This window comes from Dioscorea cayenensis, chromosome 5, assembly GCF_009730915.1.
Source record: "Dioscorea cayenensis subsp. rotundata cultivar TDr96_F1 chromosome 5, TDr96_F1_v2_PseudoChromosome.rev07_lg8_w22 25.fasta, whole genome shotgun sequence".
NCBI classification, from domain to species: Eukaryota; Viridiplantae; Streptophyta; class Magnoliopsida; order Dioscoreales; family Dioscoreaceae; genus Dioscorea; species Dioscorea cayenensis.
Genome location: NC_052475.1, coordinates 16,621,249 through 16,693,337, shown reverse-complemented (window position 1 = coordinate 16,693,337; position 72,089 = coordinate 16,621,249). Strand labels below are relative to the sequence as shown.

At 33.3% G+C, this 72,089-nt stretch overlaps 4 protein-coding genes and 1 long non-coding RNA gene across 8 annotated transcripts in view; 3 read left to right on the top strand and 2 right to left on the bottom strand.

The window, feature by feature from the left end:
- The first annotated feature begins 15,564 nt into the window (after positions 1–15,564).
- On the top strand, positions 15,565–22,470 carry LOC120261334 (protein SUPPRESSOR OF GENE SILENCING 3 homolog). Its single transcript, XM_039269189.1, has 7 exons — positions 15,565–15,695; positions 15,851–15,907; positions 18,507–19,584; positions 20,095–20,389; positions 21,324–21,568; positions 21,795–21,952; positions 22,031–22,470. The coding sequence occupies exons 3-7, from the start codon at positions 18,532–18,534 to the stop codon at positions 22,251–22,253; spliced, it is 1,974 nt and encodes a 657-aa protein (XP_039125123.1). The 5' UTR covers positions 15,565–15,695; positions 15,851–15,907; positions 18,507–18,531; the 3' UTR covers positions 22,254–22,470.
- An 11,561-nt stretch (positions 22,471–34,031) lies between these two features.
- LOC120260423 (protein NRT1/ PTR FAMILY 4.4-like) lies at positions 34,032–37,467 on the top strand. Its single transcript, XM_039267899.1, has 5 exons — positions 34,032–34,289; positions 34,395–34,612; positions 34,727–35,164; positions 35,487–35,620; positions 36,413–37,467. Exons 1-5 carry the CDS (start codon positions 34,154–34,156, stop codon positions 37,260–37,262), a joined length of 1,776 nt encoding a protein of 591 aa, XP_039123833.1. The 5' UTR covers positions 34,032–34,153; the 3' UTR covers positions 37,263–37,467.
- A 4,349-nt stretch (positions 37,468–41,816) lies between these two features.
- On the top strand, positions 41,817–45,397 carry LOC120260692 (PHD finger protein At1g33420-like). The gene is made up of 5 exons (XM_039268236.1): positions 41,817–42,306; positions 42,506–42,629; positions 43,190–43,405; positions 43,491–44,105; positions 44,521–45,397. The coding sequence occupies exons 1-5, from the start codon at positions 41,964–41,966 to the stop codon at positions 45,332–45,334; spliced, it is 2,112 nt and encodes a 703-aa protein (XP_039124170.1). The 5' UTR covers positions 41,817–41,963; the 3' UTR covers positions 45,335–45,397.
- Positions 44,943–49,969, bottom strand: LOC120260694. Of its 3 annotated transcripts, XR_005536476.1 has the most exons (5): positions 49,897–49,969; positions 49,289–49,357; positions 46,876–47,083; positions 46,256–46,377; positions 45,165–45,248 (listed from the first exon to the last, which is right to left on the bottom strand). It is a non-coding gene; the product is annotated as an uncharacterized LOC120260694 (long non-coding RNA). The 3 variants fall into 3 exon arrangements; XR_005536474.1 differs by lacking the exons at positions 45,165–45,248; positions 46,256–46,377 and adding an exon at positions 44,943–45,075; XR_005536475.1 differs by lacking the exons at positions 45,165–45,248; positions 46,256–46,377 and adding an exon at positions 44,943–45,075 and having other exon boundaries at positions 49,855–49,921.
- Positions 49,970–70,238: 20,269 nt separating this feature from the next.
- Positions 70,239–72,089, bottom strand: part of LOC120260567 (probable carboxylesterase 18) — a 3,936-nt gene continuing 2,085 nt past the window's right edge. The window contains exon 2 of one of the 2 annotated variants that reach the window (XM_039268067.1): positions 70,239–70,450. The gene's annotated coding sequence lies outside the window, so the exon portion shown is untranslated. The remainder of the gene's footprint in view (positions 70,451–72,089) is intronic. The other variant, XM_039268068.1, reaches the window with a different exon arrangement.

The following is a 72,089-nucleotide window of genomic DNA, read 5'->3' as shown; positions in this document are numbered from 1 at the left end:
GGTTATTATGAACCTTCCAGACATTCGTGTTACATGATGGAGTCTAAGGAAGAAGAAGATGTTAAGATGAAAAGTGTACCACCTGAATTAGAGGATGGTGGTCAAGCAACAATTGATGAGTTAATTGAAATCAACTTGGGAAGTGATGAAGACCCAAGACCAGCTTTCTTAAGTACACAACTGACAGAAGATTAAAAAGAATCTTTCAAGGCTCTTTTGAAGGAATATATTGACTGTTTTGCCTGGAATTACAATGAGATGCCAGGGTTGGAGAATGAAGTAGTTGTTCACAGATTGGCTATTGATCCCAATGTTACTCAAGTTAAGCAGGCCCCAAGAAAGATGAAATTTGATTTAGAAGAGAAAGTGATAGAAGAAACAAAAAAGTTGATAGAAGCAAATTTTATCAGGGAAGAAAAATACCCAGATTGGGTTGCCAGTATAGTACCTGTGAAGAAAAAGAATGGCCAGATAAGGATATGTGTTGATTTCAAAGATTTGAACAAAGCATGTCCCAAAGATGATTTTTCTTTACCAGTCATGGATATCATGATCGACAACACCTCTGGGTATGAGATGTTCTCCTTTATGGATGGATACTCAGGGTATAATCAAATCAAGATGCACCCAGATGATGAGAAACATACTGCCTTTCGAACACCTATGGGCATATATTGTTACAGGGTAATGCCATTTGGCTTGAAAAATGCGGGGGCAACATATCAAAGAGCTATGACCAGAATATTCGACGATTTGATTCATAAGGTCGTTGAATGCTATGTAGATGATCTGGTTGTGAAAACAAATTCAAAAGACAAACATCTTGATGATCTGAGGACCGTTTTCATACGCCTCAGAGAATATAAATTGAAAATGAACCCAATAAAATGCGCCTTTGGAGTCCTATCAGGAAAGTTTCTGGGTTTTATTGTGAGACCGAGGGATAGAGATAGATCCTTCTATGATCAAGGCAATCATGGAAATGCCGCCTCCACAAACATTGAAGCAATTGCGTTCTTTTCAAGGGCGTTTGGCATATATAAGAAGATTCATTTCCAACTTATCAGGAAGATGCAAGCCTTTTTCTAAGTTGGTCAAGAAAAATACACCTTTTAAGTGGGATTCTGAATGTCAGAAAGCTTTTGAAGATATAAAGCACTATTTGCTGAATCCACCAGTATTAGCGGCCCCAATTTCGGGAAAACCACTAATCCTATATACTGCTGCCTTAGAAGGATCATTGGGAGCCATGCTAGCTCAAAACAATGAAGATGGCAAGGTAAATGCATTATATTACCTTAGCAGAATGTTGATACAAGCTGAGAGTTAATATACACCCATTGAGAAGCATTGTTTAGCCTTGGTGTTTGCAGTGAAGAAATTGAGGCACTACTTTCTGGCACACAAAATTATCCTCATATCCAAAATTGATCCTCTCAAATATCTTATGACAAGGCCATTACTCACAGAAAGACTTACAAAATGGGCACTGATCTTAATGGAGTTTGATATAACATACACTCCGCAAAAAGCTATTAAGAGGCAAGCACTAGCAGATTTTTTGGCGGCGCATCCTCTCCCTGATGATTCACCCCTTAATTATGATCTCCTTGATCTTACAGTAGAAGAACCAAAATGGCGACTGCACTTTGATGGAGCATCGTCCATAAAGCCGGCACTGAGGTATGAGCTTCCACAAATTATAGCCGGGATAGGACTTGTGTTTGTTACACCAGAAGGAGGAATTCTCAGATATGCACTTTCCCTTACAGAGTCATGCACAAACAATGAAGCGGAATATGAAGCTCTCATAGCTGGTTTGGAATTGGCAATCAAAATGGAAATTCAATGTATCCATATATTTGGAGACTCACAACTCATCATCAAACAAGTCGAAGGAGAATACAAAGTATACAGAGATGAACTTCTTAAATACTATAAGAAGGTCAAAATGTTAATGAAGAAAATTCCCCAAGTGCAGTTGAGCAGGGTTTCAAGATCAGAAAATGGAGAAACTGATTCTTTGGCAAGAATAGCAAAAGAGCTTGCAAATCCAGATCATGATGAAGTTCAAATCACTATAAGAAATAGAAGACCCATAAGTACAATTCTCAGTGATGTTGAAGAAGAAAATATTGAAGAAAAGATGGAAGCCTTCACCCTCGAGATACCAGAGGAAGATTGGAGACAACCATTCATGGAATATTTGAAATATGATAAATTGCCAGGGGACAAATCAGAAAGCCTTCAAATAAAGCGAAGAGCTCTAAGATTTACCCTCATTAATGAAACGTTATACCGCAGATCATATGATTAGCTACTCCTGCGATGTCTTTTATATGAAGAAGCAAAAGAAGTCATGCATGATGTACACTCTGGGATATGTGGTGCACACCAATCCGGACCCAAGATGCGTCTTAAGATTAATCGCATGGGATATTATTGACAAACCATGGTCAGAGATTGCATTGAATATGCCAAAAAATGCCATTTATGTCAAATTCATGGGGATTTTATTCATCAACATCCGAATCCCTTACATCCCACAGTTTCTTCATGGTCTTTCGAGATATGGGGAACATATGTGATTGGTCCTATTGAGCCTCCATCATCTTCCGGGCATCGATTCATATTGGCTGCAATAGACTATTTCTACAGATGGGCAGAGGCTATTCCTTTAAGAGAAGTAAAGACTGAGAATATCATAAAATTCTTTAGAGAAAATATCTTATACAGATTTGGAACTCCAAGAAGAATTATCTCAGATAATGGCCCCGCTTTTAGAAGTTTTAAAATTGGGAGATTTGCACAACATCACAAAATAGACTGGAGGTATACCTTCATCTATAATGCGAGAGCAAATGGGTTGGCGGAAGCATTTAACAAAACTCTCTCAAAATTACTAAAGAAGGCTGTGTCCAAAAATAAAAAAGATTGGCATGATAGACTCCCCGAAATGCTATGGGCATATTGTACCACGTATAGGACTCCAACACAGTGCACACCATACTCTTTAGTATTTGGAACTGAAGCAGTCCTACCACTTGAAATTCAAATTCCTTCATTAAGGATGGCGTTGCAGAATGAAATATCTAACGAAGATAATGTTCGACTTCGCCTAGACAAGTTAGACTCTCTTGATGAAAAAAGGATAGAAGTACAGCAAAATCTTGAAGTTTACAAAGCAAAAATGTCTCAAGCTTATAATAAGCTGGCCAGGTTTTGTACATTTACAAAAGGAGAAATGGTTCTTGTCCTCAGAAGGCCTATCATCACCAACAAGCGGGCCGGGGGCAAATTCAAAGCAAATTGGGAAGGTCCATATGTCGTGGAGATCGTTTACGAAGGAGGCGCATACCAACTCATTGATGACAAAGGAGAAAGACCCATGCCACCTATTAATGGTCGTTTTCTAAAGAAGTACTATGTATAATGTAGAATGTTTGTCTATAACAGAACGTCTGGTCCTTAAAAAAAAAAATTAAAAAAAAGGTAGACCGGTCATGTACGATTGTGCGTACTTCCTGAGGTAAACATTAATTTTTAAGTACTTTTGTTTATAATGAAATACATGCCATGTTATCTTAAAGTTTCATTTTTCATGAATCAAAAACATGTTCGACCATGACATATAAAAAGTTTTGAAGTTCCTACTTCTCTCACTCAATCTCACTAAAATTTCTTCGTGAGAGAAGTATGAAGGGGGCATTTGTTTATATATAAAAAAAATAATAATAATAATAATAAATAAATAAATAAATAAAATTTATCTCCTAATTTAAACAAAATATTCAAAATATCCAAATCTCAAGACCAGCAGAGAGCACAGATCTTGAGGCGGTCTAAAATACTCAAATCTCAAGATCAGCCGAGAGCATCGAGAGTGTTGATCTCGAGGCGATCCAAAATATTCAAAATACACAAATCTCAGGACTAGTCAAGAGCACTGATCTCAAGATGGTCTAAAATACTCAAATCTCAAGATCAGCCGAGAGCACCGATCTCGAGGCGATCCAAAATATCCAAAATACACAAATCTCAAGACCATCCGAGAGCACAGATCTCGAGGCGGTCTAAAATACTAAAATCTCAGGATTAGTCGAGAGCACATATCTCGAGGTGATCCAAAATATCCAAATCTCAAGACTAACCAAGAGCACAGATCTCAAGGCAGTCTAAAATACTCAAGTCTCAGGATCAGCCGAGAGCACCGATCTCAAGGCGATCCAAAATATCCAAAATACACAAATCTCAAGACCAGCCGAGAGCACAGATCTCGAGGCAGTCTAAAATACTAAAATCTCAGGATTAGTCGAGAGCACATATCTCGAGGCGATCCAAAATATCCAAATCTCAAGACTAACCGAGAGCACATATCTCAAGACAGTCTAAAATACTGAAGTCTCAGGATCAGCAGAGAGCACACATCTCTAGGCGATTCTAAATACTCAAATCTAAAGATCAGCCCAGACCACACGTCTCGAGGCAATCTCAATCTCAAGATCAGCTATGAATACAAATCACGGGGCAAATTAAATATATATATATATATATAAACTAATGATAATGATAATAAAAATAAATAATACAAATAATATATATATATATACATATATATGTATAAATATATTAATAAAAAGAAAAAAATCTTAATAAAAAATCAGATAAAGATAAAATAAAATAAAATAAATATAAATATAATAATAACAAAATCCAAATCAGATAAAGTTAATTTTTAAAAAAATCAAAATCAAATAAAAAAATAAAATATATAAAAAAAATCAAATGAAGATAAAATAAATAAATATAATAAATTAAAATAATAATATATATATATAATAAATTAAAATAAAGTAAAATACAATTAAAAATAGAAACTTGGGGAGTGGTCACCCCACGATCAATAAAAAAAAAATAAATTTAAAAGAAAAAAAAATATTTGTATAATCATAATGACAATGATAATAAATTAGTACTAATAAAATAAAAATAAAAAAATATTATAATAATGAATACAAAAAAAAAGTATTATTAAATATATATGTATACATATATAATAATATATATAATATATATATCATAATAAAATAAAATAAAATAAATTAAAATAATAATAAAAATAAAAAAATCAAACTAAATAAATAAATAATAAGATATAAATTAAAATAATAATAATAATAATAACAATAATGATAATAATAAAAACTGTAAATTGCCAAAAACACCCTTTAAGTTTGCAATATTGCCAAAAACACCCCGTTAGTTTTGCACTCCCCAAAAACCCCTTCTTTTTTAATTCCATGTTTTTAACCCCCCAAAGCATGTAACGGATGTCAACGGAGTGATTTTCAAATTTTATGGACGAAAATGCCCTTGCATGGGGAGTCGTGACTGCAGCCATTTCGGCGGTATGATAGGAAGTGGGGGGGGTTTTCCGTAGGGTAACCCCAAGAGACGAATTTACTGGAGCATTTTAGTTATTTTTTCTCAACTAGCGTCTTCAGTTTTTCCATTTCCGAAGTTGTCAATACCGGCGCAGCCTCTGTAATTGCAGCGTTTCCCTTTCCACCGATATCTCGAAGGAGAAGTCCCGCGCAAGTAGTTGGCATTTCATCAGTTTGCAATCTCAGGTATTGAGTATGGTTTTATGGTTTCGGTTTCGTTTTGTGCTCCTGTTTTTGTTGGAAGATATTGAAGTCTGCAGGGGGATTTGTCGGCTGGGGTTTTGTTAGTCTGCAGGGTAATTTCTCGGCTAGGGTTTTGTGTTGTTTTGCGTTTTCATCTGTATACACTATCGAAATAGTTTTTTCGATTGTTATGATTTGTGTAATATTTATAATGTACATTTCCCCTTCCATTTGATATGGTTGCAGTTTTACAAATGAGGTTTACGTTTAAGAAATGGGATGTTACAGTTTAAATTTTGTTGTCTCTGTTTAAGTATTGTTGTCTCTGTTTAATGAACGAGTTCTCTGTTTAACCATTGATATCTCTATTTAAGAACTGAAGGTTACCGTTTAAAATCTTATATTTCCGCTTAAACATTTGTCAATATTGCATTGTTCTATGTTGTTACAGTTTAAGAAATGAGATGTTACAGTTTAAAAAGGTTAAGCAAACACATTCATGAAAACGTCTATTAATCAATGTGTCATGGTCTGACTTAAGCGAAGATCCTGATAGTTAAACACAGAAAGTAATATTTGTACACTGATGTAAGGTTCTTAAACGGTAAATAAGTGATAAATATCAACTCCGTCTTAAAGGATGTTTCCTGGTCTCCCTCCTCTAGAGAATCCTCCACAATCACGCAATAAGTGAAAATTTTCTTTTCTTACCCAAGTCGAAATGCCCGCTTAATTGCTTGCCCGTCATTCACCGCTGGAGAATCCTCTGCATTCAGGCAATTATGCGGGAATTTCGACTTGGGCAAGAAAAGATAGTTTAACTTGTTGCGTGATTACGGCTGATTGATTCTCAAGATGAGGAGGATCACGAGATATCCTTTCAGATAGAGTTGATCTTTGAATTTTCGTCTGACTCCAGCGAATATCATACACAGGAAGCAGATGAGGAGGAGGAGGAGGAGGAGGAGGAGGAGGATGAGGACGACGAGGAGTGGTTGTCAATGGGAAGGGTTCTTCCTTGTCATTTATGGTGTGAAGTCCACAAGCAGATTGACGCTTCATATCCGAGAAAAAAGTGAAACGCACAGTGAACCGAGATTAACTGATGACAACGAACGGGTGTTCGGATATTTATGTTACCGTGCACAAGAATTAATGTCGTCATTAATTCTTATGCACGGGATACCATAACCTTGCCACCTGCCACCTGCCAACACTTCAGTTTAAACGAAAAAGATCAATATTTTACGCAGAGACTTTGAGAATTTACACGTTAATATGAATAGTTAAACAGGTAAAGATAAAGTTAAACGGAGATGACAATTATTAAACATATTGGTAATATATTTAAACAGATAATAGCAAATAGTTAAATAGTTTTTAAAATATACAAATAGATAACCATAAACGAGAAGAACTTTACAACGAAATGAACTCGTTTTCAGTAGGATTCGATAATGGCACATGCTCTGTCTCGACAACAAAATCGACTACAGCTCATTTGAAGATGGAGTGCACTTGACCAATCTGATGGAAATCAACTTCATTTTCTGTTGGAGAAACCGATTTATATATTTCGGGTATGATAAACTTCACCCAGACTACCACAAATGAGCTGCCATAATAAACACCCGCAGAATGGTCAAACTGATAACAACGAAGAGATTCTCGCCGTATTATGAAACCGGCAGAACTGAAGTCGAACAAACCAAATAAGGAGAAGAACAAGATGTAATGCAACTTCTAGGCATTGTCTATCAGAAACCAAGCAGAAAGCCCTTGAAAAGGTTGGACATGATGTGATTTGGCTTTTTTTTTCCCACCATTTTCAAGGGCAAAAATGGGATTTCACAACATGGACCCATTTGAAGTGAACGGTAGGGGGTAAAAGAGAAGTTAAACACTAACGGAAGGGCTGTCTGGGGTGTGTAAAAGTAGAAGGGGGTTTTTGGGAAGTTTTAAAAATTACGAGGGGTGAACAGTAATTTTCCCTAATAAAAATAAAATAAATAATAATAATAAATAAGAAAAATAAATTAATTGATTAAAAATATTATATATATATATATATAATTAACCTGAGGTGTGGTGCGCGTTGTGGTTCCCCACGTGGAACACAACCGCGCCCACGATGATACAACCGCTACCACATTTGGAGACCAGAGATTGTCTATAAAAGTAAGGGAGACGACGAACGCCAAGAAGGACAGAAAGGAGAAGGAAGAAATCGGCAAGAGAAAATTGAAGAAGAGTGAAGGAAAAAGACAAAAAAGAAGAAGGTTCTTATTTTTCTCTCCAAACCTATATATATATATATATATATACATATGTAAAGAGAAAAGAAAGTCGCTGCCTGATGCCGTCGCTTGATGTCACTGCTGTTGCTTGATGCTATCGTTGCCGTTGCTGCCTGCCGTTGGAAGGTTGTTACTGTCACCATCGCTGCAACCGCTGCCACTATCATTGTTGTTGTCGCTGCCGCCGTCGCTGCTTCTCTGTCAAATGGAAGAAGGAGGCTGAGAGCTGTCGAATTCCTGTTGTCAGACTTTGAGAGTATTATCCGAATGTTCTAAGCCAGCATTTGCTTCACTTTTGCAATGATCCTCAAGGACGAGCCTATGAAGAACTAGGCCATGGTGGCTTGAGCAGTCGAGGAGCTCGTCAACAACTACTCTAATTCACAAGACATCTTCACGCAAAACAAGGTCATGCAGTTTCTCATTGGTCATCTCGTCATTGAAATCATGCAAGATGCACAACAAACATATGATCCAGTCAATGGTAACTCCATTTCTCTGTGTTTGCCAAAGAGAATTGAAGCCCCGTCGATACCTCGCCTTAGTGCAACCTCCGATAACTGTAGCCATAGGTCACATGCATAATCGTGGGAAGGGCATCTCTTCACCGGTGTTACTCTACAAAAGGACCTCGCCAATTTGGTTAAAAATTTCTACACAAGATGTCAATGAGAATGAGAACGTTCATCTGCAAGTTCACTAAGAAGGGGTTAACACTGTCCCAGATAGGTGTTATCTTTCGTGATTCTCATGATATTATAATACTCAAATCTAGGTCTCAAATTCCAGTTCCTGAGATATAATTCAGCTAATATGATGGTATTGCCACCATCTTGTCTGGTGGCGGCTTCATGTCCTCTCAAGCTACCCAGATTCCTGAGCCTGGCGTTTCCAAGAGCTACGAGGTCTAAGGCGTGATTCCTCTCATAATGAAGCGGATCAACAAGGCACACCACTTTGCAAGTGATGACGGAAGCAACAACGACAAGGATGATGATGGCTTAATCCCCATTGTCGAAGCTTAAGTCCGAGGCCAAAGAAACGAAGAAGAGGAGGAGGTGCTGCATGAGGTTGCCAAAGACCTGAGATCCCTCCACTTGTCGTTGTGTGAATGCTTCGTGTGCGATGATCTCGGTACGTGCACATGCTACTTGGTTATCCAGGGATTGGACTCGTTAACATCATTGTCGGCACGTGTTCGAGATGATTGAGATAGCGCGCTATGTATCATATGAGGGCTTTATGTATATTGTTGTTGCTCGTATGGGAACCGGCTTTAATATCATCGATGTTGCGGGTGTGCTCAGTAAGCTGAAATTAGAACCTGATTTGTATAACTTCAATAGTTTGATAAAAAAACTTATAGGACGAACTTCATTAAGGGTTGATAATGATTGTACAACTTCATAATATATTTATGCACATAAAGCATTGGCATGCAAACATGTACGTACCCAAAAAAAATAAAATAATAATAATAATTATTATTATTATTATTATTATTATAAAATAATAATAATAATAATAGTAAAGTTGAGTGGGTTCCATGTTAGTGACTAATGAATTGATAGCACCTTTGTTTCATTTGATGAAATTTTAATGAAAAGCCCATGTGCATGTTAAAAGTCCCACCATACAAAATATATATATATATATATATATTCAAAAGTGCTTAAGGCTGTGAAAAGATTAATGAGAATATTTTGATATTGAAGCAACGTGTCATATTATAAGTTGAAGGAAAGTGACACATGGAAGAAAAATGAGGCCATTGAGTGGGTTTATTAGCAAAGGGTAAGCATAGAAAGCGGTGCTCATATTCAGAATCATACAGCAGATGACACCATCATAGGGTACAACATCAGCAGAAAGTGGGTTTATTAGCAAAGGGTAAGTATGGAAAATACTAATTTTTGGCATGCAAGGATTAGAATATCCAAATTAAGCCAAACTAAATAGGGAATAAAATAACAATTATTTTGCTAAAGTTAATTCTCTAGGAAAGCTAAAAATGACTAGTAATCTTTAATTTTAATTTGTGCATTTTATATTACAGCCTTGAAGATTTTCTTCACAAAGTTGAATTTGAATGATAGATTTCCCACCATGTGACACACCTTCATCATCTTCAATGGGCCTTCACAGATTAGCTTAGGCCCAAACTTTCTCTAATTAGACCATTTAAAGTCTCCTTGAATTACTTATTTCGCGAATGAGTTACCGTACTTAATAGAACTTGAATAGTAGTTTTGCTAGTCATGTCCTCATCAATTCTTTTGCTTAATTTCTTGCTAGGTTTTAGGCGTGTGTGTGTGGTTGTTTGGTTAGGTGGTGAGAGCTTAGCTCAAGGCAAGGAGCCGGCAGAGAAGTAGCATGCTCGCGATCAATAATCACCTAAGTTGTGAGTGGGTTAAGTTGTTTGCACATTTCTAATAGAATATTATCTAAATATTTTAATTGTTTGATTGAAAACAACTCACGGCTTTATCATATTTGAATTGATGCTTTGATTGGTTCGGAAGAAGTTTCTATGCTATGGATTTATGTATGAAACTCTTGATGTTTGAATGAAAATGTTTATGACTATACACATATGTTGGAATCGGATTGATTTATGAAACTTTGCACATCTTATTATGCTTTTGGCATCGGTACATATGAAAAATGGTTTTCATTCCTGATATATGAATGTTTGTCCTGGAAATGGACCCTATGATGAGATATGCATGAATTGTATTATTTGAGAACCTATAGGTCTTATATATATACATAGAAGTGGGGCTACGGCCTTGATGTTCTTGACATGGTGGTTTGGATGGTGATTGGGGCTTAGCCCTTCCTACTGCAGTAGAGAGTCTTTGCGGCCAGTCTGTAGAAGTGGTGTGGAAGACCCAAATTTACTTGTACACTTCAAGTAGCATGTAGAGCCTTAATTGGATGTGCATTGAGTACCTTGACAGCTCTGAACTTAGCCCGACCACAATTAGAGTTTAGAGAGACTTTTTAGACCACTGATTGTTTAATTGAGTTGCAAATTTCGTATTTGAGAAATTAAATGTTTTCATGCAAATGAAATCTTTGAGATGTGATCTCTTGTATACTCTTTGGAAAAGTGGTTTGATGTCGATTTTTATGTATTAATGCTTTCAAAACTCGTATTATGCCAATCATGATTCCATATGTATATATATGTTTATTTATGCTGAAATGCTCTAAGACTATATGTATTATTACAAAAGCTTGTTTATTGAAAGTTCAAATGGTTTGATTTCATATTCTCTTAGATTTGCGGTAACCCATTCACTGAGTGACTCTGGTTACTCACTATCTCCCTCCCTTCCAAGCTTAAGTGTCTAGTGGCGTTGCGGAGATACGGAGTGTTGGGGATCCTCTTATGTATCTTTCCTCATTTTCAGCCTAGTGTATGTTTATCTTAGAGCATGTATGTCACGCCCCGAACCCGGTTCACCAGACCTGGTGCGCAGACAAACGGCCGCAAACCCACAAGGCGTGAGCCCCATAGGCCTGCAAGGCCTCAAAATCTGATCCAGGACAAGTAAAACTATAATAACCCAACTGAGTTACAGGATTACAAACTCTACAAAGTACACAAAATCGGGATACAGAAGTCCAAAATACAAAATACAGGGACATAGTGATAGACAATGACAAGGACTACAATTTTACACAGGACAAGCAACATCTAGAGCGCCTTTTCAAGATCCACCACGGTCTACCATTCTTGATCTGAAAAGGATTTAAAACAATTCCATGAGCTCACTAGCCCAGTAAGTAATCCAGAAATTGTTTTAAAACAATAGGCTTTACGAATCTCGATTTCAGATATTAAGAATAATTCAAAGTTTAAACATAGTTTAAAACAAATACAAAAATAAATGGTTCAACAGAGGTATAGTTCTCAAGTAGTAACGCTATTCAAGATAACTAAAATCAAAAAGAATACTGAAAGTTTCGAATCATCGAATAATTATTCGCCGTAAATGAGCATAGGTCTTCAAAACATAATTTAAACAAAAACAAAAATACAAAGTGAAATATTCTAATAAAGAATATTTACAAATATGATTTACCGGAATTTAAAAACCCGTAAATATGATATCAAAAAAATACGTGAAAAATTTCAAAGGCGGGACAAATATTTGTGTTTTTGCAGAAATTCAAAATCAAAAGGGCAAAGCCAAAAAGTAACAAATTCAAGTGTATGTCTCCAAATTCACTGTAAGTGCCAAAGGTCATTTGTTTATCCTCGGTGACAGACCCGAGCCAAAATAACAGAAATCATTTATTTACCCTCGGTGACCCGAGACTGAATACCAGGTGGCCGTTGATTATTTCACCGAACGGACACGGTGCAAAACTGCAGTCTCAATTCTCAAAATTTCTTGTCGACAAGGTCAGGGTTTAACCCCCCACTGACAGGGTTGCATAACGTTCATTTGGAGACCGAAAATATTCAAACGGATTGCAAAGTCAAGAATACATAAATTTATAAATGAATAATAATTAATATACACACACATATGTATATATATATATATATATATATATAAATGCCAACTTCCAGCTTTGGCCGGATTCAACCATTAAGACATAAGAAATTCCAAGCTTTTACTAAAACAAACATTTCATAAGAAAAATAATAATGGTAAAATAATAATAAATAAATATAAATATTGCTAAGATAAAAACCATGCTTTCAACTAAGTCTAAGGGTTATTTATGCAAAACATAAGTAATAAAATGTGATGGCATTTCCAAAAAAATTTCAAAGAATAATCATAATGGATTTTCCGAACATTTATATAAAATAAACTCAAAATAATAAAATTTTAAATACAAGAGTTCAAGGGATTACTTACTTGCTACCAGATAAAATTCTGAATTCCAACCGAACACCAATTTCAACCTCCGGCAAAAGTCCTATAGACATGAAATGAGAATTAACACTCTACTAAGTCTAGACTTACGGGTATAAAATCACAAGATTTAAAAGGGTCGAATTGAAAAAGTGGTTACTTTCTAAATCTATGGTAAATTAGGCTAGTCTCTATATTAATCATAACTGCTCATAATTGCAGTATAACCTAAGCCATTATCCTCTCTTGTAACATCCATTTGTTCAAGGTAATTCTATCTTACAACCTCAAGCAAGCTCATCAACTTAGTTTTAATCCTCTACTCTTGCCATAGACTTGGAACTGACAATCAAAATGTATTGATATACTTACCAAAAATGGAGAATGGGTAATCATGGCAATATGTATAAAGCTGGCCAGAAGCTTCACTGGAAAGAAATTTTGGTCACCACTAAGGTTGCATGGAGGTTCAGTCCAGCCATAAGCTTTTACATGCAAGGAACCGTAAAGAATCTTGCTTAGACCCATCATTCCATGTGTTCATGAAAAGGAAAATCTTGGAAAGCTTTGATCCAAAGAAATCCTATGCTTTGTCATCCTCCAGATTAACTTGTTTGAGTCCAACATACCTAGGAGCCATTGAAATCAAGAAACCAACAAGCTATCAGATGGCAATGGGGACGGAGAAGCAGAAGAAAGTGTGAAGGTCTTCTTGTGGAGCTCATAGAGGGCCTGCGCTGAAGAACCCTTCGCCATCAATGGAGGTTCGCCGGAGGTTGGAGGTTTCAGCTCTCTCTCTCTCTCTCTCTCTCTCGCTCACACACCCACACACACAAAAGATAGTGGGAGAGGTTCTATTGATTCCCTGTAAGACAAGATGGAAATAAGGATTAAAACAAGGCTTAAGACAAGCTTCATGGAATTCTGCAAAAGTTTGCAGAATTTAGGCCAGGAATCCCGGGCTTGCATGGTTTTTTTTTTACAAATGAATGGGACAAGGATGCCGGGGCCCACAATGTATGCGTTGTATAAGGACATAGATCCACTAGTGTGCTTGATACTCTTTATGTATGACTTGTATGCTTGTCTATTTCCTTGAAAACTTTAGGGGTAATTGTGACGAGCATGTCTCAATGAACTCTAGTATCAGGTTTATGGTATTATTACTTCTTTTGTGTTATAAGTGTACTCCATGCCTTGTATATTATGAAGTTGTGATTCCATGTGTAGCTTTGTGTGATCCCAAGAATTGTTAGCATTACGGTGACTTGAGGGTTGAGTGGCATGTATTTCTTCTCGGGTTGTGGCGGCGGTTGTCCTGCACTGGTCTTACGGGACTGGGTGTGACTATTATAATTTCGCTATGTAATTTCATTTCTAGGTTGTAAGTGGTGGACAAAATAGAAAGACCACTTAAATTATTTTGTGATAATATGGTAACAGCCCTTTATTCAAATAACAAAAAAAGGTCATCAAAGTCTAAGCACATTGACATAAAATTCTTGGTTGTGAAAGGAGTTCAGAGTGGTTTATTGAGCATTAAACACATTGATACAAACTCTATGCTTGCGAACCCACTTACTAAAGCATTAGTATCGAAGGCTTTTTATGGAACATAATGTTTATATGGATATTGTTGTATGAAGCGATATCTAAGTTCAGTAGGAGTTTGTATTAATTGTTTTTTGCTTATTAATTTTTATTTATCGTAACATTTGTGTTTATCTTTTAGTTTCATTTTCACTTGGAGCACTCAATTTCTATGTATAGAACCTCATTAAGTAGACCAGTTGGAAGTAGACATGTGTTGATCACATTGACATGTAACTTCCATGCAATTATCCACGCTCAATTCAGATCATTTAGTCAAATTAACATGTGTAACCATTGATAAGTCTAGCTCAAGATTAGATTTGGCGAACATTGCTTCGATCCGTATGTTAATAAAACTAGTGCACATAATTAACTGAGATTACAAGATTTTATTAACTAATTACTAAGTTATATAGTGATTTTTATATAACTGATTAGTGTTTCATTACATAAATTTACAGTCAAAATGGGAGATTGTTAGATATGTGCACTTAATTCATGTATATTAATCATTTTTTGTTGTTTGATTATTGCTAATTAAGAGGCTTAATTAAGTGATCGACTTAATAAAATTAAACCATAATATTAAGTGCAAAGTAATTCTATAATATTTATAAAAAACCAAGGCTATTGTTAATTATTGAGGAACGGAGATCTTAATAAAGAAGCCAAGTTTTTTTTCTTAAAGAGAAGTTTTTGAAGTTATAAAGTATAGATTTTTCTAGCTAAAAATTTTCTTTAAAAAGGCAAAAGCTTTTTCTTGGTAAAGAAGCAAACTATTTTGGCTGCAAGTATTTTCCCAATGGTTTCCACAAGCTCCCACTTTACAAAAAAAGTTGCCTAAACAGGGCCCACCATCATCCTCTTATATCCTGCATCTCCCTAAAGAGAATCATGACCATCAGATCCAGAACTCAAATCCTGAGGCCAAAGCAACGGTCGAGATGATCTCTCATGTGACCCCCAAACCGAGAACGACACGAAATCAGTGTGAAGTCTTTCCGGACAGTACCTCACTGCCACTCTTAACAGCTTCAGCCTTTGATCCACCGTCCAATTTGCCTCGATATCAGAGCCTGAATTAAATCAACGGTCGATATCGGATGAGGTTTTGTGAAGCGAATTAGAATGCGATTTGGAATCCGACTATAAAACCATCTCCAGGTTCACTCTCAGTGTTCTTTTCTTGATTCTCTCTGCATCTCTTCGATTTGGAGCTCGGAATCGCCAGCTTCTCGTCCTCGCCGGCGAGGATTGGCGGCCTGTTTCTTGTTTGTAGGCGTGGATTCCGGCGATCATCGGTGACGTCTCTTTTCCTCCCTCGAATGCTGTCATTCTTTTCTTTTCGTGGCTTGATTTTGTTTGGTTTTGCTTTTGATCTGAGTTTTTGCGTATTGATCTTGTTCTGCTGATTATTCGGGTTTTTTTGTGACTTATGTTTGGTTTTCTTGCGCAGGTTGGTGATTTCGGGGTTTCTCTTCGATTTGGGTGATCTCTACTTCTGTTGAGCCTGGTGAGTGGTTTTTGTTCCGGTTTGGATGTAATGAGATGATTGTTTTAGAGAGATGACTCTTGGATTGGTGGTTTATTTTGGTTTTCTGTGTTGTTTTCTAAGAATTATGGGAAGGGACTCCTGTGTGTTTGTGTCTAGATTTTAAATTTCTTTGTTTTTGGCTAAAATCTGTGTGCTTTTTTTTTTTACTGTTATATATATATATATAGTTTAAATGTTTGTCGTAGTTCATCTTATTAGTGTACTAGAAGTGCTATTTTGTTTGTCCTAGTGTTATATATTTCTTTTATGTTAGATTTTTTTACTTCTGAAATCTGTGTACTATTGTTCATATCCTTTGAGGGTCAGGCGGTCCCCAACTTTGAGTTCTGTATTCTTTCTTCATTTTTATCTTCTTCAGTTGGAGGTTTGTTTTGTAAATTGCTGAAAAGCATACCGTGAGTGGTATAAGTTTAAACTATCAATTTTGCTATTTTTGTTTAGTTGGAAAAATCTGTTATCTAATTCTTCTTCATTCTATTATTGCTTCGTGGGTATTATAGTGCAATCCTGCATTTTATATGGGTTGTCGTCTGCTTTTTTGTTTGAGTTCAGGGTTGATACTGTATTTACTTATGTCCAAAATTTTATTTGATATCTTCCTTGATTTTCACAGCATTATGTCTGATGTGATGCATGCTTATAATACATAGTTTATTTGAGATACTTTTCTTTGCAGCTAGTGCTTTTAATGTAGAAATGGCATAATCAGGAAATGAGAAAAAGCAACCTTGTTTGTTTTGATGTGGTGTATACACTTTCCAACTTCATGCTTTTTAACTCAATATGATAATGTAAATATGTACATATATAGGACAATTTTGGAAAATGGAATAGTTACATGGTTGGAAGCAAGAAATATTGTTGAAAATGTGTACACACATATTATCTACTATTATTTTTGACATGCTTCTTTTTGTAGGAAAAATAATTATTGGAAGTATGATATGTATATTAAATGTCATAACAAAAATTCGTACGCAGTCTGAAAATGTCCATTAGTGGTAAATGTGTGGAAAGATTGGTGCTTTCCACAGAAATGGTTGCTTTTTTTCGGATGGTTTACTGTGTAGATAGAAAAGCCCTTTTTCGGTATTTTGAGCTTATGAGACCAAAAATTGTGTATGATGATTACCTAGGAGATCTTTGGAAGCTCTTTGGAAGCTCTTGGAGAGGTTAGTCAATTCACAGTAGCCATTTGGAAGATCTTATATCTGAAAAGCTATCAAAGTAGCTGGCTAGGCATTTAGTTATTCATATCTCTACTTTCTGGCTTTGAATCCTATGTCCAATGCCTACATTCTTTCATTTGCATATGTTCCCACTTCCCACTTAGATCTTAGAAACAAAACTCATTGTTAGTTTTGCCTTCTTTTGGTTGCCATCCTATGTATTCAACAGTAACTGTTTCTTATCACTCAAAAATTTGAGAAAATTATTCAATGCCTTCCAATTTTAGATGTAAATCATAATCCAATTCCTACATCTCATGTATATATATACATATATATTTATCTATTTAATTTTTCTCCCAACAGTTTCATGCATATATTTACAATGATGTGCTTTATTAAAGGGTCTCTTAGTTTCCACTTCCTGAGAATTGGGGGCATAAGCATAACTTGTCAGTCGCTCACTTCACAAAATACACCATGACCGCCTAATTTAATTTAATTTTATTGGCTGCCCCTTGACTCAATTTTCAGGCCTTAAACTTGGCCAGATGTATACCCATATGTATCATATATGCAAAATGACTCTTACCTTTTTTGATATACCACACTTATCATACTGGAACTAATTTCCTTGAGATAAAAATTCACAAGATTTTAAATATGGGACTTTTTTCACCAAACCTTCACTGTGTTCGAGTCTTATCAGTTCTTTGGTTAATTCATTCCTTTGTAAACTATTGATTTCTAAAACGCAAAAGCATGTGTTGCTTCATGGAATAGGGACAATTTTTCCATATTGAATGGAAAAAATATTCAATAATAATGTCCTTTTATATATTATGTGTTTATATTGATGATTATTTATTTATTTATCTGTGGCTGAAGGAAGTTTTTAGTGAAATTTAGAAACTGATTTTTTCTATAGATATATGGCATTTATGCAAGTGTTGAATGTTAGCCATTGAGAGATGATGAAATGGTTTTACTTTGCTATATCTAGAAGGTATTTGCGTTGGTTGTCAAGTTTTGATGGCCTTATTGTGGCTGGGTCCCAGCTTTTTGTGTATGCATTGGTTGGTTCTTGTACTACACATGATTATCTATATGAGTTGCACTGTTCTTGCAGCATTGGTTGTTAAGGAAAATGTTATCATTACTGACTAAGAAGCCAATTGGAGCCAAAAATTTAGGAAAATGAACTTGGAACCTCAAAATCCATTTATAGAAATGTCTTTTGTCCAACTACCGGTTATATATTCTTTGGAATTGGTTCATTCCTGTCTGATTTGTGGTTCTGTATTATGATTGACATTACCTGTGTTTTTATTTTACTTGATAAATTTGTGCCCCAAAATAATGCCATTTGAATGTGCTGACAAATGCAGGATAGTACCTGGTTATTCCTGAGAAATGAATTCAAGAAAGGGTGAAGGCAAGACTTCTGTTGGGGGCAGTGAATATTCATCACAGAAAGGCAAGATGCTTGATGGATCTGGTCCTGGGAAAGTTGATCAGCTGAGCCATGCAGTGGATGGTATTAGCATAGATGCTTCCCAGGAAGGTGAATGGGAGGTGAAGGTAAGGAAGTCTAAGAATCGAGGTTATGCCACTTCTTCAAAAACCTCAGTTCCTTCAAATGCTGCTCCTAGAGCTTGGGGCCATCCAGAAGGTGTGTCAAGACAAGGATGGCAATCTATTGGCAGTGGTGGCAGAGCTGGAAATAACTGTTCTCAAGGTTTTGACTCGCGAAAGCCAGGTGGCAGAGGTAATCCTAAACCACAGCCACAACAGAGGAGCTGGGAATCAGCCTACATGGCACCACCACCTCCTGCTCCTCAGATTCGCCCACCTTTACAGAATGGTTGGCAATGGGCAGCAAGAGGTGGTTCTAATTCTCATCCGAGGCCAGGACTGGAAACTATACCCAACCTTCGTCCCTTGGAAGCATCACCTGAACAGTATGACTCTGATCCCGAGGATACTGCCCACAAAGCTGATAATGGTTCAGATGAAGATGAATTGGTAGAAGACAGCGATGATGATTGTAGTGACGGGTATGATTCTGATGCAAGTCAAAAAAGTCATGAAACTCGCAAGAAGAACCCATGGTTCAAGGGATTCTTTGAAGAATTGGATAACCTGAGAGCTGAAGAAATTAGTGAGCAAACAAGGCAATGGCACTGCCCTGCATGCCATAATGGTCCAGGTGCCATTGATTGGTACAAAGGTCTGCAACCTCTGATGACACATGCAAAGACCAAGGGATCCAAAAGAGTGAAGCTTCATCGAGAACTTGCCACTCTCCTAGAAGAGGAACTCCGGAGAAAGGGTACCTCAGTAATACCAGCAAGTGAAGCATATGGTCAATGGAAGGGTCTGAGGGAAACAACTGATCACGAAATAGTTTGGCCTCCAATGGTGGTGGTCATGAATACCTTACTTGAACAAGATGAGAATAACAAGGCAAGCTTTCATTCTTTTTGCATTCCAGATTTTTCGATTATGAGCACAGTCTATTAATTTTTTTTTTCTCGGCAACAATATTTACCTGATTAACCCTAGATATTTATTCCCTGAGATGGCCTCAACCTCTTAAAAATAAATCTATCGAGTTCAATGAAAGAGCATGGCTTAGCATAGAATTTGAGAAGTTCACTTTAGCACAAGAGAAAATTAGTTTGCTTATCAACTTCAAAATATTGATAGCTTGCTGCAAACCTAATATTTACTGATCATTATTTTATGGTATCTATCTCTGTTATTTATTCTTTTACTACTTGACCTCTTCCTAGTCAGGCATTTGTGTTCTTTTGACTAGTGGAGGTGCTGAATTTAATAAAACTAGGCATGAATATGGTCGGGAATGGGTTTCTAGTTTATGGTTGTATTCTTGTACTTGATAAGCTGCTTTCATATGTGGACTTTTCTCATGTATTAACTATCAACTGATTATTTGCTTGTGACAAGTTCCAGTGGATTGGAATGGGTAATCAGGAGCTCGTGGACTATTTTCCCTCATATGCTGCAGTTAGAGCCCGTCACTCTTATGGTCCATATGGGCATCGTGGGATGAGCGTCTTGATATTTGAATCTTCTGCGGTTGGCTATATGGAGGCTGAACGGCTGCACAAGCATTTTGCTGAGCAAGGAACTGATAGGGATGCTTGGGAGCGACGTCGGGTACTCTTCTATCCTGGTGGCAAGCGCCAGTTATATGGATACTTGGCTCTCAAAGAAGATATGGAGGTCTTCAACCAGCATTGCCATGGTATGTTGTATCAATTACTTAATGCTTTTGTTGTATGTGCATATTGGTGTCGTTTGTTGATTTTTACAGCTACGTCTGATGCTTGTTAGCTATTCAAATTTAGTGGAGTGTTTGATTGTTGATAGAGTACCTTGAGTGCTACCAGGAACGATGTATGATAGTTTGCTCTCAGAGAAGATATCATGATTTACTGGGTGATGGAAAGTTTAATTCTATGTTCATCATTTGAGATGGCTGGAACCTAATTTTTTATGTTGCTTATTCTTTAAATCACTTCTAAAATATGGCCACATTATCTTCATGACTCTTGTTCTGTCTATGTATGGCCATTTATCTAATTTGGTCAATTATAGAATTTAAACCTAGGGGGAAAGGGGTTGACAAGGCTAATCAAGTAGAGACCCTTATAGCTCTATCACTTACCTGCTACATTGTGCTGATCTCCACACAAGGCTTTTTAACGGCTTTCTGATCTGAGTGTCAGATCTTTGGTTTGTTTTCTTAAAGCTCGAGTCCTCCGCCCTGATCTTGTGTTATTGTGCCTTGCTGTTAACATCCTATTAGATGCGCTATGTCTTCTTCCAACCAATAATAAACTATTTTACTTTTAAACATTTATCAGACACAATCTTGTATGTGATCATTGTTGTTGGTTTTTTCCCCAATAAAGTTAGATCATCAGATCTGTTTTTCCTCTATTTGTTCTTTATCTGATGAATTATGTGTTCTTGATTTTTCTATGGTGTGAGTTGAAATATCATGGTATTTAAACTGCTTAGCAAGCTTAGTTACTGTTTTTTTTTCTGAAATCTTGATTGACACAACTGTGGCACACTCCTGTTACAATGCATAGGTTTAACCTCATTTATCATTGGCACATTACAGAAGAATTATGAAGATGTTATGGGTTGGTCTTTTTCTTTAATTGTTTCAGGGAAAACTCGCCTGAAATATGACATGAGATCTTATCAGGAGGTGGTTGTTAGCCAGATGAAGCAAATGAGTGAAGAGAATCAGCAATTGGTATATTTTAGGAACAAGAATGTTGAACACAAACAATATTCAAAGGCTCTCGAAGAATTAAATGGGATGTTGAGCCAGAAGCTGCGTGATGCTATGAATGAGAATGGGATTGTGAGGCTTAGAACCAAGATACAATTTGAAGAAAACAAAGAAGAGGTTAGTTGCAAACAGAGGGAAATGATTTCTTGGATGCAATTGTTTTCTTTTTTCAAGGGCACCTTTCTAGGTTCTTCTTTACCTGTGATAGGATTTAGAACCTAGGATTGTGGTTAATCACTTCTAGGTATAAGATGAGCATGTCTCAATTCTTTCCTGTCTAAATAATCAGATCACGTCAATTCTAATTTGCTTCTCTTTTGTTGTTCCTGTTCTTTCAATTTAGATGGATTATCAAGAAAGTTTCTTCAAAGATCAAATTGCGAAAATTCGCAACGTAATAGAAGAGAAAGAAAAGATGTTTGAGCAACGCTTGCAAGCAGAACAGGCAAAGGCTAAGCAGTCTGATACAGATTCTGGAACCAATGAAGAGCGCATACACAGGTATCTGGAACTTTTCCTGAGTGTGGATGTTTGGCTGGATTAAACCCTATGCCTTGCTTATGCATTTCCTATTTGCAGGAAAGAAGAGATTGCGAGGTTCATAAACAAGCAGGTGAGAGGGATTGAAGAGTTTGAGGAGGAGAGAGAGAAGCTTATTCGCGCACACAAAGACAAGAAGGTTGAACTTAAAAAAAAGCAAATGATGCAGGAAGTCGAACTGGAGAAAGATTTTGATGCTGCTCTTACCAAGCTCATGCAGAAGTTTACTCCAATTGAGTTTCAGGTTTCTGGCATCTCTTGAAACTGGTTATAATGTTGGTAGGGAAAAGAAGAAGGTAGGGTTTTGTCTTAACCTATTGGAGTTTTCCTAATTTGCCTTCTGTTTAGAAAGACTATATATGTTACTTACAAATATGAGGAACTGTAGATATGAAACTTAATATATGGATGTTGGTAAAGAGAATTGGTGGTAAAGGAAATGGATTTGCTGGTTAATTATGATGTTCCAATTCTTGTCACTGCCTATACTACTGGCTTGTGAGTTGTTTGTTTCAAGAATGTGTTCCAGTTAAGGCGCAGGCTAGAAAAAGACTTGGCTGAGCTGCATTCGGGTACCAAGTAAGTATACTCTATTTAATTAATCTTTTGATTTGTTTATCATTAAAAGAAAACAACAGGGGTGCACAATGACAATCATAATACATTGCAAAATACAAAAGCATATCTCATCGAGATTGGCCTTTTTGATAGAGCACAACTCTGGTAATGGGAGTAACAGTGATTGAATTCACTGCACACCCACCAGAAAGAAACCTTGCTAGTTATAAAGCACTGCACTAGCTTGAAAAAGCCTTTCTGCAGTTCATTTTTTGAAAGACAAAGCGTGCTTCTCCAGCACCATCGCCATCTCCATGGATTTGAATGGCTCTGCTGGTCCTGCAGTGGAGAATTATTCCCAGAACTTTTTAACTGTGTCCCCATCTCTTAATAGTGCTCAGCTGATTCATCTTGGTGTCACCTTTGCTAGTGCAATGTAATTTTTTGTTATCTTTTCTTTAGTGTTAAACATTTAACTTAGCTATCAGGGTGTGTTTGCTAGGCCTATAAATAGAACTACGGAACGATTTATGCTTAGACAAATACTAGTGTGGATTAGATTGAGTATCTTGTTGATACAGAAAATCAAGGGACTTATATTTAACTAAGAGTGCATGTTTGATTTGTGGTGAGTAGGTAGACATAGCAATTTTCGTGTTGGGAAATGCAAGTTTACATTAGCTTGAGCATCTTGTCAATACTAAGTTAATCAAAAGATGTATTCACCTTTATCTATTGGGGACTTATTTGATTAGTGGTGTGAGTAGAAATATGGAGTTTGCGCTCAGAGAAATGCATGTTTGGATAAGATTGACCCTCTTGTTGATTCTTCGAATCAAAAGACTTGCTCATCTTTAGTTGCCAGTGCGTGTTTCATTAGCAGTATGAAGAAATATGATGTTGTTTATACGAATACAAATGATACTTTGGATAAGATTGAGCATCTTGTTGATACTTAGAGCATAAAAAAGACTTTACTTATGTTTAGCTATTAAGGTGTATTTGATTCGCGGTAGAGAAAATTCAAGTTTAAATTAGATTGAGCATCTTGTTGATACTCGGAATCAAAAGACTTGCTCATCTTTAGTTATTACTGATTGGCATTAAGTAGAAATACAATGCAATTTTACTCCTAGAAATGCAAGCATAGATTAGACTGAGTATCTTTGTTGATACTTATTATAATCAGAACATTTTATCATCTTGGTTGAAATTAAAGTCAAGGTGAAAACAAGTAAGTAGACCGCCAATGGGACCTAAAAGCCCCTTTTTTTTTTTTGACAGAACTTGATTGAGTGGCCAAAAGATTGAGAGGTGATTCTGAACCCACCACTAGTATGCAATCCTAATATTTTTGAGGTATCTTATCAATCTGACACATTCTCTCAATCTTTAAGTCAATTCATGTTTTAGGGCATCAATCTGACACCATTTCTGTCTAGTCTTTTGTTATAATGCCTTTCTCTTTTAAGTTTCAACTATGAAGAAAAACAATGCCCATTTCTAATCAAAGTCAGGAATATGGACTAATGCACACACAAAATAAGGATCTTTTTCTTTGACAAATGTATTATAGAGTGATTGAATGAGGAATTATGACCAAGTTCACCAAGAAATGACAGAATCATTGAAAAAGGTTTAGTGCTAATGAATGGGCTTGAAATAAAGTTATATGTCTTCTCGTTTGTGTGGGCTTTCTTATCATGTGTTGATATATTATATATATATATATATATATTTGCATTTTGAGTATTGGAAGTCAACTTTGATCACATTGATTTTGTTTTTGTCTTCTTATTGTAGTAACACTGGTATTCATTCTAGTTGTGAGAAAAATGTGTAATGATTACCTACTTTATAGAATTATTAGAACCGTTTATTAATCAATTGGAGATTGAATTTATAGGTTGGATTTGAAGTGTTATTCAAATAATTAGGAAAATTGTGTTATTTTTAAATCTTTAAAGTATGATTCTTAAATTTTTTTTATTAAGAAGTAGATGAGGGTTCTGGAGTTTGAAGTGTTTATTAACTATAAAAGTATTATTTTTTAAGCCCTTTAATGTGGAAATTTTGATGTTTATACCAAGAATAGGCAAAAATATATATGGCATTATATTAAAAATAAAGAATAATGTACAAGAAAATAATAATAATAATAATAATAATAAAATATCACTTTAATTGAGATTAATCCAGTGTAATATAGACATTCACATCCTGTTATTTCCTACTATTTATATTCAAAGTTGATGACTAATATTATCTCACTTTTACTTTATTTGTCTTTAATTAAACTATTACTAAAACACTGTCCTTAAGGAGATGGAAAGCTTATATTGAAGTTATAAAAGACAATACCAAAAGAGGTAATTCTTTTTTTTTTAAAATAATAATAGTAATAAAAAGACAAATTCACACCCATGAAAACAAAAGGTATACTTCATTGTTAGGGTTATGGGGGACATATAGCTACTATTCCTTCTGTCCCAAAATCTTTTCTGTTGTACAAAATATTATAGCATGATAAAAGAGTGGTGGTAGGCAACCAAAATCCCAATTGTAAAGGAACCAAATCTTATTGGAAAAAAAGCCACACTTTAACCAAAATATTACTAATACTAAGTATTCAATGTTCCTAGCTTCCTAAACATGAACACTTCTTTCTAAGGTTTCTCTACCTGCCAAGAACCAAAGAACAATTATTGTGTGCCACTATTCATGCTTCTCCCTTTTTTTCTCTACCTCCATTTCAACATTTAGAAAGCAAACCAAGGACCATAAAACTTTATAAACTTTGTGCTTTCATATGAATAGTTAAATAGATTCACTCCTTTATAGTGTGAGACACATAATAAACCTTTTTCCTTTTTCATATATCTAAAGGACTAATATTCATTTATTTATTTATTTATTTTGTTTCATTAAGTTAACTTCCAAACTTATCGGTGGTTGTAATTTGTTTAGTTAGGTACTGATGTGTCAATTTGAGCTAATCAAGTTTGGTCAAACATAGCATGTTTAAAAGGTATTACATGATAATCAATAGTCAAAAAGATGGAATGGGAATACATTGGTGGCCATATCTATAAAGCTTAAAAGATAAGAAGGAGAACAATGCATGCATGAACCCTTAACCTTTTATTTATTTATTTATTTATTTATTTATTTATTTATTTTTCATGAATAAGAAGGAAAATAGATGTCGGCATGAAGCTTTGAAGATTATGTGGATAAAAAGAAGTCCTTATGAGATCCTTTGAAAGATTATGTGGATTTGCTTGTAAATTTAGAGAGTGAGTGTGATGATGCCAAGCAAATTAAATTTAAGAGATCGATCAACTATTGGATTGATTATCACTTGCAATGATCGATACGACTCCACTGCCTTTTCGATTAATGGTTATAAAGGTTTATCGATTTTATCTCGAGCTTGAACTATTAATTTTATTTTATTTTTTCTCTAAAAAGTAGTGCCGTTTTTAAGGGGTCAATTTGATGATCTTTATTCTATGATGTGAATTAACTAGAGAAGAAAATGGATGAGCATTGAAATGTTACTATGGATGAGCATTGAAATGTTACTATCATGTTTTGAAGATTTGTACGTATAAAGAATGAATCAAATATTTCTTTGTATTGATTTTAAAAGACAGAATATCTTTCTGTGAGACATTTTGTCAAACCGGTCTATTCTTCGCATGTTTGATATATAATATATAATTATGTATATATATTTATGTTTCACTAATAAATGGAAAGTAAGCTAACAAAGTTGACAGGATTTTATGAATTCCTTATCATGGCATTGGACCATCATTAGCATGTCATGGGACCATTTATTAAATAAAAAGATGGCATCTATAGATTGATACTTGAAAAATGGACTCTAAGTGGGTTTGGTAAATGGAAAGCTAAGACTTCATCAGAGAGTAATCCATTATACATTTTAACTCTTTAAACTTTGGGTTAAATATAAACCAATTAGTTTGAATAGCTTAAGTAGATTAAAAAAAAAGGTTGACTTATAAGTTTGGAAATCCATTGGCAAGTTAAAATTTTAACCAACTAATGAATGAGTAAATGAATGGGATTAGTTGGTGTTTTAGCACCCAAAAAGTTGTGCATTATCCATGTGTGTGTGTTTTATGTTGTTAACTAGGCCCCCTCTGCTCATTCCTTAGTGCCATCCACTTGTCTTTCTTGCCTTCTCTTTTGGCTCTTTATCTCAACCATGGATTGGATTTGGTCCTTCTCTTGCCTTATTATCCTTTATTTCTTTCTTTTCTTCTAATTAATGACAATAATATATATTGATTATGATTGTATTTTCCAACGAATTTTAGATCTATTTTTATCAAGTTACTTGTATAAGATATTAGTATTCATTGAGTAAACGGATTGGAATCTCAACTAATAAAAGGTGAAGACATAGATGTGTTAAAGTATTATAATTCTATGCCTATGTATATTTCTGACATATGATTTCTTTACATTTCATGTAAAAAAAAAATGAATGTCCTTGTTATTTTATAATTAATGACTTTATTACTCCTACAATAAGAGACGTGACATTTAATTTTTCTTTCATATCTAAAGTTAAAGATTCGAATCTCTCACAATTCAATGATCGGAGCTTCATGATTTATCGATATTCATTATATATATATATATATATATATAAGTTAAAGATTCGAATCTCTCACAATTCAATGATCGGAGCTTCATGATTTATCGATATTCATTATATATATATATATGTTAAAGATTCGAATCCTGACAGTTCAATAATTGAAGCTTAATGAATTATCTATTTATATATATATATATATAAGTCAAAGATTCCAATTCCTCACAGTTCAATGATTAGAGCTTAATCGTTTATCTACATTCATTAAATACAAATGTATGTGATCTATATTTAATGCCTCAAGAGGGATAAATAAACAAAGAAAAAGAAAAAAATTGAAGTTGTATAATTTTGATGATATGAGAATTCATCAATTGGATTAGATATAAAGTTAAGCCTAAACTAATGTGTTCTCTAGGTCTACTTTGCTTGTCGGTGGGTGGGGTATGAGGTCATTTTGTGTAATGCTTTATTTGCCCTAAATGCTTCTACTTCTCAACATTGTACAAAAGTTTCAAACTAGCCTTGACTTGGCACCCTACCTACCTATCTACCTAGGTAGAATTAGTAGTTGTTGGATTGATAATGCCTTCTTAATTGTCTTTGCATTTGTGTTTGTTAAAACATCACAAGTTTTACCATTGATAAGTGCTTGTCAAATAATGAAAGTGATTATTTTTCTCAAACCTCAATAAACATTTCAAATATATATATATAGAAAATTATGTAAACAAGATATATGCAAGTTGTGTGTTGAGATGTATTATTATCTAAAATTGAATATTATAAATTATTATTGAAATTGAAAAAGATAATGCTTTGTATTTTGTGGAAGGTCTAATGAAAGAAATAAGGTGAAGTAATGATGAGGGGCATGTTGGTCCATTTTGGAAGGTAGTAAGATGATGACTCATCCAAATAAGGATAAGTAGGGCTTTATTTCATCTTCTCACCCTCTCATCCCTAAACAATGTCCATCATTCTTGGTTGCCTTTTGACCCTCAAAAGTGCCTCTTCTTCTTCCCTGCTTTCCACTTACTAATTTCAAGCCCTCAAATCAATATTTTCACACATTTGAAGTTTTGAATGGTTCTTTTAAAATAGTTTTTAGGTAATATTTAGAATAAAATTTTATTATTTTTAAAATTCGGAATAATTAATTTACAGCACAACGCAAATAATGTTAGTAATATATCAACCTCAGAAAAAAAAAATAAGCAAAGTGAAACTCTTGTATCAATTTCTTCACACATAAGGATGCTAACCTCACCTCCGGAGTTATATTTATAATAAAACAACCGTTAGATGATCTAACAGTTGTTGTAAAACATCCCTAGATTACCAGTCCTCATATATTAATTTAGATATTTTATTTAATTTAAAAAAAAATAAAAGAATTATAAGCGATAAGTTAAGATATCTGTGCACTAACAATTTTCTAAACTCAATTAAAGTTAATTTTATTTTTTATCTATTATTTTGTGTGTCTATGTATATATATGCTAAAATGTTTATAGCATAATGGCATTGGTCCCGGCACAAAAAGTATTGGTTTGTAACATTCAAAAAATCATGAGTTCAAACCTTAGAATCATCGGTGAAAGCACTAGGACTATACGTTCAATTCTTCATGTATGTGTACGTCTCTGACAATGTTTGTCGCATTTATCAAATATATATATATATATATATATATATTAAACTTCTAATATAATTTATAATAAGATAAAAATAAAAACTACAAAGTGAAGTAAACAATTCGGCAAGTTATATTACAAGCTGAACTTGAAATTAATTTCGAACTTAAATCATAATACCTCATCATCATTTAAGTTGTATTTTTGGATACCTAAAGCCCGAACCCGATAAAGCCCGGGCACTGCCGACAAAGTGATGGTGTCCTTAGAATGTTGTTTGATGGGCCGGGTTTGTTATCCAAAGTTAGTGGGCCATGAGGTATATACCTAAAAATTGGTTGTCTAGGTCGTAGGTACATAGACACAATGAGTGGGACCTGAAATGTTGACCCAAAGATCCAAACCACTGAATCCAAATGCCATGTCCATTATGCCATTGGACTGTGCTGACTTTACCTTGTCAACTCTTACTATTTTTGATTGGCCACAATCATCCCACTCATACTTCATGTATTTACATATATACCATTTTTAATTTTAGGGTTAGGGTTTTGTGCATGTATACATATTTTTAATCACATTTATGTTCTTGTAAACTTCTTTGGTGAAAGTCTACAATTGATACTTGGATTTATATCTATATGCTCATTTTGATCTTGCATTTAATAAAATTTATGGATAATATTTTGAGTTTCATATTATCGATGATATGATAGTTTATTCATTTGAATGATTATTATTTTAGTTTTTTTTTTTAATTAGTTAGGATGTCGCAAAAAGATCAAAATGATGATATTCTTGTTGTCTATGGACACTAAAAAAAAACTATAAGTGTAAAATTCAATGACTAAAATAAATCTATTTGTGCAATTCAAGTACTAAAAATAAACTTTGCATCTTCAAAGACTAATTTTTTAGATTTACACAAAAAATTTTAGCTCAAAATATTTAAATTTGTAAAAAAAATTTGACTTCTTTATAATTGCACATCATTTCTTAAAATTTTAATTATTATAAAAAACCTCACTGATGTTTGTTAGAGTTCCTAATCCATATTTAATCACATTTTTGTTGGAGATTATGATAAAAACAAGTTTATAATTACATAAAGATTAATTTGAATAAAAGTAGGATTATAATTTGAGTATAAACAATCAGCTCTCAGTTTAGACAAATTAGTTAAAGCAGTGGTTATCCTCTTTAGATAAGTTAGAATCGAATCTTTAATCACTTTTTTATGAGGATATTTAGTGGCAAAACATTAGTGAGTTTGGCATGATGGCAACGTTGTGAAGACTTCTCTATGTTTTACATAAAATTATGAAGTTTTTTTTTTCTTCAACAACCTTAGCCTTAAACAAAGGTATGAAATGAACAAGAAGATTTCAAGGTGTTATTCGGAGAAAATTCTATTTATAATTAAAAATTATTTATAATATTCAATAAATATAAATTTTAAAATTTTAATTTATATCTTGATTATAAAAGTAAGACACTAATGAATGCATAAATATGATATTATTAAATATAAATTTATTTTTATATGACTAAAGTATTTCATCTATAAAAAATAATGTAAAATTTAAAAAATATAGATGCATATATGCAATGAATATAACTGATATTTCATTTATTTTCACTTATTATTTATTAGTAAATACAAGTTTTAACATTCATTTGCTAGAATACCATTATTATCTGATATGAACTATAGTTATTAAGCATTATTATATAAAGTAGATGGTGCAGTGATATATAGATGATTTTAAGTCCCAAGTGGTCTTCCAATTACATGCATGATCATGGGATAAAAAGTTTAAAGAAAATCAATTCTATTAGTTAATGTTAAGGTGTGCACCAAATGGGAAATTCTTTGGAGAAATGAAAATGACCATGGTGTAATTTTCAAAAAACTCTCTCCGACAAGAAAACATTATGATGTAAAAAGTTGTTGGTGGTCGAGAGATTTGAATGGTATCTTAGTAATTTTATTTTTGACAGACATGTCTTTTCACATTAAGATTAATTAAGGGATTTCATAAAAATATGTTATGCTCGGGTTATTTTTTTTCTCTCTCTAAAATTTACATGTTTTAAAAAAATTATTATAAAAAATTATAGAAAAACATATTGATTTATTAACTAAATATAAAACAGATCTAAAATATTACTATAAGTTAGTCCTGTCAATTTACTAACTCATGCAATTTAAAATGTATAAACCAAGATAAATCCTCATTTACTTTTTTCGTGGAACCAAAATATTTAAATATAAAGAACCACAAGAAAAAGAATCATAGCAAACATAATAGCTTTCAACCTCAAGGCAAAGGGCACCCAAAAAAAAAAACCAGTAAATAAGGCAATTAATGTTTATGAATGATCAAATAAATACTGAATGCTCATGTTTAATGTGGTAGTTGTTGTACTTGGAACCAGTGAATGCCAATTAATTTGTTGGATTTTTTTTACCATGTACACAACTGTAAAAATTTAAAAACTTTTTACTATTTTTTGTAAAGTTACATAATGCTGTGTGGTTTACCATCAAAATAAATAAATAAATAAAAAGTTACATACTAGAAGTTAAAAACGAACACCAACCTCCACCACCAAAGCTACTTTTGACAATTTACCCACCTTTCTTTCTTTATGCTTTTGTTTCTTTGTTATGTAAAGTGGTGTCCGCTAATGGCCGTTAATTACCACAAAGTAATACTTTATTTATAGGACAAGCTTGTGAATGTGCTTCCCATTCCACACAAAGTTAACACTAATTTGGTAAACACACACATCTCATTATCACAATCTATAATTACATTATGTATATACAACTTTTAGGAAAAAATCACTGTTGAACAAATCTTGGGTTATTTGGTTCTCGCGTTAATGACTCTTGGGGTACGGCGACCAATATAGTATTTGGCTATAAATCATGAAATAGTTAGAAAGAACTTATTTTGTACTATCAAACAAATTAAAGTCTCGAGTTCTTTGGCTTTAGTGTCACTACTCCTGAAGATATGATGACTAATACATGATCTAACTAAGTCTTCCAAACTCCAATCTTCGAGCATGTTATTTTGGATGGATGATTTTGAATACTGATTATTTCTAGGACATTACCAGTATGCGTTGCTTTCCCTCTAACTCGATATCCAATATCTATTATTAGTGAATTTTTACTACAAACAAATACAAGTTTATAAACAATATGTTTCCTTTCTAATCCATTGCAAATTCAGTTTAGTAATGGAATATTATTTATTTTAAAATCCTTATTGCTAATTTAAATAGATTTAAATAGAAACGGAAGAAGCTTGAATTTCTAAATGTGCTTTGCAGATTTTGCAAATTCTTGTAGTATTTGTACTTATCTTTTATAACTGTTTTTGTTATGCATTATTTTTTAATAAAATTGTAATTTATTTATTTGTATTAAAAAAAAGTTAGAGAATGTGTTTAAATGTGATTGTAAGTTGAGATGAGATATTTTCTTATGAGTGTAGTGACATGCAAATCAAAATCCAAGTGAAAAGTAAAATTGATCTTTCTCTTATTTTTTTCCCTTGTTATTTTATTCAAATGGTGAGGTTAATGCCACACTAATACAGAGCACAATGAGATGGGAATGTGATCAAAGAGGCTATGTGTCACTCTTAGAATTCATATGTTTTAATTAGTGGTAGTTAGCCATGGATAACCTTTCTCCTTTGATGTGCCAGCATCTCTTTCTTTATTCCCTCCCCTAATAATAAGATTAACACCATTACATGCTTATCTTTTTTCCCCCTCTTTATCTAAATTCCAAAGTATGTTCAAAGCATGCTTAGCATCTAATTAATTAAATAAATAAGGAGTGATAAAAAGATGAAAGGAGTTGTAAAAGTTGGTGTGAGGATTAATCAATATTCTAACAAATAATTGACCCCAAAGAACTTGAGAATCACAAGCAAAAGCATATTCTCTTGCCTTTTTTGTATAGAGAGTGAAGGATTTGGGGTGTGTGTGTGTGTTTTAAATTGTTTTGAATAAAAATTCATTTTTTTTCTATTAAGTTTTAATGCAATAAAAACCATTAATTTATGAGGGGATATTGTACTTTTTGCCACCAATGCCACTTACGATGCCATGTATAAATCTCTTTATTCTTTTTTTTTTATATATTTAAATATATAGTATCACACTTTACTAATAAAATAAAGCTAACTTTTATCTATGAACACATGATCCATCTTCTCAATGTTGGCCATTAATTATGAAAATTTTTCATTCAAACCTAGAACCTAACCTATGTTAAGAGGAAGAAGAAAACCCTAAAAAGCTAACTTCTCTCTCTGAATAAATTATTTTAAGAGGAAGAAGAGAAGAACCTAAACTTTTAATCTAGAAAGACTCAAAAATATCAATGGCATGTTTTAGAGATAATTCTATACTTTCGAACCTTAAAAATACATAAAAGATTTTCTTATTTATAGAAATCTTGAAATGGTATATTTATCTTGATAAAGTTTTTCTTATGAAATATACCATCGAAAGTTAAAATTCCAGTATATACTTTTAAGTGAAGTTAATTATTTATTTTTATTAATAATAATGAATAAAAAAATAAATTAAATGTCTTAAAAACACTTTTAAACATTTCATTTATATATACCTCTATATCTACTATATTTTCTTCTCTAAAAAATTTATTTCCCCACTTTTAAGTTTTAATCATTTATGAAAACATATTTGTCCCATATAATTATCTTTATAAAGCTATTATATAATAAAAGCTCTTTTTTGAATAAGATAGTTAAATAACTTAGTGTGCATATTCCAACATTTCAACTCTATAATTAATGAATATATAACCCCCACACTTTCTATACATACAGTGGTAAATCCCTAGAAATATAAAAATAATTTTTTTATAATAATAATAATAATAATAATAATATAAATTCAAGAGTAATATAGTAATTTGAAAAGAAAGAAATCACAAGAGAAAGGGGAGACCAAAGTCTGGTGGTTTACCCCCACTGCACTCTTAAAAGCACTACAAACTCTGACTCTTCAATAGTGACCTGCACTACTCATTCAACTGTTTACACTGCCCATCACCATATTTTTTTTTCTTTAATTTTTTTTTATTAGTGTTATTTCTCTGCACCACAACAAGTCACCAACCCATTCATCTACCAAAATTAAACTTGCACAAACACCTCTTTTTCTCTCTCTTTTTAATGCCCAACATTTCTCCTATAAATAACCCCTTCATCCTCCTCAAATTTTACCCACACTTGAAACCAAAAAAGAAAAAAAAAATTCTACTTACTAAAGAGAGAGAGAGCCATGGATAATAATGAGACAAGACCAATTTCCAAAGGTGATCAAGCCATGCTCAACACTGACTTCTCCATTGATTGGAGAGGTAGACCTTGCAAACCTAACAAACATGGAGGCATGAGAGCTGCTGTCTTTGTTTTAGGTCCTTTTTTTTTGTTTAACTCTCAATCTTTCTCTTTCATCTTCTTCTTGTTTCACTGTAAGTTTGTTTAATCTTTTATCTTTGTAACATCAAAAAACACAATAGGAATTCAAGCCTTTGAAATCATGGCCATTGGAGCAGTTGGGAACAACCTCATAACTTATGTCTTCAATGAGATGCACTTCCCTCTATCAAAGTCTGCCAATATAGTCACCAACTTCATTGGCACCATCTTTCTCTTATCTCTCCTCGGTGGCTTCCTTTCCGACTCTTATCTTGGTAGTTTCTGGACCATGCTCATCTTCGGCTTCATTGAACTTTCCGTACGTAATTAATACTCTCACATCATTTAATTTAGTAAATATGAATTCAAATACATAAATAAAAATTTATATATATATGTATTTCTTTTTTTTTCTTTTTTTTTGGTATTTCAGGGTTTTATTCTTTTAGCAGTGCAAGCACATCTACCACAATTGAGGCCATCACAATGCAACATGATAACTGATGATAACTGCATTGAAGCCAAAGGATTCAAAGCCACAATTTTCTTCATAGCTCTTTATCTTGTTGCCCTGGGTAGTGGTTGTTTAAAGCCGAATATGATCGCGCACGGAGCCGATCAGTTCAGCAAAGACGATGCAAAACAAGCAAACAAACTCTCGACATACTTCAATTCTGCATACTTCAGTTTCTGCGTCGGCGAGCTCATTGCTCTCACTGTCTTAGTTTGGTTCCAAACACACGTCGGAATGGATGTCGGTTTTGCTATCTCGGCAATTGTTATGGGAATGGGACTAATTAGCCTGACTTCGGGTTTATTCTTTTACAGAAATAAACCTCCACAAGGCAGTATTCTCACTCCAATTCTTCAAGTGAGTTTTCATATTTAAATATATAAGTCTGGATCTCTCATCTTATCAGTCAAAACACCGTCGCAAGTTTATTTGACTTTTATTTATATTTTTTTAATAATAATAATAATAATAATAATAATAATAATAATAATAATTTTAATCTTAGTGGAAGCTTTTGGTTGATGGTGTGCCAATTGATTTAGGCTGCAAAGTTTGATTTCTTTCAGTATTTTATGCCAATGGAGATTAGCTTTTCTTTATTGTTAACATCTGTTCATGCAATGGAATTGGTTGATTAACTTTTATTTAATTCTATTTTTTTTTTTGAAATTATTTGTAGGTTTTTGTGGCAGCCATCAGTAAAAGAAAGCAAGTGTGTCCATCAAATGCAGAAACAATGTGCAGAAACCAAAATCATGCAGTTTCAGTGGATGGATCTTTGAACATTGATTTTAGACACTCAGATAAGTTCAGGTCAGAGACAAGCATTTTCATTAATTATGTATTTATTATTAACATTAATTATATATATATATATATCTTTGTCAATAATGTTATCTTATGTTTTGTCTTAAATCTTTATGGAATTAGGAGATGTGATGTGAGACCAAACTAATATTTTCCTAAGTTTCTTTGTTTTTTGTTTTTTTTTAATATGTTAATAGAAAGCGGGATTTCAGGAAATTTTATATTAGTGCTGATAGTGATGTTAATAATTTTCAATATCTTTTCTTAATGCTTGGTCCGCGGACTTAAAAGATAATAAAAGGTAATTCTTGTAGATTTCACTGATCTCAGCAATATTTATGTAAGACTAAATTTTGTTTCATTGTCGTACCAAATATTTAAGAATTCTATTTTTTTTATTTGATTTTTATGTTCATGCCAGTATATATATATATATATATATATATATATATTAAGCATAATTTAATAATTTGAAAAATCAATAAAATAGCTAATGATTTTTTTGATCTATTAGTACCGAGTTTCCTGTATAAAGTATTCATGCCTTACTAAAGAGGTAAATTCGAATCTCAACTCAAGCAGAGTAAAAATACAAATGCGTTTGAAAAACTAACTCTATATCTATGCATGCCCTATAGTACATAACTTGTCCATATATTCATTCATATAAAAAAATTAATAAAAAAAATTATATTTTTATTAATACTTGAAAAATTAGAAAAACTAAGTTAATAAAAATTATCATTATATATATAGATATATATAATTTATCAAATTAACGACAAATTATTTTAACAGATTCTTGGACAAAGCGAGCTTAAGAGTTGAACAACAAAATGGCAACAACAATGAAAAGGAAAGCCCATGGAAACTTTGCAGTGTGAAGCAAGTGGAACAAGTGAAAGTGATTCTTTCAGTGATTCCCATCTTTGCATGCACCATAGTTTTCAACACAGTCCTGGCTCAACTCCAAACATTCTCAGTCCAACAAGGCAGCTCCATGAACACACACCTCACCAAATCCTTCACAATTCCCCCTGCTTCCCTCCAAGCCATTCCCTACCTTATCCTCATCATCCTTGTCCCCATTTACGAGCTTTTCGGCATCCCTTTAGCTCGAAGAATAACAAAGAACAAACACGGCATAACCCCTCTCCAACGTATCGGTGTCGGCCTTTTCACCGTCACCTTCTCCATGGTCGCCGCAGCCCTTATCGAAAACAAAAGGAAGAACATGTTTCTTTCTTCAAACAAAATCATCTCCATCTTTTGGATCACACCACAGTTCTTGATTTTTGGAATTTCGGAGATGTTTACTGCAGTGGGACTTATTGAGTTCTTTTACATGCAGTCATTGCAAGGAAGAATGCAGTCATTTCTTACTGGAATGACTTACTGTTCTTACTCATTTGGGTTCTTTCTGAGCTCTTTGCTGGTTTCACTGGTGAACAAGTTAACTTCCTCAAATTCAAGAAATGGTGGTTGGCTTAGTGATAATGATCTTAATAAGGATAGGCTTGATCTTTTCTATTGGCTTTTGGCAGTGCTTAGTTTGGTTAACTTCTTTAACTATCTTTTTTGGTCAAGGTGGTATTCTAAGAGTCCTTCTAATTCATCAACCAATGATGTTGTTGTACCAGTGGTTTGAGGATTGCTGTATTACTATTTTTTTTTTTTTTATTTAGTTATGTATTGGAAAAGAAGAAACTGTAACTAAGTGCTTGTGTGACCATGGTCCATGAGTAGTAAGTATATTGTAAAAATTATTTAAGTCTCTTTAGATGGAGAGAGAGATGCAGTGTATTCACTCTTTTGAAGTGTTTATCAAAATTAAAGCAGTTCAGAGAATCAAATATTTGTTTGTGGAGAATGATTTGATGGGTGTTTGCTTAGTTTTATGTGTTTGATTACATAAATTTTTTAAATTTAATAATTAAAAATAAAATTTAGATAGTTTATTAACTTTTTAAAATTCTCATTTCTTACTTTCACAGCAACTTCATCCCTACTTGCAACTTATGTTCTTTTTTAAAAGAAAACAACAAAATTTATTTAAATTCAACTCATACATAATAAATCAATTCCTCAAACTTTCAGATAAAAGTTAACCATACTACCTGTTGTGACAATTGTACATATCTATCTTTAAAAAGATATATATATATATATATATATATATATTAATAAACAATAAAAACATAAATGGGATGCATCAAGGAAAGAAACAGTTTTGATATGAAAGGAAAGTGAATCCAAACATGATTCCTTTTTATTAGCTTTCTTTTTTCTAATTTATTGACGCTCTGTCTCATTTATGTTCCTCTAGGGCCATCTAGGTTTGCATCCTAAAGTTTCAAGCATGTGGTTGCCACTTTCATTCCTTCTAAAAGGTTTGTTTCAAGGATCCAACAAGTCTAGAAACTATTCATGAAACCATCTTGATTCTTATGTTCCAACTTTGTTGGAATTTCTGTTTTTTTTTTATAATCTAAGTTATATATATATTATAAAAATGGATAAATAATAACTCCATTAAAGAATCAAGTGGCAATTATGAACTACAAAACTAAAGAAAAAAACACAATAAGTGAGGGAAAAGAGCTCTTAGAGCTATTTTATTAAAATAAAAAACCGTTTACAAACAGTTAAGATTACAAATAAACAAAGCAAAAACCAGGAATACAAGAAGAAAACAGAACAAAAAACAAGAACACAACCTAGACAGAACTAATTAGCAAGCAAAACCTTGAGATCTAAGGGACTTCATCAGCCACTTGGGGAGATCTCTACCACTAAGAAACAGGGACACTTCATGATGGTTGAGACCATATAGCGCAAGAGACAAGGGTGCTTTACTCCATCTTCCTGGAATCAAATGAGTAGCAGGATTGCCCAACTCAATCAGTAGATCTCCAATGAAAAAAAGCTGCTGGTCAAGACGCCAATCATTCAACCGAGAGCTATTCAGGATAGCTGCAACAATATCTGCACTAGAAGACAGTATGGTCTTGATCTTGAAATTCCACCTCCAATTGAGCATGACCTGCAAGGCAAAGGAAAATTCTTTGACTGCTGCATCCTCAGCAGAGATCACTGGACAACCACAACATCCAGAGCAAATCAGAGTGGACGTATAGTCTGACACTATGAATCCAAGACCTACAGAGGAATTGTCAGCATTATAAATAGAGGCAATAAGTAAAATAGGACTCTCAGCTATAGTGAAGTTATTCAACACAAAGCTACTCTTCAAGAGAGGAGACAAGGCCAACTGATACTCCCTGACATGTCTAATGGCATTGATCGATACCCTCTTGCAATCTAGCTCTTCCTCTTTGAAGATTTTGTTACACCTAGCTTTCCATATAAACCACACAGTGGCTACAATCACTGATTGAGTGAAGCTATCATTAGCTGATAAACCATGATCTAGCCACAAACCTGAGGAGATCCCATCAGAAAGATTAATTGGCTTATCAATTTCCTCGCACACTAAGCTCCAAATCTGATGAGTCTTGTGACAATTTAGAAATAAATGTTCTATGTTCTCAGGATGTAAATTACAGAATGTGCATAAGTTTTGAGGACCCAGGTTCAGCTGATAGAGATATTCATTAGTTTTCACCCCATTATGAAACAATAACCATAAGAAGTGTTTGGCCCTAGGTGCAGTTTTCAGGCGCCATAACCTTCCCCAACCTTCCCAATTATCACCCAAATTCTTACTATGATTAAAGAAAAGCATATATCTTTGAAGAAAGTTTAGAGCCCCTCGATTTGGGAAACCAAACCCAGAGATTACCTTGATCATGTCTGATATTAATTTGGCCCAAAATATTATCATTTATAGAAGAACCAAAAATATCCTGCAATCTAGCAATGTCCCAATGAATGTCAACCATAAAATCAGAAATCTGCAAATTTTCAAAGTCAGAATTCATATTTAAATAAGTAGGTTTAAGAGCAATAGGAATCTCAAAATACCAAGGGTCATTCAGGAAATTAGTCAAGGCTGGGTTAATAGTTTTCCATCCAGAGGAAAGGTCTAATGCTCAAACCATTCCGAAACAAACCTCTATAAAACCAAAAACACAATAAGTTGCTAGTACACGAAAATACTACATAATCCACTAATGATGAAGTTAGGTATGATAAAAGAGAAAACATATGACAACTAGAAAATAAATACTAAGGGTAGGCCATCCATCCTAGATGGTATTAAAAGTGGGCAAATAGGATTAATCACTTGCAATAGGTTTGAATAATGTTTTTTTTCCCCTTCTTGCTTTTGAAACTATTAGCTTATAAAATGTGAGGAAGATATATAAAAGAATTAATTAATCAGACATAATGTTATACATACATATATATATATATATAGATAGATGGCCTGTATATATAATTTGTAGCATTTTTTTTTATAATTTTGTATAATAATAATTTTTTTTTAACCAAGGCTTTTTTACATATTGGCACCTGGATACCTTTAAAGAGCTGCGCAAGCTACAAAATAGAAATTTGATGAAATATAAAATAAGGATATACAAAATAGAACTTTACTCCTCACTTCTTCAAAGTGAGAGCGCAAGCACACACTCTTAATATGTAGCTTGTCTATTTTTATAAAAAATAAAATTAAACTTTTAGATGTAAATACATAAAAATTATATGCATATCTCATTGTTGTAACTCAACCTATCATTTTTTTAATGTTTGAATAATGTAAATTCAATATTAATAATTTTATATATGAAAAAAATTCTAAATTAGGAATTACATTTGAGAAAAATTCAAATGTTTTGATTTCTGTTTTAAATCCTTGGGATAAATGATGATTTTATGCCTTTTTTCAATAATCTTTTGGTTTTTAAAAACATTTTTTTATTATTATCTGCCCTTTGTTTTCGTTAACCAACTTTATTTGCTTTTATTTGCTTAGTGTTTTTATTTATTTATTTATTTTATTAACAATGTGAATAAACTATACCATTACACACATTTTATTACTTCTTACCGCTGCATATCTTTTATTACTTCATGTCAATCATATATAAATAAAAAGGGAGATAAGACCTTAATTCTTCATATAAGAGTTAAATATATAACTACTCAATTATTACAGCAGTAATTCTTTTTTAGTTACATTGTAAAGTAATTAAGAATTACATTTTTACTATCAATTTTATCATGTACTTTTAAAAAAAAAACTTCTAAATTATCTTACTATTATTATTATTATTATTATTATTATTATTACTATTATTATTATTATTATTAGCCACACGTTAAATTCATCAACCATGGAGACTGATTTAATAAATTCATACACAACATATATTTAATTCAAAGGGTCACCAAATAACACAGAATACCAAAGCACTATCTTCCATGGTTGGAGTCTAAACCTCTTCATATTAATATATATATATATATATATATATATTAATTAAGTACAAACTTAAAAGTAATCCAATTTCAGGATGGTGAATTATTATCATGTAAGCAACAAATTATACAATTAGTTGAACATAAAAAAATATATATATATATATATAATGTGATAACAAGTTCAGAGCATGCTCCAGATAACTAAATAAATTTATTAAATTTAAAATATATCACTAATTATAAATTATAAATTTATAATGTCATTTTGAAATAAAATATATGATCATATACTTTTTAAAAATATCATTAAAATTTCCGAGCTGATCAACTGATTCCCAGATTTTTTTAAAACATGAGATCACGTCAAAATCCCGAAAACCCCCTCATAAATACAGGTATTTTCCAAAACCCTCATCTAAATTAATTTTTTATTTTTTATTCATAATATAATCAATATTTGAAATTCCTTTAATTCAAATATTGTAACATTAAAAACAATCTTATTAGAATAGAGAAAATAAGATAAATCTAAATATATGTGTGTATATATATATATATCGTCATATATTAAATTAATTGTATTCAAAGTCGTACATCCAATTTTTTAATAGATAACTTCGTGACTAAGTTTCAAACGCTGTGCAGATATCCTTTCAGTATATATAAATAAATAAATAAATAAATATAAAAGTTCACCGTTAGATTGCGTCTCGGGATATGCTCCAACACAATATTGACCGCCGGATGAAGACCACGTGTCCAAACAGCAATCACTCACCGCCTTAAATAAAAGCATAAATACTTTTTTAGATAAAAACGAAACCCTAACACTTATCCGAGTCGGCGCGCCGTCTCTTCTTTGGACCTCGCTTCTAACCCAGATCTAACCCTAGTTAACTCTCTTTTTCAATCTTCATCGTCTCCGATCAAACCCTAGATCAAGAGATCTTCCTTCGAATCCATGGCGGTCAACAAGCATATGCGATCGATGAAGCGGGCGAAGCAGCGACGGATCACAGCGGATCTCCACGATCTCCTCACTTTTCCGGCCACCGCCGACGGGATCTCGGCGGATCTCCACGGCCCCTTCAGAGAGAACGTCAAAGCGTTCGTCGATCGTCACGCGCGGGCCTCGCCGGCGCACGCTTTCGCTACGGGGTCCGTCGTGTGGACGTGGCGCGTGGCGTTCAAAGTTGGAGAGGCGGTGGAGAGCGGTGAGACTCCGGCGACGGTGGAGCTCGTTATCGCGTTGGAGGATGTGGCGAGATCCGGGTCTGTCTATTGTGATCAGTGCCGCATCGTAGGTACGGTCACAGCTTCACGGACACAACATTGCATTATTAAAATAATATATATATATTTATATTATTAAAATAACTAAAATTGTGAAATTATATTAATTTTAATTTTAATAATAAAAATATACTTATAACTCGAATTTATAAATTTATTGGATGGAAAAAAATTAAATTAGTTAATTGGGGAACTGGTGGATGTGTTTAGGTTGGAGTGGTCATCCTGTGTGTAAAGAGCGCTATCACTTCATAATCCAAAACAAGGACGATGACGTACCAAACGGTTATGTTTGCACAAGATGTGGTAGCACATCAATTTCATGCAATTTAAGGTGAGATTTGTTCTTCTTCATAATTTAATTAAAAATTGGTCTATTTGCCATCCAGGCATCTGGTTCTTTATGGTATTCCAACAAATTGATTGATTTGAAGTTAAAACTTTCATGTAAATTATTTTTTAATTCATAAGAATGATTTGATGCTAGGCAAATTCTCATATTGTATCTTTATTTCCAATCGAACCATGCTCACTGCATATATATATATATATATATTTAATGCATGGTTTTTCCAGCGCACCCCATTTCTGATGCCAAGACCTTGACATCAGTAAACAATGGTGGAATGCTAGTGGCTAGGCATGTTAGCCACAGATGTACAAATTAAACTTTACTCTTGCATATTTTTAATGGATTTGTCATTTCATGATGGTCTGGGTGGTATGCAATGCATGCATTATGATTTATACAAGGATAAAAGAAAAAAATCATAATTGGTTTGTCTGCTGTTTTAGATGGCATTGAATTTGAGAACAGTATTGTAATAGCTTTGACATTCTTCAAACAATGAAGCGGGATGATATTTTAATATCCGTTTGATGTGTTTCATTCAGGTGCAATATGTGCGATCATGAGATGTTAATTGATGAATTAGAAAACTCCTCATGTCCTAAATTGGATGATCCTAGTCATCTGCTGCATGGCGTGGTGCACACCAATGGTTATGGCCACCTTCTTCGGGTTAATGGCCGAGAAGGTGGGTCTAAACTTCTTACAGGATATCACATTATGAGCTTTTGGGACCGGCTATGCAAGTTACTGCATGTCAGGTACGCTATCAAATTTCTAGTAGATTTATATGGTGCTTAATCAGTGAAACAAGCAACGTTTGAATTAAACGGATGGGCCATGTAGAAAAATTACCGTGATGGATGTCTCCAAGAAATTTGGATTGGAGTACAGGCTCCTTCATGCCATTGTTTCCGGCCATCCATGGTATGGCAAGTGGGGGTACGAATTTCATGCCGGAAGCTTTGGCCTTACAGCTGCCGCATACCAGAAAGCTATAGATACGCTCTCGAGCACTCCTCTGTCTCTCTTCTTCAGCCATAGCAGAGGACCCCGGTCACAATTGCAGAACACAATTATGTTTTATTGGGCCCGTTCTGGCTACCAACTTGTCACACTAAGGGATCTCTTCGCCTACGTGATACAACAGCTCAACATTGCTGATGAGGAAAAACAAGAGAGTAATTGCACGAAACGGCAAGAGATGGATGTGGAGCATACCTTAGGAGAGATCTGTAAGGTCAATATTGAGCAAGTTGAGACCACTTTGATTAAGATCCTCAAGGCTGCTGGCAGGTCCCAGTGGGTGCCTGCACATGCTCTTCGAGGGGCAGCATGCAGAAGAGCCAAATCACCAGAGATGATCAATAACTGCCTCCAAACCATGGAGGGTAAGATACTGAGTGATGGTTCAATTATCACTGCCAGATACAATGCAGGCGCAAGAACCATGGAATACAGGTTTCTAACTATTTCTTAAATTGAAGCATACTCTTTACCATAATGTTTGAAAATTGTTTGATAGAGTTCACTTTCTAAAATGAAAAGGGATTTTGTTATTAAAATATCTAGAAGCTAAAATTCAAACGTATTTTGAAACGTTGCAACTAGAAACAAAAACTAGACTATTTAAATTCCAAAATATGAAATATCAACATAACAGATGTTTTGCCCCAACATTTTACTATCAAGCATAAGACCCAATCAATATGCCACAAAAATAATTGAGCTGAATTCAGAGAGAATTCAGAGACGTGATATGATTTGCTATGCATATGTTTTGCTGTTTCATTCAGAATATGCATTATTAAAGCGTTGTCACACTTAATAAAATTAGAGCTGAATTCTAAGAACATGTTTTTACTTACTTGCACAGCCTTGAAGCAGCCCGGAGCCAGCCATTACTGGACAAGAACATTAAACAAACAACAGAACATAAACTCCGTGATCTGAAATTTTTGTATAATTCCCTATTAAATCCATCAACCATGGAGGCTTACAAGCCCAAGACAAGAAGAGAGTCAGCCATCAGTGCTGCAGCAACACTTCTTGATTGCAAGCAACTTATTAAGCACTATGATGAGGCTTCTCATTGGCTATTTTCAAATCCATTGGCCTTTACCATATGGTGCCATTTTGAAGCAAATGGCAATATTGCTCCACCGCAAGAACCAGTCACATTGCCACTTTCAGCAACCATTGCTGACCTGAAGCACGAGGCTACAAAAGCTTTCCAGGAAACATACCTGACCTTTCGACATTTTCAGGCTGAGCAGCTCCTGGATTATCACTGGATGGATGACAAGTTTCACGTGAAGAACTTGATTGGCTTCAATGGGACAGTGAGGATCAAAGGGAAGTGCCTCGATGAACAAAGACTTGCTGAGTTCAACATGGAGAGAGGTATAGAGGACTGGGTGGTTGATTGCACCTGTGGAACCAAGGATGATGATGGTGAGAGGATGGTAGCTTGTGATGCTTGTGGAGTGTGGCAGCATACTAGGTGCGCTGGCATCCATGATTTTGAGGAAGTGCCTGCACAATTTGTGTGTGTGACATGCATCCACGACCAATGCAAGCCAGTAGGCCGTGCTCGTAAAAGACCTAGAACCAGCCCCCATGGTGCCTTTAGATGCAAGAATGATGTAACTTCAACCATCCCACAAGCACACTTGTGGGTGGATGTGTAAATTGTACAGTTCAACTGTTTATAGATAAGAAGGGCACAGCTCTGCCTCTTTGTTTTATTTTCATATTGAGAAGAATGCAAGTTTATTTATTGTTCTAACCTCAAAAATGTAAATACTACCTTCCAAAAAACCAAAAAGAACATCAACTGAAATATTTAACTATTATTTTTTTAATCAAGTTTATAATATCAAAATTGTGAGGGAGACAATGTTCAAGAGCAATACTAGAATGATTCATATGCCCAAAGCTTACAACACCAGCTGATAGCATAAGGTTTAGCTCTGCTATTATATGTTAAACCAAGAGACAACCTATCAAACAAATCGGGTAGATCCTATTCTTTAAGTACCTACCCTGGCCAGGGAGAAAGCGAAAACCAAAGCCCATACGATAAAAAAAATTGTTGTCATATAACAATGTCCAGAAAATGTCGTTCAATAATATTAAACTCAGAAAAAAAAGCTTTCATCTTTAAAACCCTACCAAACGTCAGCACATAGCTTCAATCTTTGGAGTTCTTAATGATGGTATAGTGAAAAAGGGTTTCAAGTTTAGACAGCCGTGCAGTGGGAAAAAGGAATGCAAAGAGAGTGGGGATTACAAATAAAAGGAGCAAGAGAATATATGTTAAAAGGGGAAAAAGAGTATCTGCTAAAAAGTATGCTACAGTAATCCAAAATCACCACCTACTATGGTATCACATTATCACATTTGATATTGATTCATATACATTGTTAACTACCCATATATATGTCCAGAAATGCTGACACGAACAGGATGACTTTAGATTGGCAAGATTGCCAACAGATGCCCAGGAGTCGATGATTCCATGAATCAAATACCTCCTAAGGCAATTGCAGATGATATTTGTAAGCTATCATTGCTCTATTTTGCAATTATAACCATAGAATAACACTTACATTCTAAAAAGAGGTCATCATCCTATTCATTGGCTTTTGAGCTTTTCAATTCCTTAAACCATGAAAAACCAATGCAAACACATATAACGTCCATCCTTGCCACTATGAAGAGCTTGGGTATCCTACAAGAGGGGGAAATCCAGAAGTCTTGAGATTTTTTTAAGATAGCATGAGCTATAATCCAAACTGATTGAGTGGCCTCATTAACCGTTAATTAAATAAAATCAAGTGAGATATTTTAGATGTTCATTGTATTATGAAAAGATTCAAATTTTTATTCTAGCGGGAGATTTCAGAATTCTGTTTAACAGTGTCATTGTTGTATAATGACAACTGGTAAAGGTTACTACAAGCTTTCCGCATGAAAGATCCCTCAACTTTATCCAATGCTTCCTTTTATTCAAGTGACTCATCAGTTCTCAACTAAATGTCCCAAGTAAATCAAAATATTATGTAAAAGCGGAAATTTTGCAAATAGACCAAATAGAACTGATGAACACGTAAGGTAAAAAGAATGAACAACTAATTTATGAGTTATATCAATTATAGTAAATTTTCATGCATAAGCTAGAATTTGAAATAACGTTTCTCAAGCCAATATGATAAAAATAAAGAATTACCTCTCATACAAGCATTTTGGGCATGCTTTCCACAGCAAGCAATACCAATGGCCAAACTAGGCAACACGTAAGACAGCAATGTCTGACCCAAAAATTACGTTCTTGCAATCCAGTGATAGATCACATTTTACAGCAAATAGATGCCAGGTAACAACTGAAACAGGGTGTCCAGAGGATATATATCCTCCTCCTGACAGATTTCTCTGATCTAAGGAAAAGAAACTCAGAGTAAATTGCAATCCAGTGTTTTTTATTTATTTCCAATTAGATAACCATCAAATTCTTCAGTTAATTTTCAATGGAAAAGAACAAAATATTCAACTTAAAGTTAGTTGCAGCCCTTGGCAAAAAGAAGCCATACTATACAATTGAAACTTTAGTATAAGCATATCGCTACAGGAATATTTACAGAAATTCAATAATGTTTATTTCAGGTTACATGTCTATATCATGACCTTCAAACATGGTCAGAGTACATGCATGTGCAACATGGGGGCTCCAAGGATCTAGATAAGGCAACAAATGCAGTATACGCAATGTTAAAAAAAAAGATGGAAGGCATACCTAAGGCATTTTGCCTATGTGATGAGAGGTGTAAACCTCGAGGCGGGCTGAGGCGTAAGCCTCAACTAAAATAAAAAAAATAGAAAGAAAAAAATATTAAAAAAAAGAAAATAAGTAGTAAGTAACAAAATAGTCAAAAAATTCATCATAACAAGATTAGTTGTCTTTAAGTTTCATAGTTTTTAATTTAAACTTATTTCATTATAGAAAAATATATTAAAAAAAAAAAGAAAACTAGTAAGTAACAAAATAGTCATAATAGTCTTTAATTTTCATAGTTTTTAATTTAAACTTATTTCATTCTAAATAAATAATTGTCTTGTAGTTGCCCTCAAAAACATGACATAGACACCACCATCTCTCACTAATCATTATCAGTAGCAAAATTTTCCGTAAAATAATTATTTTCCCAACATCAACATCCATTTCCCATTCGGATTATTCTTCATCCACCAATGCTCTTAGTCTTTTTCGTTTACCAAGAAAATGTTTATAATATGATAAAAAATATCATGAGTAATACTACTCCTTTTTCTTCTTCTTCTCTACTCCTTTTATTCTCTTCTCTTCTTTTCATCCACTCAGCGACAACTCTTGTATCTCTCCTCTTATTTCTTTGATAATTTTAATGTTTTAAAACAAAAAAAAAAACCTCTAAAACCTATATAGGTTTTTTAAAAATCCAGGTTGATCCATATTTGATAACCCAACTAATTGAGGCATACACCTCTTATGCCTCGAGGCGTAACCTCGGTATGCCTCATATAGAAAAGGCATAAACCGCAGATATCGAAGAAAAGGCATACGCCCAGGGGCTATTTTCTTCTGCCTAGCCTTGAGGCAAACCACAAAGGTGTATGCCTCGAACGCCTTTTTAAACATTGAGTACACGTCATGCTTACTATTACTCTACATAGGTTAAAGATCATTTCTCTAGGGGGAAAACAGCATCAAACTGAACATAAGGAAAAAATGAGAATCAATGTTAATGGTCACTCATAGTTGTGGTAAGTTTATAATTGATTCTCTTAGGACAAAAGCAGCAAACCCACAATAATATTAGGAAGGGATGGACATAACGAAAGGAAAGCAAGCATCAGACTCAGAAATCAATATAGCTACTGCATTTGATATTCCACAGGATCCAATGACAAAAAACCCTATCCTAGCGCAAGACAAAATTGATCAAGGTGCGGCCAAATTTCGTATCTTTCAATCAAATGAACGCACGTTCATGCCACCATAAAGCAACAATACATCATAAGATCGCGAGCAAAAAAATTGTAGAAAAATAACACCACGTGCAACCAAGATGGGCCATTCTTAGGGTTTCCATTTACCATGTGATCCAGCATAAAAACTAACCCCTAATAGACAACCAAACAGAATGTAAAAAACAGAAAAAGGCAAATCCATAAGCCGAAGATAATTTAATCAAAGATAAAATGCAGAGAAAAAGAGTAGAAAAAAGAATACCAGAAACATACATTTTGAAACAAAATTGTAGTTAATTTAGTAAGATAAGACAATAGAGAGGGCGATTAAACAGCTAAAAAGCACTATCCTTGCAAAAAGGCACTAAGATTTACTCTTAACAGCTCCTTAATTTCAGGCTCTTAATCCTGAGAAACACTAAATTTTTTTTAACAAAAATATCCCGGGGTGAACTGAAACATCATGCTCACCGTATAAAGAAGGAAATGATGATGACTCATAAGCCCATGAGCAATGATCTTATAAAAAATAAGTGCAAACCCTAACGTTCAAGATATAAGAGTAGAACAAAAATAACAGGCATATAAGAAGCAAGATAATTAAACAAAGAATACTCCTTTAGTAGAAATTATACCTGACTCAATTTAATAAGCCAAGAGCAGCCTTCTCTCTATAGACTTCCACACACAAGTCAGAACGAACCCTAATTTTCAGCAATAAATGTTAGATAATCAGCACAAACTCCAATTCCACAAAGAAAAAAAAAATCACTAATCAAGAACAAGAATAAACCCTAATTTATGCTGATTCATCTTCAAATACTAAACACACAAGATTTCATGCCCAGCTACGAACCAAGCAATAAAAACCAACTTAAAAAATACAATAAGATATAAAAAAATCCATCAAAATACGAATATGAGAATACTTAAAGGGGAATCAGTGCTGCTTGCCAAACAATAATCAACACCAAAGCAAACAAATTCCAGAAAAGAAACAATCCGATAAATAACTGCATCCCTCCACCAATCTTCAAATAAAGCCCCAAGAATCAAAGGGGAAAAAAAATCAACAAGAAACAGCGGAACAAAACGAACGAAAACACAAATTTCTACTCAAACATTTGGGAAAAAGAACAATTTTTAGCGATCTTTGAAAGATTAAGCAACAAGAAAACAAGATTCAAGCTGGAATTCGAACCCCAGAATCGATATAGAAATCGGAGAGAAAGAGGGGACAAACCCTTGCGGCATCGAGCCTGAGAACGAGATAGAGAAACGCCCAAACCCTGACAAGAGATTTATTTATATAGGAGGGTTTGCTTGTGAAAAATTAGTAAGATTTTGGCTTTTTGCTCTTATGCCCCCTGTGGTTTTCGTAATTTTCTACAACGTTTCAGAAAATTCAGCTTTTACTTATTGTGGTTTTTATTTATATATTGCAACCTATTAAATATTTCTAGAATGCTCATTTTACTTTTAAAATATTTTTTATATTTTCTTTCTTGAAAAATATATATAATTTCATTCTTGATTTTGACAATAAGGTTTGTTTTCTTGTCTTTATACATTTTTTTTAAAATAAAGTTTGTCCTTGTTGCCCTATGTGATTTCACCCATGTTTTTTAAGGCTAAAATGATGTAAAGAAATATTAATATATATATATATATATTAAGTTTTTCTTTTTGGCAAATCTATATATTCATGAAATTATGAGTAAAACTCAATTATTTATTAATTTGGTTAAGAATATCTTTAAAAGGGTGTTCACTTAGAGATATTAGCAGGAAGTCACTTAAATAAACTGATTTTCCCATTTAAAATATTTATTGGCGTACCACATCTCTCACTTCAACATTTTTTTATTCTAAATTAATCTCACTTTAGTATTTTTCATTGAAGTAAAATTTTATAAATCCACATACTTTCACTTCGCCTTCGACTACCTATAATTTTTCCTTTTCTGTAAAATGAACTCTAAAATTATTAAAAATGATATTGACTTTCAATCACTACTGGAAAATATCGCTTTCAACCATTTTCTCCAAATAAACTTCCCTATTGTTTTTAATTTTTAATTTTTAATTTATTAAAAATTTTCATTATTTCATTACTTATAGTTAAATCCAAATCACTCAAGTAATACAAATATATAACCAATGACACTAGGGTGACGAAAAAGTGATTATTTTAGAGTATAAAAATAAATACAAAACATTTAATTCTATTTAAAGGGTATCAAGCAAAAAAGAAACCCAGAAAAAAAAATGTTAATTTGTGAAGCATTTTTCTCATCGAAAAAATACATTGATTTACTTTGCATAATATACATTAAAATGTTTCTTAATACAACCATCATGTGCCAATGTTCATAAATGATAAAAAATAAGAGAAAATTTTTGAGGAACTGGTGAGATTAAGATTTAAAAATAAAGGGCGGAGGAAAAGGCCATTGGATGTTGATTCAATGGTCCCATGGACATCCATAAATTTGAAATTTACAGGCGTACATACAAGACACAAACTCTTCTTAATATTTAATATCTACAAATAAGGAAAAAGATTGTTGGCTACTTTTGCACCAACTCTTTTATAGGCACACATAGTTGAAAATTAATAAACTTATTTTTTTAAATTTCAAGCTTTACTATCACAAAATTATCTTAATAGAATAAATGAGGATATAGCTATTTCAGACAGTATTCTCTTGCAAAGACAGAGATAAATAAAAGTTGGATGAGTAATGCCCTAATAAAATATATATCTAGTTGGCTGATTAAATGGAAATATATCCATCTTAATTGAAAAGGATGGTAGTTGTTTCTCTTAATAATTAAGTAAGAGGTTACGGAATTAACCCCATCTCACAACATTAATTAAGGTGATTGGTTTATCCACCTTATCACTACAAGAAAAAAAAAACTACCAAAGCATTCATGTGGGGGCCTTTTATGAATGTATGCATATTTCTTTTTAATGCCATTTTTTTATAATATTTTATGTACAAGTTAACATTGTTTATTTTCTTAAATCCTACCTTACTTTCAATAGATTTCTAAAGAAAGTATATATGATCTAGATTTTTTTTTCTTTCCCATTTGACACTCTATTATGTCTACTATAATAAAGATATGTTGGGGGTTCTAGCACGAGCAATGCATGAGAATTCTCCCAAACTTACTATAGTAATTATTGTCCATAATAAATGTAGCAATTTACTGTTTACATATACAGTCGCCGGTATTCTAGTCTATATTGTTCTCTGGTTATGGTATGCAGCCTTTGCCCACACGACTCTCTAGATGTGTATACTGCCATGTATGTGGCCATATTATAACCCATACAGCTCCCAAGTAGTGGTATACGACTTCTTGTGTGGGTGTGAGCCCGTATGCTTGCTTGTATGACTCCCTAAACCTTGAATCAAAGCTTTAAACACTTTCAAATCCTTAACCCCTTCTCAAGTGTTAGAATGGAATGTAAAATAATAGATCAAGTTAACAACAAGGTTTTGGTATGGATAACCCCTTTAAATCAAGGGAAAAAAACCACTTGACTCCTTTGAGCCACTTCAAAATTTTTTTTCACTATATCAACTATGGGATGACAATAGTTCTCTCTAGATACAACTAAAGGATTATAGTTATAGGAACTTCAATGCATCAAGAAGATATTTTCAACAAGGCATACATCATTTCTAAGATGGATTAGCACAATGAACATCAACAAGAAGATTAAATAAGAAAGCTAGCCCTAAGTTCGAGGAAAGCTACTTGTGAGGAATCACTCCTTTGAGTTTGGATGAAATCCAACACCAATTTGTTACTCAATCTTCTTGCCCTAGCTCAATACTGTCTTTTTTTTATTTCTTCTTCCTTCTTAGGTTTACTCTTGCCCTTTCTTCTCTCTCACTCTTTCACTTTGCTTCTCCATAGTTGATATATATATATGTGTGTGTTTTTTATTTGGGCATGGAGCCCATTTATTCTAGTTAGCCCACCAAATGGGCTAAACCCACTCATTCGGTATCTATTGCATATCTGAGTTAAGTTTGTTTGTTTGTTTTTGGTCATTGATTTCTAGATCTGTTCCATTTATGTCATTTGCTTTTTGAAAAAAAAAGAAACAAATTTCTGTTTTAATAATTATTTTGAGGTTACTGGTCTCAAGGGTACATTGGTCTCTTTGTCTAATTTTATGCTATATTTATAATATGTGTATATATATATATATATATATATAAAGTTAGGAGATATTATCATGAACTAGATTCACTAGTCTGATTGAGCATAATGAGTTACTTAGATGAGCTCAAGAGAATTTAATCAATTAAGATGGTAATGACTTGGAAGGCTAATGTAAACGGCAAATATGTCAAATTGACTTTGATGTAATAATTACCAAAAATTATAAGATGTTGCGTTACACTGAGTCCCTTAAATTATATAGAGTTTAAATTCAATGACTGATGTAAATTCAAAATTTTATATTTTCTATTAAGAAAGGGAAAAAAATTAAACATGCTTATTCTTATTTGTTGGATTAAAAACAAGTTTGGATATTTTGTAAAAATTTCAAAGAATTAGTCTTATAATTAGAAGAGAAAGATTTTCATATAAAAATATATACCCTATGAAATAAATATTTTCCAAATTTTTGTTAAAATTTTATGCAATTGTTACTGTAACAATAAAATTTAAAAAATACATGTTTTAGTATAATTATTCACACAGAAAATTGAGTGTTGAGCTTCCAACTCATGTAACAAAAAAAGAACAAAAAATTATATGTGAAGATGTACATGGTTGAATATGTCCTAATCTTAACCATGTTTGGAGTGAAAAGTACACTGGTGCTCAACGATATTGATCTCACTACAAAAAATATTGGTGTGGGAATTTCATTATCCAAGTTTGAAACCCTCTATACGCAGTAATAGTAACGGGTCACCAGTTGTGCGTGCGGCTTTGCAGCCCAAACCATATGTTACCAAAAGAGGGAGTACAGTTGGACGTTCAATTTCTGGTTGTGCCTATGTCTCTGATTGTGTGTGTACTGGTCACATTTGTAAAAAAAAATGCAATCACTTTCACACCACCCCTTGTGAATCATATTCCCTGATCAAAGAGAAAGTGATTGCAAGAAAGCCATAAATTTTTAAGGAACCAAACAAATAAAAATAATTCATCTCCTTAACTTTGCCAAGAAAAGTCAGTTATTTTCATTCGTACCAAATAGGCTTTTAATATGACTACATTTATTACTTTCTTATCCTTATGTATTAAAATAAAATCTTGCCTTTCCCATTCCCTCATCCTCTCCTATAAATGTTGGTCATCTCCTTCAACCCAATTATTTTTCAAGTTTAATTCAAAAAACTCATTAAACTCTTTAGACTTCATTAGATACTTCATAGTTTTGTTTGTTTAAAAATTTTCTCTTCCATAATAACTATTACATCTCATTTAAATTAATTATTTGTATGTATTCTATATAGTTTTTCTATATTTATCATGCCCCGACCCCCGTGCTCAGCACGCGATAACCACAGCAGCAACCCGAGGAGGGATGCATAAATTACTTAGCTCTCGAGTCACTGCAAAGCTGATAAAACCTTGGAATTTCACAATCCTAATCATGAATATTAAGAATATATAATATGCAAAGAATGGAGTACAACAATAACACAGAGGAAACAACAAAACCAAAACTTGATAATAGAGTTCAAGAAATATACTAGTCACAGATACAACAAGATTTTAAGGAGAATATGCAACATACAAATCATGTATAAGGAGTTTCTAACATATATTAATGGATCCATGTCTTTATACAATGCCACATGTTCAAGAAGAAACAAACATAAAACTGCAACTAAAAAAGATAGCTAGAAGAATGCTCAACACTCCATCCCACCGGAACTCCGCTAACAGTTAAATCCTGGAAGGGAGGGAGAGGGTGAGTAACCAAAGTCATCAGTGAATGAGTTAGCACAATTCTAAAAGAGCATAGTAACAAAGTCGATAAATTATCAATAATCAAACTTTTACAATATTACGTATAACTTTGAATAATACAACATATATCACAACATATATCTATATATGAAATCCATAACTTTCATAAAGGATTCATCTAGCTCAAATAAGGGTTTTCACGTTTAAAAATTCATAACTGAGCATAACACAAGATTTCAACACATTACAACATAAAACTCACCACAAACCCATTTTTTTCAAGAGTAAACAAGGGATCTATAACACAAAAAATTCATCACAAGAAACATGAATTTCTTAAATGCCATGTTTTCATCTCGATCAATCGATTAGTGTTCTAGAAAACCCTCTAAACTCTAGGTGTAGCCGCAGTTAAGTTTAAAGTTGTTAAGGCCCTCGATCATGTCCTTGACATTGACCCACCGGATCCGTGTGGTGACTCCGGGCACCCGATACACATCCAAACCGAGCTTTATGTTCCACCCAAAGTGGATAAATAAAACCGTGTCCTCCATTCCACCTCTATAAGCTAGCCCATGGGGACCCCCTATTGCAGCAGGCGGGTTACAATCCCATTACCATCAAAACCACCAATAGGTGTATCAATAATACAATCCACATAAGTCATATCATATCATTCTTGTCCAGGACGATATTCATATCTCGAGAATGAACATTATTTCCATATAAATCAATGCCACAAGTATAATATGTGTATAAAGTTTCATAATGCATTTCAAACCCGGTACACCAACATAACCATAATCATTTTCATCAAACCTCAAGAGTTTCGCTTATAATTCAATAGCATAGAAATTCCTTTTTAAACTGATGAAAGTATCTATTCAATATGATAAAATCATGGAAAACTCTCAAATAAAGCAATGAAGACTTTTTTGTTTTTTAGTTAATACTCTAATAGAATTATACAATCATGTAACCCACTCACAACTTAGGCGATTTAAATGCCGGGTGTGCTACTCCTCCACGCAGCTCATTGCCTTGGGCCGAGCTCTCACCGCCTACCAAACACAACCACGCAAAACAACCAAAGCCGAGCAAGAAAGTAAACAAAAGAAAACACAAATGAAACCCTATGTTTAAACAATGCAATGCAACCCTAAGCAAGTCCTAGGATTGGCTCAAGAGTGGGTTTCAAGGTTTCCAATGAGTTTCTAAGGCTTCTTGGTTTCAATCCAAACCAAGACAACAAAGAAACAAACAAGTTCTACAAGTGTTACAGTAATGTTACAGTGACATGAATTCCAACAAAACCTAGTTCTAGGTTACATTAAATCAAGGAAGAACAACAATACAACCATCCTTTCAAGTTCCAATAACAATAAGCAAGAACAAGAACAAGAATCAAACTCACAATCCTAACCCTAGATCTACATTCATCTAACACAAGGAAGAAAGTGTGAAAATCCTTACCTATTGGTTCAAAGGGTAAGAAATGATGGATCTCCAAGGTTACAACAATCTCCTCTCAAGCATTCAAACACTAAGGGGGCATTTGGATGCCCTCAATCATTACCCTGGGGAAGAGAATCATTGATTACACATTCCCTTCCCCTTGTTTGGATAATTTTTTTTGCATGTAATGATTGAGGGCCAAGATAAATCATTACCTCCCCTCAAGGAATAACTCATTCCCCCCACATTGGGGGGAATACCCAGTAATGAAATATAAAATTACATTTTTTCCCATGAACAAATTACAATATTACTTGTATATAACTTAACCCTAACCAAATTCTTCTTTACTTTTGTTGCTGGCTCCCGTGACCAACCTCGCCGTCGCCATCATCATCTTCACCATCGCACCATCGGTGTCCTGCAAACTTCAAGCGACAAAGAGGAAGCAGCGGCGAGGTCGCACAGGTTCCTCTCTCAACCTCTTGCTTCCTTTCTCCTTGTGATTCATGTGTTGTTGTTGTTCGGATTGGGACTGAAAGAGCTATGCCATTTTTTTTCTTGTTTTCCTTGTACCATCTATTGATGTTGTGCAGAAGATGACAATTTTTCTTTGATTTATTTTTTTGGTTAACCTCTGCCTTTACAATGAGATTCTCAGTGGATATTTGAGGCCTTGACACACAACCTTCCTAATAAATGCTTTATATATATATATGTTTACTAATTTATTTTTAGTTAAGGTGGAAGGTTTTTTTTCTTTATTTAAAGATTAGTTTATTAATGATCAAGCAATTGGAATTGTCAATTATTATGGTATGTTTCATATCAGATTATATGAGATGTTTTATATATTTAAATAAATCATATTCTTAAGTGGTGGATTTAATTTTTTCTTCTATTTGATATGATACTATTTTACTCATCTTGTTATTATTTTTCTCTTCATTTTTTTCTTGTGTAAAAAACTTTATTCCTATTTTTAATCTTCACATTTTTTTTAACAGTGTAATCATCTTGAATATAATTTCTTCTCAAATTAAAGATTGAACTGACAAAAATCATTAGCAATTTAGCAACCTATGTTACACAATACCATCAGTATCTATGTCATATATAGGCATTTTAGCTTGATACTTGAACTCAATTCTAGCTTTTATTTTCATATTCAATATGCTATATCTTCATTATTATGTAATTATTTAATTAAAATTCTTTACAATATCATGTATTGGCATAAATGCTAATATAATATGCCATATTGAAATTTCTCATGCAAAAAATATTGATGATATGAACCAAAAAAATAAACAAATAAATTTTCATGAATGTGATAATTTTTTTTCCCAATATAAGTAATTAATATTGTTTGAAACTTGTGTAAAACATGTGGGAAAAAATTAACATCAAGATCAATATATCAAATATAAAAACTAAAAATGCAATTTACTCTTCAAACATTAATTAATACAAATAACTTCAACCTTCCAGCATGCACTTGAGTGTAATACAAAGAATGAGATTCCTTTATCCATAAGCATCATTCCCCATAAGCATGTGTCTAGTGGCTCAAAATTTCTTGCCAACTTGCTTCAGGTTCCTTATATCCATGCATGGCAACCAATTTGATGGTTTAATTTGCTCTTGATTTAATAATGTACTATATTGGTTGATCTTCATGGTATAACTTCATGCTTATATTTTTTTCACTCAAAAATTATGATAAAACTAATCTACATGAAAAATTTTCAAAATTAATTTCGTTTGATATTATTTACGAATATGTTGGCAATGTGGTATGACATGAAAAGGTATTTCATAATTTTCTTGTGTTATGAAATGCTTTTAGGAATGGACGAGGTTGATGAAGTCCGATTATACTTTGTAATGTACATGTGTTACTTCTATGTGTTAAACATAATTGCCGCCGTATGTGCAAAAAAACAAATGGATAATAGAAACAAGTCAATTCAATACGAGGTGGGGTCAACATCATGTAGGCGTCGTAAACAATATGAATACCTGAGTCGGGTGATTTATGAAAGTGACATAAAATGCATTGACAAGTTACGCATGGATCGACATTGTTTTCATAACTTATGCCAATTGTTGACCACCACGGGTAGGTTACGAGGCACTAGAAATGTCATCGTTGAGGAGATGGTTGCAATGTTTTTGAACATTGTAGCACACCATGTCAAAAATAGAATAATCAAATTTGACTTTGTGAGATCGGCCGAAACAGTTAGTCGACACTTCCATGCTGTCCTACGAGCAATTATTCTATGTCATAGCGTTCTTTTAAAAAAACCAGAACCCGTCCCAGAAAATTCAACCGACCCAAAGTGGAAGTGGTTTAAGGTAACTAATCAATTTTAGTGGTTTTTTTTAAGTACTCAAGTAGATAAGTAATAACGTTTCATTTTTTTTCAAATGTAGAATTGTCTTGGCGCATTGGATGGGACACATATCCTAGTGAATGTGCCCAATGCTGACCGGCCAAGATATAGAACATGAAAATCTGAGATCACTACTAATGTACTCGGTGTTTGCAGTCAAGACATGCAATTTATATATGTTTTGTCTGGATGGGAGGGTTCAGCACACGATGCACGAGTGCTTAGAGATGCTGTTACAAAATCTAATGGTTTGAAAGTTCCAAGCGGTAATTAAAATACACCACAATAATCATTGCATTATTCTTACAATATTGAACCTAATAAATAATATGTTTCATCTTAGGTTTCTATTACTTGGTTGATTCTGGATATGCAAATTGCCCTGGATTTCTTGCACCTTTTCGAGGCCAACGGTATCACTTGAGTTCATGGGCAGATGGTCATCGACCTCAAACTCCTGAAGAATTTTTCAACATGAAACATGCAAGTGCTAGAAATGTGATTGAGAGAACATTTGGGCTTCTGAAAATTCGTTGGAAAATTTTAGCAAGTCTGAGTTTCTACAGCATAGCCACGCAACGACGTATTATTAATGCGTGTTGTTTACTTCATAATTTCATTAGGAGGGAAATGATAGAAGACCCCGCCGAAGATGAATTTGAGACTACATCCTTGGAGGAAAGTGTAGAAGATGATAATGAACACATTGCAGCTGTGCAACCAACTGATGAATGGACTCAATTTAGGCAAGAGTTGGCCGTGGATATGTTTAACATATCACAATCACAATGAGTCCCCTATGATGACATTGTTTAGAAATTATGTTTTCCAATAATGTAACACATTTGTTCAATGTCATGGAGACTAATGATGACTTTTTGTTTGTTATTAAAATATCATGGATCTAGTCATGAACTTTTTTTAATGTAATTTAACATTCATGCATGTCATTCTTGTGTTATTAAAATTTTTGTTATTATAATTCTTGCCATTTAGGCAATGTGGATTGTATCATACAACTTTTATGTTTTAATGTTTTCATGCATGTATTAACATGTCATTTTCTTTCTTTGTTTTTCAGTATGGATTTAGAGCCACAACAAAGGGGTAGGGGACAAAACAAGCGATATTGGACAACTGAAGAAGATAGAGCACTAATCGAAGCTTTAGTTGAACTTTCCACAAGTCCAATGTGGCGAGCTGAAAATGGCTTTCGAGGTGGATATCTTCTCCAATTAGAGAAAATGATAAAGGAAAAGATTCCAGAAACTGTGTTGAAGGCCATACCAAACATCGAATCTCGTGTGAAACTCTTAAGGAGTAAGACGAATGCCATTGCAGATATCCTACAACTGAGTGGTTTCGATTGGAACTACCAAAATATCACTATTGTATGTGACAAAAGTGCATACGATGAGTATGTCAAGGTAAATATATGCAATTTATCTAATTTGGTAATTTTGCAGCATATTAAACACTTTGTTGATGCTATAATGCAGGGTCATAAAGAGGCTGCTGGATTATATGGCAAATCCTTTCCATTTTTCAATGATCTTGCCCCAATCTTTACCAAGGATAGAGCAATTGGCAATTCTAGAGGTGATATCGAGGATGATGCAGCACAGTATGAAAATGAGGATAACATTTCCATGGATGATATAGCAGGCTTCTCCCAAGTGCCGATTGAAGACTTCCCTATGCCTACGCAAGAACCAACGGAGACTTCATCACCTATGGCATCTGATAATAGCACCTCAAGAACACCTAGGCAGCGAAAAAGGAAACATGCAGTCCAAGACCAAACAATGGACCGAATATCTACAAATTTTCATAATTTTGTAGATCTAGTTAGTCCAGAGTTCAGAGCATTAGCAGAAGCTGCAGCCCGTAATGCTGAGTCAGCTGCTCGTACCGCTGAATCTGCAGCACGTAAAGCTGAATCTGCTGGTCGTAACGTTGAAATTGCTGCACGCAACGTAGAAATTTCAGCACGCAAGATTGATATCACTGCACGTAATGATGCAGCTCGTGTTGAAATTGAAGATAAGAAGAAACGCTTAGGTGAAGTACTTTTTGCAATTGATGGGCTTAGCGATGATGAGGCAATGTTCATGCTACAAGTTTTGGCGAAAGATGAAGATCAACTCAAAGTCTTTTGGGATCTTCCAATTGATAAGAAACTTCGCTTTTGTCATGTTTTCCTATCAAGAATGTCTTATTTCCCACTTGACATATGAATCATCTTGGTAAGATTTTATGCTTGTGTACATTGGTTAAAATTCACGTACATTGTTTTTATTTGTAGTGATTTGTAGTCATGAACTTTTTTGACAAATTTATGTTGTTCATATGCAATTTAAGTTGTACAAATGGAAAAGGAAATAACTTTGATCATCAACAATTTCTTCCTTGTAGATGTATCTATTTGGTGGCCAAATGACATCATGGGGAAATGATCATGGAGAAGAACTTTTCTTTGTTGAAGACAATAGACTTTAATTTGGTGGGAAGTTTTGTGTTTGATGAACTTTAATGGATTTTATGACTTTGTCACTTTCTTTTGGTTGTTGTCAAATGTTCATTGCTTTGGTAAAGAGCGAGATAGACTTCTACGACTTGTATGACTTTACTTTAGTGGAGTGTTTTATGCTTGTTGTGTATTACATAAATGCTTTCATTGTTATTTAGGTGGGTATTTTCAATTATATTTAATGTTATTTGCGATGTCATATGTCATTATGTGTTTTTTTGAATGGCTATTTGTTTGCTAAAGTTATTGAATGATATTTGGTATGTTGTGCTTGATGCATATAGGTGAAAGTTCCTTGTGTTCTTGCATGAAAAAAAACCTCTAGGTGTGTTGAAGTTTTTCTGTGGCATTTCTTAAAAATGTATTTATTAAAATGTTTAAAAAACAATAATTATAACAATTAACCATATACTTGCAATGATATTTAATTATTTTAAATAAATAATTACAAGAATGAAACCTCCACTAGCTTAGAAATCGAGAAATTTATATAATTTAATTATTAATTATATTAATAAAATAAATAATTAATTAATTAAAACTATAGTAATTATAAAAATTTATTTGATTAAATGTTTAACCAATATAATTTAAATAATATTTAAATAATTACTTACAAAAATGAAGCATACATTGACAATTAAAAATAATTAATTAACTTATTAATTTATTCTTAATGAAGTTATTAGTAATTAAAAAAAATCTATGTGTCATTAAACATATATACATACATTTCTTTTATTGAAAGAAGGGCATAAAGGTAATTGACTCACATATTCCTCACTTACTTTTTTCATTCCCAATGCATAACCTTTTCTAACCAAACACAGTTTCATTCCCATTCCTTCTCCATTACCCCCATTCTCATTACCCTCTTCATTACCCCCATTCCTATTCCATCATCTAAACGCCCCCTAAACATAGACAGAAGAGGGCAAAATTACAAACAACCTTAGATCCTACACTCTCATTCAAACATAATGGATAAACAAAGAGAGCGCAAGAAAAATAGGCTAAACTCAAGGGAGAAGGAAGGAATGAGGTTGAAGCTTCAATTTACCAAAGAAATGGAGGATCATCCAAGGTTCTCTCTGCCTCCAAGAGATATCCAAGAGAATGAGAGAAAAAGAGGGGAAGAAAGGCATATAAAGGGTTTAGGGTTGAAAAGGCACAAATGCCCTAACTCGCATGCCGTGTGTGGCCTCGTGTGCGGGCGCATGCGTGGCCAGCCGTGCGGGCTCACGACTCCCGTCACGAACTTTTTCAGTAAAATAATGTTCATAACACTGTTCATATATATATGGTCTTGTATACGAGCGCACGCCAGCTCGCATGCACTTCTGCCAACCACATGTGGCCTCTTGTGCTGGCGCATAGTAGACCCGCACGCTCTTCTGGTAATCTTGTGTGATCGTATACTTAATGTATGAGGGCGCACAGTTGCTTGCATGGCTCCAAGGTTAGGTTGTGCGGGCTCCTATGCGGGTGTATGCCCCCTAAATGACTACACAACTCAAATAAATGCAAAATTCTTTTGCGTGTGTGGGTACGGGTTCGCTTGCTCGAGTTGAAAACAATAGCAACTCGACTTTCGCACTCCAAACCACTCGGTAAGCCTACTAAGGCAAATACAAAAAATAATTTGACCAAAACTTAGAGTCAACGCATAAGAAAAAGCCGAAACACCACAATATTGATCAATTTTAGTGATTAAAAATATTTATATATGATTGAAAACTCCGTAATCAGATTTATTTCAAATGAGTTAATTTGATATTAAAGATTGATATAACTTTGATTTAAGGATCCAATTCGTGATGTTTCTTGTGATAAAACTTTAACAAGAGCAAATTCACTAACTAATTAATAAGTAATTTTCCAGTGTTTTTATATGTTATTAGTGTTAATTTCATAATTTAAAATTGCTTCCATACAGTGATATACATCCACCCAAACACATTAAAAACATATATAAATAATTTTTTTAAAAAATGGATAAACCACATGCATTAATAAAGAAAAAAAATAGAGTCCACTAAAAGTAAAACGACAACAAAAAAAGAACAGAAGTAACAACGGAAAACAGGGGAAAAACGAAAGCAAAAAAATAAAAGGTCACTCACGCCTTAAAAAGGGTAGCTGGAGACCACGTAAGCAAAGTGGAAATACTCCAACTGAGCACCGTCTATATCTATCTGTCCACTAAAGAACTTTAGACTACGCTTAGCTACTGAAACCGGTCCTTCCATATTGGCCCTTCTAGTAAATGTATAAATACTTAACTTATTCATATAAAAACTTAAATAAAAAATATATCAAAAGACATTAATCAATTTTTCGTAACGCGGAAATGGTAGAGAATGGTCTCCATATTAGAGGTGGGCACGGGCCGTTCGGCAACCCGGCCCGGCCCGGAACCGGCCCACCGGGTCACTGACCCGGCAGGCCGGTTCATGGACCCGTAACAAGACCGTACTGTAGACTGGCCGGTTACGGGTTGGGCTTCTCCCAACCCGTGGCCCGGCGGGTTGGCCCGCCGGGCCAGGCCCATATTAGAACCGGGTTGCAACCCGGTTCCCAACCCGCCGCCCGCCCAGCGGGTTGGGAGCCCGTTGAAGCCCAGCCATTGGGCTTCAACGGCTATGAATTTAAAATTCATAGCCATTGGCAATTTTTATTATTATTATTATTATTATTATTATTATTATTATTATTATTATTATTATTATTTAATTCAAATTTTTTATTCTCAGGATTTTTTTTTTAAAATTCTTACAAATTTCTATATATACCCCCACCCCCCTATTATTTACATTTTACCAAGTATTACTCTCTCCCAACTCTCTACTCTCATGCTCTCTTAATCTCCTACTTTCATTCTCTCTTAATTTCATTCTCTCAAGGCATATTATTTAGATTGTTGGAGTTTAATTATTTCAAGTCAACATTATCAAGGCTTAATATTACAAGTTGGACTCTTGGAGACTTGGAGTGGTGCAAATTTGGATTTTCTCTTAATTTTTAACATTTCAGAAGTCCCCAATTAACAAGGTTGGTGATGGTTTATTTATTTTTATGTTTAGTTATAGTTTCTAGGCTAGTCTTATTTTAATCATGCAAGTATTAGTTGTATTCTTGATATATTTATTTTAATTATTAGTTTAGACTTGTGGTTTTTTAAAAGAAATGCATGAAATTATTATTTGTAGTTTTGGTTGACTTTTTTTTATAAATATTTGGACGAAATTATTATTGTAGACATGAATAAAAGTATTAGTTGAAATTGTAGATATTTATTTTAATTATTATTTTAGACTTGTGGATATATAAAAAATGCATGAAATTATTATTTGTAGTTTTCATAGAGATGTTTTTTTAAATAATTGTATGAATTTATTTTTGTAGACTTGAACAAAATTATTAGTTATATTCTTCATATTTATTTTTATTATTAGTATGGATATATGACTTTTTAAAAAAATACATGAAATTATTATTTCTAGTTTTTGTAGACTTGGTTTTTTTAATATTTGCATGAAATTATTTTTGTAGAGTTGAATGAATTTTTGCATTTATGATATTTATTTTTTTATTATTAGTTTAGAGTTGTGTTTTTTTTGAAAAATGCATGAATGTATCTTTTATGGACTTGCATGAAATTATTTTTAACTTGTGGGTTTTTAAAAAGTACATGAAATTAATATTTCTAGTTTTTGTAGACTTGGTTTTTCTTTAATATTTGCATGTAATTATTTTTGTAGAGTTGAATGAATTTGTTTTTTTGTTTTTGCATTTATGATATTTATTTTTATTATTAGTTTAGAGTTGTGGTTTTTTTTAAAAATGCATGAATGTATTATTTATGGACTTGTATGAAATTATTTTTAACTTGTGGGTTTTTAAAAAATACATGAAATTAATATTTCTAGTTTTTGTAGACTTGGTTTTCTTTAATATTTGCATGTAATTATTTTTGTAGAGTTGAATGAATTTTTTTGTTTTTTTGTTTTTGCACTTATGATATTTATTTTTAATATTAGCTTGCCCATGAGTGACGTGGATACTCAAGAATCTGAACTGGACTCCGACATCATTGTGGATGTCAATGAAATTGTTATTGATACTAGGAGTCAACTTGTTGAATTATATGATAGTTATTGTATTAGATATAGTCATATAGTTCCACAGGTTGCACATGAGGCAGTAGGACAATCTAACAGTGGTGGAGGAGAATCATTCCGGCAGAGGCAAGCAAAGAAGAAACCAAGGGGATCACAATATACAGAGCTCGACTTGTACTTAAACATTACCTTCCAGTTCTCAGAAAAAATCAACACAGACATGACTTTCAACGTCCTCAACTGGTGGCAAGGTAATGAAAATCCGTACCCCATTCTTTCACTAATGGTAAAGGATATTTTTGTGTGTCCTATGTCTACAGTAACTTGCGAGCAGACTTTTAGCGCAGATGGAAACATGTTGGATTCGACACGTTTGCAATTGACCCCACAAAATATTGAAATTCAAGTTTGCGCGGATGACTGGAAACATGCTCAAGTTCGGCAACTTGAAGCAGAACAAGGAAGTCCAGATGCTAGTGATTTCTTCTACACAGATAACATGATGAGCACACCTGGCTCAACAGTCATTGAGTCCGACCAATACCTAGATGGTACCGATTACACTGTGTAACAGAACTACGTGGGCTTTGATTCCTCTCAAACCCAGGAGGATACGTAGGCACTTGATTCGGCATGTAAACGAATTAAGTCCAAGCCATTTATTTTCAAATTTAGTGTAATTTAAAATTTTAGTGAAATTTAGTGTAATACGTGGGACATCTCTTATTTTTTGGAAACTTGTGGTCTTAATTGATTCATTTTTTTAAGAAAATTTTCTGAATTTTTTCCTGAATTTTCACAAATTTTCTGTATTTTTTTCGAATTTTTTTATGAATTTTCTGTATTTTTTTTTGAATTTTTTTAAATTTTTTTTTGAGGTGGGCCAATCGGGCCGGCCCGCCAGGTTGGTCATGCCCGTCGGGAAACTTGGACGTCGGGACCCCGGCTCCGTGGCTCGGACCCCCGAGTCGGAGGGCCAACCCGGCCCGGCGGGTTCTACACCCAGCCGGGCCGGGCTCGGGTCGGTAGGCCGGTGAACCAGACCCGGTGGGCTGGGCCCGTCGGGCCCAATTAACCGGCCCATGCCCACCTCTACTCCATATGGGCTTCATTGATTGTTCGAAATGTGTATAGCTGAATTAATAGCTGAATTAATGGCTATGAATTTTAAAAAGAAATGCTTGACTTGATGGAGAGTTGGTTGTACATTTCTTGGGCGAATAAAAGGTGAGTGTCAACATGAACCCAAAAAACCAGGTGTGCCATCAATTTCATGGTTGGATGGTGAAATGGTACTGATGGATGGGAAAGAGGTGCGGGCGAACCCACTAGAGACCCGTGAACGCCAGCATAGCCTCGGTGGAATAAATGCGGGATGGGGCCGCGCTCATGTGGGCGCTGGAACCACCCATACACAACCACTATTCACAACTCCCAGAAATGTGCCCTCAGCCGAGAATCAAACTCTCACCACTCGGTGAGAGCTCTATCGGTGACCCGTGTACCAATAGACCCAAAGGTCGTATATCCATTCATTGATGCTATCTTCTTTAGTTTCTTGTTTTTAAGGGTAAATTTGTTTTTTATGGGGTATCAAACTATGATTTTTTTTTTATTATGAGAGCTGAGCTTTATTTTGAATTAAAATAGTTATTTAATTTTAATTTTATTTTGCCAAGTTGTTATTTTTGCCAAGTTGTTATTTTATAGATTTTGATCTATTTTTTTTATGATATGGATGCCAAAAATTTTCTGTCAATATATGCATGACACACTATCGGCCCAATTGGCAATTATATCTCATATGCTGGCAGAAATTTCTAACATTAAATCATCAAAAATAGACCAAAATCTTTCGGGTGACTATCCAATGAAACAAAATTAAAATTGGGTAATCATTTTAATTCAAATTGAAGTCTTGGACACCAAAATAAAAACAAATCATAGTTTGGTGCCTTATCAAAAAGTTTACTCTTTTTTAACATTTATATATATATATATATATATATGAATGGCACATGTTTCTTAACCTATTTGCACTGGATTTTCTATGGGAGTTATTTGCATCTTGCTAAAAAAACTGATTCGAAGCTCATGTCAAGCAAGATGAGAGTACATGTATTAATATATTAACTTTATATCTGTGCACACCTTTAACACATGACTTGCCCACACTAAAAAAATTTAAATATATACCTACATAGACATTATTAGGAAGAAAAATTTTAAATATATACATACTAACATACATAGACAATATTTAGAGATGTCAACGGGGCAGGGATTCACCGGGGGATACATTCCCCTGCCCCGACCCCGAAACTATACTCCCAGACCCGAACCAGGCTCCGAACCCGAATACAAGGAATTTTTTCTCCATCCCTATCCCCGCGGGGATTTTTTTGGGTCGGGGATTCCCGGCCCCGATTAATAAATTAAAATATTATTATTATTTAAAATAAATTTTATAAAATATTTGCTAAAAATACCATAAAAATTTTTAAAAATTGAAAAACTCATTTTACAAATATGACTTAACACAAAAAATACTCACTCAATAAATTATTTATAAAAATTATTAAAAAAATGCAATATAGTTAATATATGTTTAGAATTTTATTTAATTTTTATGCTAATGTTCATTTAATTATTAATAATTTTCTAAATAAATATACGGGGTTTTTCTAATTTTTATTTAGATATTTATAACATGAAATATTATATATATATATAATATTTAAATTAAATATTTAATATTTCTGGGCAAGGGTGGACGGAGAGGATACTAGAGAACCCCTTTTATGTCCATGACCAGTACACCAATTTTATTCTCAAATTTATCTATTAATGATATAAATATATATTTATAATAATTATATAAATAAGGGAAAATTATTTTTTAGTTCCTGAAAGTTTCAAAACATCCCATACACACCCTCTGACATTTGAATTTGCTAGCCAGTCCTCCCTTTTTGACAAACTTTTATTTTTCAATCACTGACGACAGTACTTTTTCAATTAATGCAATCTTTACTAAGTTAGCTTTTATTCTATTTTTACAAACACGTACTTCCCGCTTTAAAAATATATAGCTTTCCATTTAACATCAGCTGTTTCCGCTTTAACCACATAAATTTTCACTTAACATATAAAGACATTTCAGATTTAAAATTTGACTTTTCCGCTTTAAAATTATTAGTTTCCGCTTAAAAATTTGCTGTTTTACTAAACTACATGTTTTCACTTAACATATACACACATTTGCTTTTAAATTTTCGACTTTTCCGCTTAAAAATTATGGCTCCGCTAAAATTTGGTGATTTTTCGCTTAAAACCGAGAGTCAACCCAGCTTAATATCCACTACCTTTACGTCAACATCAATCACCTTTACGTCGGGAAAGCTCCCGAAAAATAACTGCTGAAAAAGCATGATCTTTTAATACTCAAAAGCTACGGCTTTTTGTGAATCACCGAACTTTTGGAGTGACTTTTTGTCTCATTTCCAGTGATAAATAAAATAACTAAATATATTTTTTTAAATAAAAATTCAGTTTATAAAAGGATTTAAGTGATGTATGCAAATCTCACGTAAAAGTTCCTTGATAATATTTGTTCAGAGTAAGTAGAGTGAAGTAGAACAAAAACTCTATCTTATAACTCAAAAACTACTCAAAAATTGTTGATTCTCTCAGCTCAGCACGGAAACAACTTGCTTTTTGTGGCTTTTTGTTGTCACTTGTCTCTTTATGCTGCATCACGTGCGTTTGGTGAGTAACCTTCTCATCCACAACTCCCATCATCATCATTATTATTATTATTTTAAAATCATTAAATAAAACTTTAATCTTTTTCTACTTTAAAATAAATCATATATTTGTTATATTTCTTTTCACAAAAGATAACCAATGTTCTCCAAATATCTTCCTGTCTATTTAATATATATATATATATATATATTGTGTAACTGGTTTTTAATTTTTGTTTTTTTCCTTTTTGAAATCTTTTCTTTAATAATTTTTATTGGCTTGTTATTTAACATAAAAAGAATACAAAAATATTTTTTTACAAGGTGCAATGATTTTTAATGACGTATAACACAGATAGTTTAATATATATTTTTTGAAGAAAAAGCAAAATTATTTTTTGCATACTTTAATTTTCAAATATAACTCACAATATAGTTAATTAGAAGTTTAATTGAATAGCTCATACAAAATGAACCTCAAAAGAACACATATTCAATAAATTTTTAAGTTTAGCGGTTTTGTGCCTTTTTTTGTCAAGTAAAAAATAAGATGAAGAAATTTTAAAAAAAAAATATTAAATTGGATGAAAAGCTGTTACATTAGTTTAATTAATATGAATCAAAATGAAATATTATGAAAATTAAAATTTTATTTTATTTTAATTAATGATCATTAATTTTAATAAATTTAATTTTAATTGATTAGTTTTTATTTTTGTATAAATGAATATGATAAAAACATACCCAGACATGAAATTAATATTTACATAAATTAAGCTTCAAACTTTGATAAGAACACGAATATCCAAAGTAAGAAATCCGATGGCAAAAAACAAAAATCATCAAAAATTATTATTATATATATAATTATAAAAAATATTTCGTATAATAATAAAAAAGGGAAAATAAATTATAAGTCCTCGAGAGTTTCAGAAACATCAGGCAGATCCCTCCTGACATTCTGAATGCTAGATGCTTTTTCTTTTTTAAACGAACTACTTTTTCAGTTCATGCATTCTATTTTGCAACATGTATTTTCTGCTTAAAATGTATAGTTTTCATTTAACATGGTGTGTTTTTGTGTAACATCATAAATTTTCACTTAATATATATAGTATATTTTCGTTTAATATTTAATTTTTCATTTAATATATAGATCTTTCTCTTAATATTAGCTGTTGTTTTCTTAAAAACCGAGAGTATGTTTTTATTAACGCTCACTACCTTTTATAATGAGAAGACAAAAACATCATGGCAAAAGAATTTTTTGGAGATGTTCAAATAATCTGTGAATAAATGAAATTTGGAGGATTTTTAGAAAATTTACATTAAAAAAAATTTATTGAATAATTCATGCATAATACATTTTACATATTTAAAATTTTGATTGCACTGAATTTTTAAAACAATATATAAAAAAAAAAAAAGAGTAGTACAGCGTCCAAAACTGAACGACAGTGACATAATTGACATCAACTTGAGAGAAATTTTGACGCAGATTCATTCAATAACTTGCCCTCATGGTTTTGACAACTCTCACGGAACTGCGACAGCATGGAGGCACATTTAAGTTTGTAACAATGGTAAGCTGTAAATGGCACAACATCCATCACACGCTGAATTATTATTTCAATTTAGCAATTGACTAATGCACTGCTTGCTTACTGACCACTGAATTTGATGGTTGTTCAACAACCACCAACAATATTTATATAAAAGTCCCACTTTACATGCTACCATGCTTTAGTAAGCATAGGATAGTATGCAGGGAAAGTATATATAAACCACCCATTAGGGTAAATTTTTTAGTAAGTCACTAAACTTTGATTCATTTTTACTTTGATCATTGAACTTCAATTTGTATCAATTTGATCATTCAACTTTAATTTGATTTCACTGATAGAAGAATTAAAGTTAATTTCTACCTCAAATAAATGAGTACGTCTTTACCATACTGATCACTTTTAATAGATTTAATAACGTGTTGTGAGGAGCGTGACTGGATTTTCAGACATGCATGTAATTAATCGAGATGAAATCTTTAATTTATCGTCTTATTGAAATTAAATTAAAATCGGTATTTGACCAAATCGATACTAAATCAAGTCTACGATCAAAAATAAAACGAAATACAAAGTTTTTGAATGATTTCCTAAAAAAATTTAGCCCCACCCACTATAAAGCATCACTCCCAGAGTATCAATTATATTATCCGGTTACCACTTCCATAATAAAAAGTAATTTATTCATTTATAAAAATGACAAGCACTACCGCAAATATATATATATATATAGTGACTTTAAAAATTTATTAATTCAATTAAATATCATATGAGACCATTAGAATCATACTATGAAGATTTTCAAAAATCAAAATTGAATTAATAAATTTCTCCTCTCATAAAATTTTTAGAAGAAAAATAACATCCTCCCACGTAAAATTAAATAATAAATAAATAATACATATATGATATTTTTATAATATTATAAAATACTGGATTATTAATCTAAAGATTCAACTTAGAATTCACTTATTCAACAAGTAACAATCAACCTCATTAGAGAATGATTGTTACACTTCTAAGAATTGTATTTCATTTTTTTCTGACTTACATTTTATTTAAAAATATCAATAGAATCAATTCAAATGATAAAAATTTAAATTATTTAAACATGTAGTTTTAAAGTTTAAACCTTTACACATTAAAAAAACAATCAAGAAGAGATTTGTCCTTTATAAAACTCTATTTTTAAGGAAATATGAACAAGCTAATGAAAAAGATTGGAACTCTCAACTTGTTAAGGAAATGAACTACCATCAACTGCTCTGTGGGGGTGGTGCCCTCATAAGATGAAATTGATAGATATTAAAAAAAAATTATTTAATTTCATATCACTGACACTAATATATAACAAATTAAAAGAAATTTATCAAATCATCATCAACTGACCAACCGTAATCAAATGCACTGACTAGTCAGTAGAAAATCACACTAAATTAATAAAATTCTAATTTATCTTTTTTTTTTAATAAAAAAAAAATTCAAACCCATGTGAACTTTGTGAGTAGGGATAGCAACAGGTCAGGTCGGGTGCGGGTATTACCATATCCGTACCCATACCTGATACCCCACTAATATACCCGAACCCGAACCCGAACCCGACGGGTTTTAAAAACCCAAACCCACACCCTGCATCTGACGGGATGAATCGGCACCATGCATACA

Bases quoted from the DNA above. Each gene is read 5' to 3' on its own strand.
- LOC120261334 (XM_039269189.1), top strand. From the start codon at position 18,532: ATGAATTCAAGAAAGGGTGAAGGCAAGACTTCTGTTGGGGGCAGTGAA. The intron at 19,585-20,094 runs GCAAGCTTTCAT...GACAAGTTCCAG, and splicing joins AACAAGATGAGAATAACAAG to TGGATTGGAATGGGTAATCA. The intron at 20,390-21,323 runs GTATGTTGTATC...TAATTGTTTCAG, and splicing joins CTTCAACCAGCATTGCCATG to GGAAAACTCGCCTGAAATAT.
- LOC120260423 (XM_039267899.1), top strand. From the start codon at position 34,154: ATGGATAATAATGAGACAAGACCAATTTCCAAAGGTGATCAAGCCATG. The intron at 35,165-35,486 runs GTGAGTTTTCAT...AATTATTTGTAG, and splicing joins TTCTCACTCCAATTCTTCAA to GTTTTTGTGGCAGCCATCAG. The intron at 35,621-36,412 runs GTCAGAGACAAG...TTATTTTAACAG, and splicing joins AGACACTCAGATAAGTTCAG to ATTCTTGGACAAAGCGAGCT.
- LOC120260692 (XM_039268236.1), top strand. From the start codon at position 41,964: ATGGCGGTCAACAAGCATATGCGATCGATGAAGCGGGCGAAGCAGCGA. The intron at 42,307-42,505 runs GTACGGTCACAG...GGATGTGTTTAG, and splicing joins TGATCAGTGCCGCATCGTAG to GTTGGAGTGGTCATCCTGTG. The intron at 44,106-44,520 runs GTTTCTAACTAT...TTACTTGCACAG, and splicing joins GCAAGAACCATGGAATACAG to CCTTGAAGCAGCCCGGAGCC.